The sequence below is a fragment of the Takifugu rubripes genome, chromosome 7 (genome assembly GCF_901000725.2).
Source record: "Takifugu rubripes chromosome 7, fTakRub1.2, whole genome shotgun sequence".
NCBI classification, from domain to species: domain Eukaryota; kingdom Metazoa; phylum Chordata; class Actinopteri; order Tetraodontiformes; family Tetraodontidae; genus Takifugu; species Takifugu rubripes.
The window spans coordinates 12,599,756-12,661,989 of NC_042291.1; the positions used below are offsets into that span (position 1 = coordinate 12,599,756).

At 43.6% G+C, this 62,234-nt stretch overlaps 3 protein-coding genes and 1 long non-coding RNA gene across 5 annotated transcripts in view; all 4 read left to right on the forward strand.

Moving 5' to 3' along the window:
• The first annotated feature begins 2,561 nt into the window (after positions 1–2,561).
• Positions 2,562–7,355, forward strand: fxyd5 (FXYD domain containing ion transport regulator 5). Its single transcript, XM_011605616.2, has 10 exons — positions 2,562–2,718; positions 4,104–4,149; positions 4,467–4,550; positions 5,288–5,401; positions 5,493–5,537; positions 6,026–6,100; positions 6,443–6,472; positions 6,553–6,627; positions 6,751–6,796; positions 7,148–7,355. The coding sequence occupies exons 1-10, from the start codon at positions 2,638–2,640 to the stop codon at positions 7,170–7,172; spliced, it is 621 nt and encodes a 206-aa protein (XP_011603918.2). The 5' UTR covers positions 2,562–2,637; the 3' UTR covers positions 7,173–7,355.
• Positions 7,356–18,103: 10,748 nt separating this feature from the next.
• LOC105416695 (uncharacterized) lies at positions 18,104–20,503 on the forward strand. Of its 2 annotated transcripts, none has more exons than XR_964672.2 (4): positions 18,104–19,347; positions 19,430–19,647; positions 19,767–19,836; positions 19,913–20,503. It is a non-coding gene; the product is annotated as an uncharacterized lncRNA (long non-coding RNA). The 2 variants fall into 2 exon arrangements; XR_964673.2 differs by having other exon boundaries at positions 19,430–19,585.
• Positions 20,504–27,915: 7,412 nt separating this feature from the next.
• Positions 27,916–47,459, forward strand: LOC101075008 (IgGFc-binding protein-like). The gene is made up of 24 exons (XM_029838846.1): positions 27,916–28,016; positions 28,299–28,426; positions 35,047–35,094; positions 35,583–36,806; positions 36,886–37,157; positions 37,247–37,823; positions 37,938–38,536; positions 38,611–39,178; positions 39,298–39,563; positions 39,638–39,976; positions 40,075–40,648; positions 40,775–40,974; positions 41,085–41,226; positions 41,331–41,659; positions 41,738–42,311; positions 42,400–42,998; positions 43,240–43,807; positions 43,900–44,498; positions 44,575–45,142; positions 45,224–45,423; positions 45,553–45,933; positions 46,031–46,317; positions 47,026–47,066; positions 47,168–47,459. Exons 3-23 carry the CDS (start codon positions 35,049–35,051, stop codon positions 47,033–47,035), a joined length of 8,922 nt encoding a protein of 2,973 aa, XP_029694706.1. The 5' UTR covers positions 27,916–28,016; positions 28,299–28,426; positions 35,047–35,048; the 3' UTR covers positions 47,036–47,066; positions 47,168–47,459.
• Positions 47,460–52,793: 5,334 nt separating this feature from the next.
• Positions 52,794–62,234, forward strand: part of fcgbp (Fc gamma binding protein) — a 12,624-nt gene continuing 3,183 nt past the window's right edge. The window contains exons 1-17 of the mRNA XM_029838847.1: positions 52,794–52,871; positions 52,942–52,989; positions 53,480–54,688; positions 54,769–55,040; positions 55,130–55,706; positions 55,821–56,419; positions 56,494–57,061; positions 57,185–57,450; positions 57,534–57,872; positions 57,959–58,532; positions 58,659–58,858; positions 58,969–59,110; positions 59,235–59,563; positions 59,642–60,215; positions 60,305–60,903; positions 61,200–61,767; positions 61,860–62,234. The exon at positions 61,860–62,234 is cut by the window's right edge and continues 224 nt beyond it. Of these exons, the coding sequence (XP_029694707.1) occupies positions 52,944–52,989; positions 53,480–54,688; positions 54,769–55,040; positions 55,130–55,706; positions 55,821–56,419; positions 56,494–57,061; positions 57,185–57,450; positions 57,534–57,872; positions 57,959–58,532; positions 58,659–58,858; positions 58,969–59,110; positions 59,235–59,563; positions 59,642–60,215; positions 60,305–60,903; positions 61,200–61,767; positions 61,860–62,234 (7,237 nt within the window). The 5' untranslated portion in view covers positions 52,794–52,871; positions 52,942–52,943. The remainder of the gene's footprint in view (positions 52,872–52,941; positions 52,990–53,479; positions 54,689–54,768; positions 55,041–55,129; positions 55,707–55,820; positions 56,420–56,493; positions 57,062–57,184; positions 57,451–57,533; positions 57,873–57,958; positions 58,533–58,658; positions 58,859–58,968; positions 59,111–59,234; positions 59,564–59,641; positions 60,216–60,304; positions 60,904–61,199; positions 61,768–61,859) is intronic.

The window sequence follows — 62,234 nt, forward strand, 5'->3', positions numbered from 1 at the left end:
GGCTCAGTGTTTACATCGTTTTTGTCTTTTTCATTATGGTTCATTCAGTTTATTCAGAAAAAGATTCCAGTCGTGTTCTCTGGGTTTCCCCACGCTGAAAACACCAACAGCACTTTGGTTTAGAGCTGAAATGGATGTCAGGACTGTAGTGAGCACAGGAATGGATCTTTTAGACGTTTTTTCAGGCTATGCCTCCGACCATGATGATGTAATTCTCTCTTCACTCACTCCTCTCTCCACCTGCCCGTCTTCTGTGTTCTTTATTTATGCCTTTCCTCCTTCAGATGTAGCCTCACCTCGGGTTGTTCCGTCTCTCCTGTGAATCGGTCGGATCTCTGCGCAACACACTGGATCACATAGACAATATTATTCGGGCGTTTCCGTCCTTGGGAGAAGATGGGATGGATTATATGGTTTTATTGTTGCTACTTCACTTCTGAGTGAAAGTTTTTTGCGATCTGACACACTTAGAGTGGTAGAAACACGATTTCACCTTTTATTTTTATAGTTTTTCAGTAATTTAAGCTCAATTCTCACTAAGACGTAGCAGGTTTTATAGTTGATAATGTGAGGTTTGTAATCCTGTAGTTGTTTTGTTGCAGGGCACACGTGCACACACGCTTGCATGTGCGCGCACACACACACACTCACACTCACACAGCATGCTCTTATTGGAGGCACAGCCATTGTGAGTGTGCCATGCTCCTGCTTCCAGCTTCTGCTTTTCTTTCAAGCCTGATTTGTTACATCATTTAGGGAACATGTAAGACAGTCCTGCCAGACAAATAAAACAAGGTGCAGGATATTTATTTGCCATTTATTTTAAAATAAGATTATGTAGTCTGGTCCATAATGTTATTACTAAAAGCAAAGCTCTTTTTTTCCCTCCATTATTTAAAAGCACCACTGTAACCAACCGCTGACCATGAGGGGACTGTTAAATCCAACAATAACTGTTATTGTCCATAAATGTACAATAAAACTGTATTTCCCCACCAAGGCCCAGACTGCCTGTGGATAAATCATCAAACAGAGAAATGTTTCACTGAGCTGCATTCTCCCAATTAGGCTCCCTGTTCTCCATCATGAGCTGTCAAGGTGTATTTGTCTCATTATTGAGCAATTGTTTAAGTTCCCGTCAAGCCGGCTGCCGCGTTGAGACCGGAGCCTGCGAGGGATGCATCATTTCTGCTCAGGCAGGGAGAGTAATCCACTAAACTGATGCTTGACAGCTCAGTTCTGTTCGTCGACTTGTATTTCCCCCCATTTGCCTCGTAAACACTTAGATATGTGAAGAGTGTCGAGGAGACGCTGACGTGACGCGTGCTTCACAAGTGCCCAATTAAACCAGAAAATAAAGGACTTAAATTATCTCAGCTGCTGGTGTTTTTTTTACTTTTGTTTTTGAAATGAACAAACGTGACTTTGAAAAATGCTGTTTATTTGCAGGTTATTTCTCTTTTTTTCCCATGTCATTCCTGTCACTGCTTTAATTAATTTTGGCCACTTTAACTTAACATTTTACAGAGATTTTAGAATAGTTGACATCACAGCTGTGCTCCTCTCCCTCTGTAATGATGATATAATGGGCTGTCCAGTCTGTTTGAATTAATACTTTAATCTCAATCCAATAATTCTCCAAGCAAATAGTTTAGGCTTTCTGTTTTACTGCGTATATAATGACAGCATAGACCTGTACTTTAAATACTGTGCATTTAAATATATGTTTACTGACACATTTTCACTTCCTCACAAACCAAAGCACTACTTTGTTCCAGTTCTCTGACGCACAAGCTCTTCTCTTTCTCAATACACCAATAGATCCGATTAGTCAATATAGTATCAATGCTCAGTTTAGGGTGAAGATTTTAGAAATGTTCCACTATTCTGTCACTGCTGAACTGGAATGGCACCAAGAAGACGCAAATATGTGCATGCTGATTAATTCCATCATCTGATACGACCATGGGTGCAAAAACATGGGCTGTGATATCTGAAGTACAATCACTTTCTTTATAGATTTGTATACGACCCTCTGCCACTGCAAAGTCTAACATTATAAATGACTGTATTCACAGAGAACATGGAGAGCAACAAAGAGCCAGTCTGAACAAAGGCTGTCCTCTCACATGGATGAATTACAGGCTTTGTCTTCTTTTGGTTTGTGCTTCTCGGCGAGGCTGTTGACTCACGATAAAACATACAATTCTGCAGCCTTGACACGGAACAACAAATCCTGCTGGAGATGGGCATATTCCTCTAAACAGGGGATTTAGTGTGGAGAAAACACTGTAATCACCTGCGCTTTCAGGTTATAAATGTGCCAAAAAACTTCATTTCCTGTTTCTGAGCGGAACAGATGGCCCTGCAAATATAAATATGTGGGCCAAGCTGCAGGGCAAAAGCAATATATTCTATTACAAGATGCAATATAATGTACTGTCACATACTGTAGTGGTACGAGCTGCCTCGCCGACAGATCGCTGCAGTGGCGAGTGGAGGGGGAGGCCATGCCACGAGGAAGAGTGGGTGAGCGAGAGAGTGACACACAGTTGAGACGGTTGGTTGAGGAAGTCCTGCTGTTGAGCACATGGGTGTGGCTGGCGAGCAGTTGCACTGTCAGCCTCTGTCAGTGACATGCGGAGTTGGAAGGCACAGTGGATGATGGGTCTGTGGATTAATCTCTGCTCTGGGCTTCCCCGCAGGATGGACACTAAGGTAGGCAAAATAATAGCCTGAATGGATGCTTGGATATTAGAAGGCCGAGGGCAAGTTTTAGTGAAGTGGACTGGGAAGAGATTGATGGAGGCTGACAGACAAATGGATGAACAGACAGACGGTGGGAGAGTGGGAGCGCTAGATGTGACAAATAGGCAGGCAGGTCATGCTAAAGGAAAGGGAGGAGGCCCTGCACAGCCCAGGGGATACGGGCCTCGTCTTGACATATGCTCTGGAGTGAAATGAAGATTGGCACGAGCTGCTAATCTGAGCTGTCACAGCTCATGATGGCTGCCGAACGCTCACCTGTCACGCTCCTCCAAGTCTGGAGGATGAGCTGCCAACACGATGGGTCAAAGATCGAGATTCATCCTCTGCTAGGGGTGGATTCCAAGGAGGCCACTTGCCAAGGCCTCCATCTGTCACTCTATCCCGCCTCCGCTATACCTGCTCGGCACCTGATGTTTTTTGTGTTGTAAAACCACGTTCTTGCCTGCCTCTGATTGTCTCACGGAGGGCGGTCTATTGTGTGGGAGAGGAACTGGCATGCTATCCTCCGACTCAGAAGGCCGCTGCTTGCCAGTACAGGATTTACATTCTGTTAAAAAGAGTTGTTTTGACACATCCTCCACTGTGATTGAATTTAATTGGCGTTAGCAACCCCCCTCGCCCCTCCCAAAAAAAAAAAGTTTGATCAGCAGCGCCGTGAAGTTGAACACAGATGTGTAGGAGGAATGAAGGGAAAAACAACCCAACGTGGCCTCAATCACTCATTTTTTGACAAAGGAAAACAACAACTAAGGTTATGATGTATGTATACGATAAAGTTTGATATATAATATGAGTCAGTCTGCTGTCACCGGGCTTGGAACACAAGGGGGATGTTCTCTGTGTCAGAAAGGAAAAGGAGAAGTAACCACATGTTACCAAAACCTCACTGAGCAATTTCCTGTCAGGTGATGCACAAAATGTTCCAGAGCAAATATTTTCTCAAGATAACCCAGGTATGCGCTTTGATACCCTGCAATATGTGTTCACTTTGTGACCATGAAGAAGATACACTACAGCTGGAATGCCTGTTGTTACCCGCTGGTTTGGATTGAACTGGATTGGGCTGGAGTCATTTTATAGTTAAATTGACAAATTAAAGTTGTTGCTATTTCATGACTGAATTTATTCAATGTTTTCACATGATGTAATGATTTAGAAAACAGATAATTTCCCATTCATGTGATATCTATGCATGGAATAGTTTTTCTGTTGTTTTCCCCATCACTGGCCCACGAGTGGTCAAAGAGAAAACTGCACATTTGTTGTTCTACCGGTAACATGCTAAGATGCTTATTGTGGCTCCTCTTCTCTTATGTGATTTCCTTTTCTTTCAGGGACATTTGATTCAAATCACAATCTTCCTATTTGTTTTTCTTCAAGGTGAGTGCAAAATAATCTTGATCAACCAGCTAAATGTTAGCTAATCTGCATCATTATAATGTGAAGCGCATTAGCTGACATCTGATTTTTTTCTCAGTAGACCTTAGTAGACTGGGAAAAAAACAGCTTAATAAACTGTAGACACGTCCTGCAGCTTTAAGAATTATAATTCTATTATGGTTTTCTATCCACCCCAAGGCCAGACTCATTGTCAATGTCTCGCCTCTGCCAGGAAGACGTCACAATGATGTTTGAAAGAGCTTTTTGTTCGTGCTTCTCCATTTGATGATTAAACTGTGTCTTGTTCCCCACTGCAGGGTCACAGGCTCAATCTCTCACACCAGCAGATCACACGTGGGCTGCAGGAAGCAGTGTGGCAAACACAGTAACAATATTCCCAGGTACAGTACTGGAACACATCGGCAGCACCTTCTCCTACCTTTTCTTTTAAAAGGAATAATTTTTTATTATAATTTCAACGTTCTGAATGCCAGCTAATTACAACTCACAGCAAATGGTTCATTAATATTAAACCACTTATAGACAAAAGTCAAGGTGCAAATAGTCTCAGAGTGTGGGTGTAGCAAATGTGTTTAAAGTGACTGTAGAATAAGCACATGTGTGCTGATGACAATGGATGCTACAATTACAACATAAACACAAAGGAAAAGGTCAAGCAAACATAAAGGTCAATGAATAACTAAGTAGGCTGCTACGCAGTGGTGTCTTGTAAAATCCATTAACAAATGGAAAGGCCATCCAATATCTGTAAATATGACAATAAAACCAAAAACAAACTGTGCTTAAAGGATGATATTAGTGAGGGACGCCACCACAACATCTAAGAGAGTTAAACAATGCATCATTTGAATACAACTAATGTCGCCCAGGTTCTTTACCAGTCAAATCTTTGCGGGGGGAGTAACCAAGAGTAAAATAAGCTCCACTCCAGTTCACCAAAAGAGGCAAGGGACACCCCAAGGTCAGCTGAGAAAAGGCTACTTGGTTTAATGACATTAAAATGAAGCTACGTGGCCATCAGACTAGTGGAGCCTGAACGCAGCATGTTACTGAAATCACCAGTGTGAATCCTCTTTTCTCAGTGACATAAAGTTCAAGTCTGAGTATTTTTTAACAGGAAGTAGAGTCAGCAGAGATGCTGATTTGTTACCTGCCGAACAACCGACAGGGCAGAACATCAGCAACACGGAACTCACGGACGCCACCACACCAGCATCTAATGCTTCAGAAGGTAGCCCGGCCTGTCGGTTACACTGTCAGCAACGGCCTGGATGTTAATCACATCGGCTGTAAGTCTTTTTTTTTCTGAATTTCAACTCCAGATATGAAAACGGCAACGCCAGAAACAACCCTCACACCCTCTCCAGGTAATCTGCTTTTCTTTTCCTTCCTTCACATCCAAACTTCCAGGTGGTGGCGCCATTGAGGTTGCCAGCTAGATAAGTGCCCCCCCCTCCCCTCCACTAAACATTCTCATTAAGAATGCAGAAGGCTTTAAAAACTAATTATGGGGTAATTATGAAATGTTAACTTCCTGTCCTTGTCGAGATTTTCCTGCCACATTTTACAGAAGCGGCAGAAACGGAGGAGTGAAGCGGCTTTAAAAAGTGTCAGCCCAAATTTCCTTTGAGAGCCATTCCACTGAAATATTAAGAAATTCAATTAAAAACTGAGTCAAACATTGGAATGTGCCTGGAATTTTATGAGGAGTAATTAGATCTGGGCTTTTACGGCAAAGATGGGAAACCAAAATGTAGCACATGTACTTTTGCATTATAGATCAGACTTGTACACACGCAGCTATTAAACTAAGGTGAGATAAATTTAGGAAATGTCTGTATTTTGTCTTTTCTAGCATCCAGCATGACACCAACCACACCCGTGGCCAAGAAAGACACCAAAAACGCTACCCATCAAGCCGTTGCCTGGAGTAAGTAGCATTTTTCTGTTCTCCTTGCTTACCTTAAATGCCACAGGCACTAAGGTTTCATTGTTATCTGGTGGCAGACTGACACTATCATAATTCTCTGTCTTCCAAAACAAACCCCATGGCAGGGAGGCAGAGTGGGAGCCCCCTCACTCCCTCTCTTCTCCCAGATTTATGTTCGATTGTGCCGTATGCACGGAGAGATAAGCTGCTGGTGTGCTGACGCCGCGCAGGCCTGCCACAGATGCAGATGTGATCAGCAGGCCGGAGAACTGTCATTCTGCCTCTGACTGCCCCGTTTCTCCGGCAAACTTAATTCCACTCTTCCTCTTCTCCTTCCCGTAGACCCTAAATGGGATGAAGACTTCAGCTACGGTGAGGTGTCTGACCTTTGCCCTCTGCGTGCTACCTGTTGTGTCCCTGGCTAAATGTGTTGTTGTTGTTGTTCTCTACAGACTACGACTCCCTGCGCATTATCGGCCTGTCAGTCGCAGGCATTCTTTTCATCACAGGCATCATGATCATTAGCTGTAAGTAGAGTGAAGGGCTGACAGGCCACACGGCGTGCCGTCTATTGTGCCGAGTGTTTGTGTAATCTCCTGGAAACATAATTACAGACATCTGATCCTGTTGCTGCTTTACTTGTGCCGTAGGTGACAAAGTGTGTCGACTGCCCACGTGTCGCACCAGGTCATCAAAGTAAGCACCCTTTCATCGCAGCAAAGGCTGTGCATCGTATTTTTATGCGCATTGATGAATTAGCACTATAGATTTGTCCTTAAATAAAATATGACGGACTAAATTGCAGTTCATGTGCATGATTGATTCCTCCCAGAGGCTGCGGGATGATGTATGGCAGCAGCTCACATTATTCTCATTGGAGCTCAGCAGAATGCTGACTAAAACCTGTGCAACAGCTCATCAATCATGATTATGATTAAGATATTTGTTGAAACCAACTCCGTGAGCCCCGTTTAGTGTCTGTGTGTGTTTCTGTCTGATAAGTGTTTGACCGAAAGTATTTCTTTTAACGTGCCTGTGATTTTGCAGATCGTATAATGTCGTCCGGCACTAACGAGAGCGCTTGTGTACATACGGAAGACAAAGAGCTGGAGGAAAACAGCCAGTCTAGCCAACATGTGCACTGACACAGGTCCAGCACATTTAATCACCGTCACCTTTAAATGCTCATTCTAGAGATGCAGAAATGGCACCAAAAAGGAACTGATCTCAACTATTAATAAAGAGATGAAACCGATTTTAATGAGTTCTTTATCCGTGAAGCGGGCCTCTCTGTAATCTGTGCAGCCGATCAGTGTCTGACGTGATGAACACTAAACATTATAACAGCCCCCATTTTATAATCTTGTGCGACGCGAAGCCGGGGCACTTCTTGAAAGACTGATTTTCACTCTTTCCAATCTGAAAAAGGTGGTGTTCAGTAAGGGGTGTCTAAGCTTCTTAGAGGCTCTGCGCTTGTAAATGAATAAAAGTTCGAGATTAAACAAGATCCATTGGCGCATTATCTTCGCATCCATATGGCATCAAAAGGCTGCAGAAAGCAAACATAGCAGACCAGCGAAGTTTCAGAACATTTAATGTGAAATAGCAGTGGAGATCCAGATGTCAGCATAACAAGATCACTGCACAATCATTGTTAGAGGAAGTGTGAGGAAACATATATATACAGTATATACTCAATAATAGACTTAACATCATTGGCACGGCTGGATTAGGAATATACAGGCATAAACCTAAAACCATCTCAGATATTTTACATGAAGTTCACGCCCAAACACCATAATTTAACACAAGAGGGGATTCAAATCCCCCTAGCAAGCCCATTTAGTCAAATGTAACATTCTTGTATGAACAGAAACAAAGCAGAAGTGTGTGGGCATTAGCATATATTATTCCGTATCATCATTATATTAAACACTTAAGCTGTTCAAGGTCAGACGGTGTTGTTAGCGCAGTAGCCCTGAGAGCGCCATACGCGTTCCCTTACCACGTTTTTACAGTTGAGCTGCATTGGGTACAAAAATTGTGCCGCAGAGGCAGAAAATGCACTTAGAGACAAAAAAAAAAATCTCATTTCATAAACGGAGGAATCAACCTGGCCTCTTTTCTGCCCGGCACTGCTCAATTGTCAGCCAATTTAAAACAACCCAAATGTATTTTAAATCTACTACACAGGGAGAACAAGGAATGTAAAAATAAAAAAGCCACAATGGACACAACGCTCAAAAGAATGCTGTCAATCATTCTGTGGGACAGGTTGGACGCCGACCTCTCCTTTAAAAAACAGGCATATGTTATGTTTCAGCCTGCTTATCCAAGATGTGTAAATGTAAAAATTGTAAAGGCAAATACATAAAAAATTGAAATGTTTTGTGCTGCAGGGGTGTGTGTGTGCGTGTGTGTGTGTGTGTGTGTGTGCGTGTGTGCTGTCCTCCCTTTGAAATGCTGATACATACAAAAGCCTGACGGGGCAATACACACTTTTCATAATACATATTTACATTCCTCAAACACGGAGCAGAAACAGAGACCCGGCGCTGGTGCGCGGTCTCCTGGAGGTCCGCTTGTTTTCCCGCTCTCGTGTCTGACAGATTAGCAGCGGCGGGAGGGAAACGCGGCGCCGGTTCGACAAATCCGGTGTCGAACCCGTTTGCAGCCGCTCAGCGTTGCTGCCGCGATTACAAAGGCATTTCTTAAAGCCACGTGCTAAACACTCTCATGTCAAAGAGCAGCGTGACCCCGCCCCTCCAACCACTTCCTGCATCCAAGCAACTAAGGCCATAGGTGCACTGCGTTTTCAAACCAAACTCTATTAAAAATAAAGACATTTTCATTTCCATTTTAATTTAAAAACATATATATATATATATATATATATCATAGGCTGTGTGTATAAAACAAAAGCAATATTTATATTTTCCCCAATTATCCCCAACATTTAAATAGTACGATTTTTTTTTCCTTTTTTCCGATCGTGCGACACATTAATCTCACTCTACACCTTTCACAAAGCTATTTACATTCACACCATCGCTGAAGTGAAAGCCTTTCCGAAGGAACGCGAGGGGGAAAGAAAACATCACTCATGGCGGTCAATTAATTTTGCTGCCTTGCTGGCTGTTTTGAGTTGTTTCTTTTAAGTGCAGTTCAGACAGGGGGAACAGGTTTTTATCTCCCCGTTGCACTGCCTCCTGTCATCCCTTATGGGCCACAACAGAAGATGTCACATGTGTGAATGGCAGGAATGAAACCAGCACTGCTGGCTTAGTGTGGATTTACATGCTTTGTCTCAATCATCAGCCATTTCACATGGACACATCTATTACACACATAATCAAATACAAACACAGATAGAACAGCTGAAGGATGGGGGGGGTGGTCTGTCGGTGCTAAATGACTAAATTATCCCTTTTGCAAAAGAAGCTTTAAGCTATTTTCACAGAAATTCATTTGGATTCCTCAAATAGAATCCAATTAGAAGGTTTGACTGCGGTCCAAGTGTCCTGCACCAAACACTGTGTATGTGGAGCGTGTGCGTGCACGTGCGCGTGGCATGTTTGAAAGAACGACGCACTAAAAAGGTGTTGAATAATGTGAATCCCGCTGCTGTGTAAAGCACTAACTGTCATGAGTGGAGAAGGTCGAAGGACTGTAGTGGTGCGTTTGATTGCTGTCGGCCGTGGGACCGAGTAGTCGCCAGTCTCTAGACCCCTTTCTGATGCTGTTCCACAGGCACGGAGTACACCCTACAGAGACAGAGAGGACGAGACCCAGTTACGGAGGTGCATGGCGGAAGCAAGTATCATCTTTTTAGATGTTTTCAGGTTCTGTGCAGAAGACAAAAGAAAAATCCTGGGTGTTGAAATTTAGGAAACGGCGCGTCTCCCTGGTGCTGCGGGGCTCTGACAGGTGCGTGGAAACAGCATCACCTCAAAACACAGCTCATCCCCAGGTGGGACTTAGGAAACCAAGCGAGAGACTGTTGATCCAACAGGCTAGAGGTTGTGTGATTAAGCTGCTTTTCAGCACAGCGATCAGTCAGCACCAAACACTGGCAGGCTGACTGCGGCCTCGGGAGGCAGAGGTAATCCTGCGGAGGAATTTAACCCTTCGCAGTAGAGGCTCTCCTGATGCCTGGAGATTTCTAAAGATTAATTTGATTCACCCCCTGCGCCCTATAACCCCGCTCACCCAGCTGAAAAGGTCACATATTACAGTCCCGAAACAACAGAAATCTTATTACCGTGGACAAAGCTGTCCTGGAAGCAAGTGACATTAAAAAGAAGTCAAAGGTGGAGGAGCGAGGGAAAAGCGGAGAAAAGTGCACCTTTGTGTTCGACTGGTTTAAGCTGTTCTGTTGGGTGATGTGTTGGCAGATTGTTGTCATGACGCCAGGATTATGTTCTGAGAGCTTTACTGTCTCCGTGTTGTGAAGTCAGACCCGAGATAGCGAGTCAAACTCCTGGAACAGGTTAGATCCTGTCCGATTCAGTCGTACACGTACAGTGGCAGTATCTTTAGGCTATTGTCTGATGGATAAGATGAAAAGCTTCAGAGGGGGTGTGTACAGTAGGAGCCTCGAGCCAGCATACTGAAGCTCTGCAAGCCCGAACTGGCCCAGATGGGTGGATGCTGGTTGGGTTTTGCCACCCAAGTGTTTTTCATTCTCCTGTTGATCTTAACAAGGTGGCTACATTTGGGGGAATTGGCTGTTACCCACCAAACTGGTTCTGTCACTCGGCTTCACAATGTGCCAAACAAGCATTACTGAGTCAGAGTCTCACACAGATAAAGAGTGACTAAACTTTACAGCAGCATGTCAGTGACCTTACCCTTGTTGCTGACGGCGCATGTGGCGTCTTACCAGCATTACGGCTGCAGGAGAAAAACAAACAATACAACAGGGTTATGGCCAAGCAAGAGGGGGAAGACAAGGTTTTGCCTTGGTATTGGGGGCTTTTTGAAGCACGCAGAGACGTCGGTGACTGCAGTTCAGCAGTGGAAGGCCAAGTTTATCTATCAGCTGTGGGAACGGGCGCAGACACTGTTGCGCATTTGACTAGATAAGTACTTACTGACTATTGCTGCAACTGAAAGGGTGAGCGCCGCCACGGCTACAACGATGACGACCATGATGAAGTGATCTAAGAGATGAAGCACACACACACAGTAAGAAGAGTATCCTAGATGTCATAGTTCCACTGATAAAATCTCTAACTCACCTGGTCGTTCCTCATCTCCCATCGATCCGGCTACACCCAGGCCAGAACCATATTTTGCAAGGAAATCTGTGGGGGGCAAAGATAACAGTTCTTTAGAAGCGGTTCTGTAGGTTTCAGGGCATCAATGATTAATGATTAACAGTTTAATGATTATCAATTAATAAACTGATAAATATTACTGAATAGAACACATCTGTTCCTCCGATGTCTTGAGGGGATTTTTTAAATGTGCTGCATAGTCCGTGAAAGCCATGCTTTCTTATTTTGAAATCATTTTTTAAAAGGATTATACTGACTTAAAATTAAATCTTTAAGCCGAACAGCTTCTGTATATAGACACAGGCTGATCAAACAGCAAAAAAAAAATCATTTAACAAATTTTTAGACAAAAAACCCCCTCACTTCAGCTTTTGTGGGTCATTCTAAAAGTAACTTCCTCAACAAGGAAACGCCATTATGTTGTGAGATTGTGGGGGTCATTGTTGCGGAGAGCTGTGGGTCTGCTCGGCTGCCATTTTCTAAACAGATCTGTAATTCTATCAAATGTCAATCACGAGAGGACGAGGAGCGACAGTGGGAGGTGTAGGGAGAGGGAAGGAGAATGCCAATGCTGATTAGACAACTGGCAGACTGGTGGAGATGTTGACATGTTCATTGGCCTTTCAACAGAACCCACAGAGCGCCTCCAGGGAGCTAATTGCTTTCATTCAGGCCTTAATGGCTGGGAGGGAGAGAGCCAATAGCGGCCATAGCTTTCACTGGCCTACAGAACAATGCTGACTTATGGAAATAATTACAGAGGCCATAACCTTTACATACGCTTCCTCCAGTCAGCTAACATTATCGTGTCCATAGTGTGTGAAAAATCAACGGCCAAAAAAATACCAATACTGCCCTTCAATCCACTGGGGAACAGTGAAAAGAACTCACCTGGGTCCTCATTGAGATCCTCATCATCCACATCTATAAAAAGAGCCAAATTAATTCCGGTATGAGAAAACAAAAAGGCATAACAATTAAGCAATTAAGCAACGTATCGTGACGATTTTGACGAGGTGTGTGAGTGAAGCATACGCCTGCACGAGTCTGCAGACTTTAAAAACATGTAGACATATCAGGTTCACAAGTGTTGTTTTTGAGAGCTGTTACTTCTCATTTGAACAAAATCCAAGACGAGACACCAGGAAACAATGAAAGTAAAAACAGTTTCCATCGCTCGTGTTTTCTTTAAGCTAACCACTAAATGTTGTTAGTGATTACGATCTCATTATCAGGTTACAGTTGAATAAAGTGTAGTGGTTTAATGACACTTAAACGACACCTACTCTGATCGGTTGCTAACTTGATAAATCACCATGTCAACAATGCCCAACCCAGTAACATAACAGAACGCCCTTGTTTACCTCCATCAGCTGATCCTTCAACGTCATCTGAAGCAGCTGCAAAAGCAGAAAACACACTTAAAATACAACCATGATTTTACAGCTGTTATTCTACCATATGTTTACATTAGATCAAGTCCATCTGGTGAGTGCATTGCTTTCATTTTCCTCAGAAAGGCTTAGAAAATATAGGATTTTAAAATCCTTTTACTGCAGGACCTTCTGGGTAGTCATTTTTGACACACCTGTATAACCCAACGTAGCGAGCAGTGGGATTATACTGGCTCTGGGGTGCATCGACATTGATCACCTGAACATCTCCCAGACGTGAGAACGTACCAGTGGTGGTCGGCAGCAGCAGCAGCAGACACAGGAACAGCAATCGCATCATCTTCAAATGCTACAGGGGGGGGAAGAAAAGGTTAAAAAATATCTTCTATTAATATTCCCTCCTGGACGCAAGTGAAATCCCAGTGTTTTTGGTTTCGAGACGGAAGGTGAAGGTGCACAGCTGCCTTTTTCTTGGCGCAGCAAGTTTCAGTGTGACGCTGACACACACTCAAGGTTTCCATGTAGGCTCGACTGTCGAAACGATGCAAGCGAGATTGTAATCTAAGGTGAGCGTGACAAACGGGTCAGTAAGTAGCCGCCGTCGTTCTCATAGTGCTCAGCAGATAAAGTCTTCAGAGATTGGAGTCAGCTGTTGACGGGTGTCTATTCAACATTTTCCAGGTCCCAAGCAGGAGACTGCTTGCTTGGCCAGACGCTGAAGCTGAACTGTCCACTGACAACCTTTTTTGGCTATTGCGTCGGCTGTGTTCGGACCCTTTCGTAGCTCAACTACAGTGGCAGTGATTTTTTATTTTATTTTAAATAAAGAAGCTGTTAACTTAAGGGGAGGTGCTGGAGCCCAGGGAGGGTAGAGCCCTGAACCAGTCACCAAGCAGTGCTCTAGAGGTGTCCTGGCCCCCTCTTGAATGACTTTCTCTGCACTAGGCTTGAACCGAGAACCCCCACTTCCCAGCTCAGTCCCCTACAGGCAGAGCTGCCGCGTTAATGCCATTTGCGACTTGCTACAAACTGTTTCACACAGCACACTGTCTAAATGTGAAACACAGATGGTCTTAGTGCATCACAAACAAAGCCCCAGCTGTACCCAACACTCACAACATGAATGGTGGGATTTTTAAATGGGAATCATGGAAATGACCTCCATTCCGCTGGAAGTCCCGGATGATGCCTCACTGGTCAATTTTAAGCACTGGATTTGGACTTGGTTCAGGAACTGATTTTAATTTATGTTTTGTTGGATCCGGGATACAGCGTTTCGGCAGCGACCTCGATGCCAAGCGGTCTGTACTGTACCTGCTTCCTGAGTGCTGGCTATGCCCATTGTGTTCGTGTTTCCTCTACAGTGAGTGACGATTGGAAAGGACCGAGATGACCTGCATTGTTAAAGGGTAATTACGTCGTTTTATAATGCATCCCACATCTTCTGATTAACGTGCAACAGCATTTGCGAACCATTTACCCTGAACAGGGGCAATGTGAACCAACAGGAGGCACTTTTTCTGCATCTTACAAAGGTCGAGCATGTTAACACGAAAGGGATACAACGCTTTTTCACACAAAAGATTCAATCATTTATTCCCAACCATACAGCATTTAAAACAGTTCCAAACTTTTAGTGTTATAGGTTTAAGATTTAAGATTTAAGGAAAATAGAAAAGGTAGCAAGCTGAAGATGCCAAAGTACCTTAAAAGGCCAGAACATCAAAGACCAATCAGTAAACAGCCTGTATTTAACACACGCACGCATGCACGCACGCACGCTGCTGCTTTTAATTCCTTTCTGATCACTACAATTTGAGGAAACGGTTGTGTTTACTGTGCTCAAATGTGGATTTCCCATATCTTGTTTGGAGGAGGGGAAAAAAGCCTGTGAACAATAACAGCTCCATGACAGACTCTAACAATCTGGTTAAAAAATAAATTAATAAAAGGCTGAATTCTAAATTTTGATGCCTATAAATGTTCATTAAATACAAATGTGAGTCTTCCACAACATAATCCCCCGTGCTAAATTAGCAAGCAGACAGCAGTACGAATTCTTTTGGCTGACTATATTGGGGACAAAGATGCTAATCACATGGCTGAGGATAAGTGGAGAGGGACTGTGGTGTGGGTTCTTCTGGACCCTTGAATAGTTGCAGTAAATCTCAAAATGCAAACAACCTAAGATGCTGCAAATAAAATCCCCTTCTGCAACCAATTTGCCTTTTAGAGTCACTTTGGGTGAAATAATAAGCTGATTTAATTTAGAAATATTTATCAGCCCAGTCCACTGCCTCTGTATTAAAATGGCTCCCGATGCCTGGATTATTTTTCAAATTGGGTAATGTGTTCTTGTACATTTGAATGCTGATTGAATTTGCTTTTTAATACGAGGCCCAATTTACAGGCCAAAAAGTGGCTTTTCTTATCAAGCAGATATGCCTGTTTGCCAACACAGATAATAGAAGATAAATGTAAAATATTACAAATCTGATCATTGGAGTGCAAAACCATAAAACATGCAGCTACTGGGGGGGCGAATGTGCCTTGCTTCTGCGCCATGATTTAAGAGGGTTTTACCCCGACAGGATTAACTGTGAATCTCAGACCTGTCTAACCAGACCAACACACCAAGCATCTTAAATCTTGTTTTACTAGGTTTTTCACTAAAAATTAGGAATACTTTTCCCCACCTTTTACAACACATCCATGGAAGCACAGCTGACAAAACCCTGTAAAGCTGAAATCTACTAAATCTGCAATTGCAGGACCTGCTAAGAATGTGTCTTATATGTTTGTGCTGATAACAGACTTCTGTTAAACCGGTGCCTCACCAGCAGAACACTGCAGCGATAGCGATCGCAAACACCCAAAGTACAGAGCTACTGTGACTTGATAAGGAAACAAGTATAAGTAATAAACCTCACCAGTAAAGCAGAGACAACAGTAAAGGACCACAAGATTGTTAAGAAAGCGTGTCAGATAAAACTGGATCGTTCTATAAAAGAATGAGCATGAGCTAAAGGAGGAGAGAAAGAGATCTAGATCATTTTTCATTCAGTCATATAAAAAGTGGCTGCTGCTCTTGTTCGCTGAAGAGAGAATAATATTCTTATTGAAATGTCAACTCTGCAGGATCACTAGTTGAAATCTGTTGTCACCAATAACATAATCTACTCTGCCATGCCAGCAACGTGCAAAGTGATACACAAGAAAGCCAACGAGTGAATACAAAATCAAAGCAAAGCAACATGCACAATACCTTAGTATTTGGCAGGTAAGCAAATTTCCAGTAGGAGACTCTGGTACTGATTTTGGCAATTCAGTCCAACAGCGAAACAAATAAGAGGATATGAGAGTGTGTCTGAATGAGGCAGGACATGTGCACAATAAGTTATCTGCACAAGAATCGCCAGATGGGAAACAATGGTTGCAACAAAATGTTTTTCAGCTTCCACCACCAGCAAATGAATGAAGTCAAACTATTCATTTCATTTCATTTATTTAGTTAGTTCCGTATGTAGGCTATGTGTGTAAGTGAACACAACCATAACACCTCTCAAAATCAACGTGAGGATGTGTTTTATAAATCAAGCTTAAATGAAATGCAGCCTATTAGGAAACAAACTGAAAAGAGACTTTTCCAAGCATATAACGATCTCAACAGCTCCAGAAAATAAGTTTGCATCCTTATTTCAAGGCATTCTGGGGCAGACAGTGAAAAGTTATCTCACACTCTCGCAAGCAAATGCAGGAAGTGAGAGATAAGACTGACGGCTACCGTCATAAAACAAGTCAGTTAGATTATGGGATGGAATTGAAAGCAAGCTCATAATGCAGTGCCATTGTGCAGAGAACCTACCAAGGCAGCTCCAAACCAGCCAGAATCCTCGCTTCTCCTCGTGCCTGCAGATGTTCCCACGAGCGGCTGAAAAGTCATCGCCCTCGAGACAGCTGCGATGACTCACAGCCGCGTCAACAGGAAAAGCCGCGCGCGGCGGTTTGGGGCCTCGAGCGAACGCTTCAGCGCTCTCAGCAAACGAGGGGATTCTCGATAAACTTCGCCGTGGAAATTACCTTACGTTTCCAAGAAGCTCCCCTTAGATTTGCTGACCAGCTTGACAATAAAGACGCGTTTTATTAGTGTTAATATCGCACCAGAGCGGTCGACGGCTGATGACGTCCGCGTTGACCACGTATAAAAGCACCCCGATAATCACAGGTGCGCTAATGACGTAACGCTTTACCCCCAAAAAACGGACACCTTGAGACAAATCGGAGCTAAAACCACTTTTCCCCCTTTCGATTAACCTGTATTGTTTCGGGGCAGCGATGCAGTTTGTTGCTCTTTTGGAACTCGGTACGTTTTTCTTCGTAGATTGGATATTTTTACGGCTTAACTTCGGCCCTCACCCTCGGACGCACAAATCGGCTGCTGCACTGCTTAACCCACATAAGTCAAGTCTCAACAGCGCTGCCTTATACCCACATAACTCCAGTCTCAACAGTGCTGCTTTATACCCACATAACTCTAGTCTCAACAGTGCTGCTTTACACCTTTTAGAGTCGAGCTGTTTAATTAGTTTTGAGTGATGGGTGGGTGGAGTGTCTCGAAGACATGCCAACAGATAAAGATAATCTGTGCACTGTCTGCACGAATTAAAGCTGGTTATTGATCAGATGGGAAGCACTTGGCCGTCTCTCATCTGGCTTCAAGTGTTGAGGGTTAAATGTTCTAACCTAAAACCCTGGCGAGCCAACAGTGACTTCTGCAGAGTAACTGTTTGCTTAGTCCTTGAGTAACTTTTCACCATTTGCAAAGACAGCTTGCACAATAACCTGTAGTGCTAAGAGTAAACAGGCGTTTGGATACTATATTCCTTTCTTGCATACGATGAAAGAAGCCTTTAGTTATTAAAAAAAAAAAAAAGCCAGAAAGGTGTACTTACATTTAAGTGAGCGGTCGATTTGAGTGTTGCTATGTAGCTCCTTGCTAGACCCTTGTTATCATGGAAACTGCCAGAGTGTGTGTAGGGAACACAGGTGTTCTCAGTCTGGAACCAGGAACTGTGCTCCCATTGGCTGTTTACTCTGAAACCTGACACCATCAGTTATATTTGTTGCGCAAGTCGCCTTGCTGTACTGCAACTTTTCAGCGTTCATAGCCGAGTCACACGCCGCGGTGGGTCAGGATAGTGTACGTGCTCCATTTGCAATTGTGTTATTCAGATTTATGTATTGTTGGTTATGTTTTCTTCAGGCATGTCTGGGGTCATTGTCTGATAGGAAGTTTATGACGTTAACCTCAGTATGACCCAGCAGAAAATGTTAACCATCAAGTGACGATTGCAGGCACTATAACTTGGGCTACAGTCACCGTAGACGTCCTGAAAAGTGTTTTCATACAACACTTCTTTCTTCTGCTAATCAAAGACAATTGACCTGTCGGGTAGAATGTCCAGTGATCATTCCTCCCTTGTCATTGGTCTTAAATCTAGTGCCTACCCTACACCCTTCTCCATGATGTTTTTTCCTGGGGGATCCACAACTATCCCATTACTGCTCGCTTCTCTAAGCAAGCTGCCATCAGCCAGATGGTGATCACCAATTCAGAGGATGAAACATCAGTGAAGATATTTCTCTCTGGGGGAGTGCTCTTCAGAGGCGATGTGTACCCCGAAGGGAGATTCCTTCATTTGCATACGGGAGCGCTTCAGAGTGTTTGCCTCCAGAGTGACTCCAGTCTTTCTGGTTCAGAGTTGAACTCCCATAAAGGCTGTTAGAGTTGTAGATTGGTTTGCTTGCTCCAAACACACACCTGGGGACTGTTTGTTGGGATTTTCTCAACTGAAACCAGTGGGAAAGTTGGAGATTTGATTATTTCATCCCTCCCTTAGCAAACGCAGGAACACGCTCCAGTTTCCTGTTGGCAATAAGTGCACTGAATTCAAGTACCCATCACACTACAGCTAGAGAGAGGGCCTCTTGGTGGTGGCATTATGTGGGTTAATTATCTTTGACCTCTGACAGTCATATCAACAGTGAGGCTCCTCTTCAACCGCTTTACTTAAGACATAAAGATGGCCAGAGTCCCTCCACATAGTTTGATGTTTCATCAATTCTATGAAGGAGCCAAGATTCTTCAGAAGAGGATGTGAAAGAATTAAATTTACATGGACTTAACTGTGTATTTTTATTTTCTGTTTAAGTGGCCACTTCCTGTGAAGATCACATTGTGGTTACCAAAAAATTGCGCAAGCAAAGATGGAAGTGCACTTTTTTTTTGTTTGTTTGGTTTTCGTTTTTTTTTTTCCAAAAACTAAAATATGGTCTGCGTGGGGTGGGCGGTTAGAACCACACCTTTGATGGTGGAGATCTTGCCCTGCAGGGAAGCTGCGACTACCCATTAGTTCTAACCACCTGTGCAGGATTAAACGCTTGTATTCCACTGAAGAGTAATGTTGTGGGAGCATACTTGAACAGCGCAACATTGTCCAACATCCACCTGGTCCAGATAAGAATCCGTGGTTTTAACATCTCCTTGGTAAAAGTTGGCCTAAACCATGTTAAGGTGGGTTAAAGGAGCTACTTTGAATTTAAAAATTGTCAATTTCTTAGTCTATTGCTCATTGTCTATTCTATTTTAATTTCAGAATAATGGAGAGAACCACCTGTGGCTCACACTGGTAAATGGGTCGGTGGATTTTTATCCAACTGGGACTAATGTCATCTTGGACTCTGCCTTTGGTCTCATGTTAATGATTGGAAGCACCATCTCCAGGCACTGTGGTTGCTGAATAATGGTGCAGGTACTTGTGTTAGTGGTGTGTCTTAACCATTGGGCACTCCACCCACAACTTTTTAGAGTTTGGTAAGAAGCTTCCTTCTGACTGGTTGCATTGCTGCAGAAGAGCGAGGAACCGTTTACAGACTCACTCATTGATCCTGAGCTGTTTGTTAATAGTTGTGTGATCTACCTCTGTCTTGCAGTAGCTGCATCTTCGATCTGCTTATGTTACTATTTGCCAAAAGATTGGGGTCAGAATCCAAAACTGGAGAAGTGAGTTCTAAAATGTTCATTGTTGCTGTGTTGTGGTTTCTGGATGAACGCTAATAATGCGGTGTTCTTTTCACAGCTAGCCATGTCCTGCAAATAGCCACTCTGAAAGGTGAATCTGTGCTTGCCCAGCTACCTGTAGTAACCCTGAAGCTCATCATAATTGTAAAAAACCCTGTGTGGAATCCTGCCAGTGCAACAGAGGGTATCTGCTCAGTGGTGGGAAGTGTGAACCACCTGGCAAGTGTGCTCGTCTCCACTACGATTCCCACTATCTCCCAAAGGAGAACTTCTGGAAGGATAACGTGCCAGGAGAAATGTGTCTGCCAGCCTAATTCCAGGAAGGTTGTGTGTGCTCATTCTCACTGCCAGCACAGTGAAGTATGCAGACTTCTGAATGGAGTCCAGGACTGCCACAGGGATAGTCCCGAGATGTGCGCCGTCAAAGGAGTTGATCATTTTACTACCTTTGATGGTCGCACCTGTGACATCACTGGCAACTGCACTTTCCTACTCACCTCTTAATGGACCTCCTGGTGGAGTTTGAAAGACTTTAGTGTGGAAGTCCAAAAAAGGGGGAGGTGGCAGCATAAATGTTAACTTTCAACATATTCAAATGTTTTTCATCATCCTGTAAGCTGATTGGAATAATAAAGTTGTGGTAGGTCTATTTCTCATACATTTAATTTAATGGTTGCTTAATTTTTCTTTTTAACCCTAATGGATAGTCTTTTACATCTTCCCTTGATGTTAAATCAAGGAAAAGTAAAGCTCAAGATGACTGTGATGTTGACGTCTATAGAGACCAACTTTGGTCACTGTGACACAGTTCTAATGTCCTGACTGATCAAATACCAAAAATCGTTTTCTGTCACACTCTGTGGCTTTTGTGGGACTTTTAATGATGATCCAGAAGATGTGGCGGCTCCAGAGTCTGATCTCACAAACATGACACACTGGCAGACAAACGCTGTCCATGTATGTGTGGATGTTTCTCTGATAACGTCATTTTGGGATCCACGAGATGAGACTTATTATCGGGGACGCTAACTTTGTGGGTGGCTAACTGACACAGAAGGGCTGTTCCAGACCTGTCACAATACAGTCAACCCTCAAGTTTTATGAAACTGCTTTTATGACCTCTTTTTTTGACAACCATGCTGTTCTTTTTTTGGATGCTTATGCGGCTGTTTCAAGAAATAGGGGCTGTAGTGGCTCATTGGAGGGTTGTCTGTTTTTGTTACTTTAATGAGAGTTCATGGTGAGAATAGGACTGTTCAGTTATTTCCTTTTCATGCCCGCCTAACAGCAAATACCGCCTGTGTGCCAGTCACGCATCAGTCTGTGTGGGAAAACCCAAGTCTTCAAATAGAGAAATGCAGAGACGAGTGTTTCTGCAAACCTGGGTATTTTCCCAGCTGTGGTAACGGTCTACCACACTGCGCGGCTGCATTTACAGTGGCGTTTACCATGAAATTCCTGAAAACGTCTACCCTGATGGGCACACTCGGCAGCATTGTGTCGCCGTGGCTCGCAACAAAGCGCCGTGCACTGACCGCAGATGCCCAGTAGGAACAAAGTACATCATTAAAAATGGCTGCAGGCCATGCCGTGGACTGCAACATGGCACGTGCACAGTCATTGGCAGTAGAGTTTATGACCAATGATGGATGTAATTTTGACTTTAATGTAAGAAAATGTTGTGTTCTATCCCAGATGTGCGAAGAGCTGAATTCTGTTCCTGTTTTGTTTATCCACCTGGCACAGCTGCACCTCATGTTCTACTGACTCGAGGTGAAAAAAGGGACGGAGCCTGTGGGGAAAAGTAAAGGTAAACTGCTCCGAATTTACCAAAAAATCTGATTATATCTACTGGTTGTGATTACAATTTTAATTTTTTGATTGACGGGGTGACAGTCTTCCTGTCCATCTGGACCACATTTACGGTTCTTTATTTTAGGCTTCCGTGCAGTCACTAGAGTTGTTGCCACCTATGGAGGGCCCAGACTGATACAAATGGCTATTCTTGCCTCCCATAGAAAATTGTGCAGCCTGTGTGGAGAGACCCACGTTGATGCAGGCAGTCCTGTTGTCAATGCTGCGGCCTGGTCACCCTCACCACCTGGGATAAACTGCTCTCAGGAATGTGCCTTTTCAGAGTGTAATTCCCCTACAGCAGGTGCTTTCTCATCTGATAAATCATGCGGAATGCTGCTTGCTTCTGCAGGACTGTTTGGTGGATGTCACTCCATTGTGGTTCTTTCTTTCTGAACTGTGTGAATGAATTAAATACCTCTAATGGAAAAAAGAACGCGTATTGCAATTCCACAGCTTTTTTTTTTTAAACAGTGAAATTGTGAATTGATTTAAGCTCTATTTCCTCTTAGTATGTGAACCTTTTTTCCAACCCTCAGTGCACTCGTGCCCCAAAAACTCACTATAATGTATGCGTAAGTGCACGCCTCCAGCACTGTGGTTTCTCGGCTGATATCCACTGCCCGTTGTTATGAGGGATGAGAGTGCGAGACTGTGCTCTCTTATCCAACTAGGAGGTAAGTACATCTTGTGAAACCAGAATCTACGTTCATTAATCACAGTAAATAACTGTAAATGAGAACATCATCTGACTTGAAGAGCTTGATTTGAATTTTGATAGACCTTTTGTTCATGCTCGGGCGTATGCTCTTATGACATGTTTACGCGTGACAAACCACCTGTTGTGAACACTGTGCAACAGTTGAGTCCAACAAGTGACGTTCCCTTTTCCGCACAAGCATCGTTAATTATGTGACTCATTAGGGTTGGCGAAAGTACTTGTGTGGCAGCAGTGATCAAATGTTATAGAAAATAGGTCCCAGCTCTTTGTAGTTTGGTGATGTTTGTTTATGGGTCTAAAGGTGGAATTGGTGATTCTCTATACTCAGGGACATAATGTTGACTGAAGTATGCACTGCTTCTGTCACACGTACTGTGAAAAGCCTCCTGCCCTGAGGGAGAGGTGCACCAGCTGTACTAGGACAGGTAGGCCCTGCTGGTTATTCTGGCCATTTAAACAGCTGCACAGCATGTTTTTAAAATGAGGTTAAACCTTTCTTCTTGGTAAATAGTCCATTATGCACTTGAGAATCTTGGAGAATGGGTTTTGTCTCGACAACAGGCTCAACAGCCTTAAGTAATGAAATTTGTGCTAATTTGAGTCACATTTCAAAGCTTCTAATGTGAAATAGAATTGCTAAAACAAATGGGAAAGCATTAAATTTGATTATATTTCAGATATTAAAGGCTGTGAGAATGGAAACACTTGTTCCCACAACAAAACTCAGCAAACCTCAGTGTTGGGTCCTGGGAATTGCCATTCTCTACGGTTTTGATGGTAAAATGGTTGAATTCCAAGAACATTGCATATACTGTTCTAAATGACAAAAGCTAAAGCTATTAGCTAAAAAACACTATGACAATCAATGAAGGACAAATGTGCTGTGCTTGGGTAGATCATGGTACATTCTAGCTTCTTTTGGACATGGTTTCATTTGCACATTATGCAGTAAGATGCTCATATTTTCTAAATCTATCATTTTAAATTGTAGTCATGCTAATTCACAGTGAATAAATGGTTATAACTCCTTGAGAAGTACTTACATTTCAATTCTTCTTCAACGAGATTGATGGTGGAAAAAAAGTTCATGCCAGTAATGTTACAGTTTGGACTTATGGAGATATATCAGAGTGGCGCATTTGTAGTTGCAGATACTAGTCTGGGCATCCAAATTAAGTATGACAGCTCTCATATTGCTTTCATCCTCCTACTGAATGCAACAAAGGTCCAAAGCCTGTGGGGGAATATTAATGGCAATGAAGATGATGACTTGAAGAAGCCAGTGGATGAGGCTGTTAATGCTACAAACTATGGTTGGAGGTGGGGAGTTCTTCTTGTTGGATTTCACTTCATGAAATATCCATTTAACTTGTGTCACAAAGTCATTCGTTCCAATAAAATCTCTGCAGTGGTGATTGTAATTAACTTGTGCTCCTGTGATAACGTGCAAAAAATCCTGTCGCAAGTTAAAAATCTGTGTTCATATCTTCATTTAAAAGCATCACGAGGAAGCAGAAAGTGTTTTTCTGAAATGACTGACTATGCTCGTAAATGTCTTAGACTTGAAAAAAAAGTTTTCCAATATGCTGTTATAAGCTCTACTAAATTGAATTGTCCAACAATTATCTGTTAAATGTAAAAAATGTTCCATTATAGATCTTCTCTGTCTATCAGCCACTTCCTGCCTACTGATTAGCCATGATTCTTGGTGCGGTACAGCCTGCCCTGCCACCTGTCGGGACCCGTTCAGTTCAAGGCCCTGCACAGCGGTGTGTGTAGAGACCTGCTAGTGTGACCCAGGGGTAGTCCTGGATGGTGACATCTGTGTCCCTCGATCCCAGTGTGGTTGCACCCAGCTGTGTGTGACCCACCACAGGCACCAGGTGATGCTAGATGGAATGAGAGGCTGTGTTCTGTACTTTGCAGACACGCGCTTGCTCTCCTCAACACAGAGCAACCTTCGACCACACCTGCTTTGATTTCCATTATGTACAGATAGATGGACACACGGAGTGAGCACTTCATGCCCTGGTCAATGTGAGTGGATTGCCTGTGAGGCTTAGCAGAAAAACACTAAAAACAGAAATAAGCCCCAAAACCATTCATGTTGTTCTGCTTAACTTCGTAAGTTGTTACCACAGGTTCTCAAAGTGGGCAAACGTTTAAATGCAGTTTTGGCTCCACCTACAGGTTGATGGTGTCAAGAGGAGGGTGTCCTATTACTTCAGTAATACGACAGTTTTTTTTTCTTTGAGACAGCATACATACTAAACATACATATATACATTAGTCAACAACAGGAGTTGCATTTAGCCTCAGCACAGATAGGATTATTAGCTTTACTCTTTCCTGTAAATATGTTAATGTTCTGTGTGGCAACTTTAACTCTGATGCTGCTGATGATCTTGTAGTAAGTGATAAACAGGACAATCTTAGTCCTGAGCGGTGTGGACATATTTGGAGGCGTGGGCAGAGTCTTTGCTGTGTGAAGGGTTGTCCAAGAGGAACTTGTCCAAAATGTTCACCTGAGCATCTGTCCAGATTTTCCAGCCCATTGTCTTGTGGGGAAATTCTGCAAGTTAATGGACCATTCAGACTCTGTCACGGTGTGGTGGACCCCTCCAGTTTTTACAAGCCATGTGTCAGTGACCTGTGTCTTCATGAGGGCCTCCAGGCTGCACTGTGGTGTTCACTGGCAGAGTATTCCTGGGTTTGCCTTTCCCATACTGCTGCAGTTTCTGCTTAGAGGAATTCTGTAGTAAGTGTTCATGTGCTTGCAGCTCCTCTGAGGTCAATTAATAACCTCTACAATTGTTATGCTGTTTAGCATTCAGCATCATTGCGCACCAAATGAAATATGTAGTCTGCAGATGCCATTGCTTCTGGTTTAGATTGTTATTGAGCACATGAAGAAAAGAGCATGAACAGTATTTAATATAAATACCGAGAACATGCTTTACATTGAGGAAGCTGCAGTCTTCTGCAGTCGTCTTTATGTGTAAAGTCTAATTGAAATACAGGTATGTTATTGCTTTTGTTACAACCTTTTTGTGTAATTTGACCACTAGATGGTACTCATGGGTCACTGGTCGAACTTAAATTTGACATTTTACAATCTTCAGTATTCTGCTGCTCCTTCAGTACCAGTTACACCAGCTATACCTTTTGGGGCTTGGTGCACTGTGGCAATTTATGTGTTTCTCCAGAAAATTCGGGCTGTATGTACCACGGACTTAAAGGCAACACAGGAGAGGTGTAGGTGCGAACAAAGCTGTGCATGTCGTGCTGGAGGACACATGCCTTATCACAATGTCTCCTGTGGAGAGGATGAGAAGTGTCAACTTATTTTCCACCCCAAACTTCAAGCAGCACACTGCTCTTTGGATGAAACACTATATACTACATTTGAAGTCTGAATTCTATATATTACTTTATACCTGTGAGGGCAGACAAATCTATCTGCAAGTCCATCAGATGGATTTGAAAATGTCAGCGGCTTCTCCTGGAAGAATTCTGGTAAACTATGTAATACTTTTTGCAACATGGCATCTCATGTGTATGTAAAAGCTTTTAAATGGCCCATGCAAGCTATTTTGTGTTTAACAGTGACACATTCCACACAGGTAAATAGTGTTTATGAAAGCCGGCCCAGAACATCAGCACGCATCAGAAAATGGATGGAAAATAGCTACCTTAAAATCAGTTCTGCTCAATGAGATGTGGGAAAAAAAGACGTTAAGATCAAGGTATGCGACACAACCAGAACACAACCTGTGGCCTTTGTGGGAACTCTAATGTAATCCCTGATGACCTGCAACTGCCCAATGGCACTGTGAGTTCTGATCCTTGTGTCCCGTGATGATTTAAGTCATCCTGCAGTGACGCATGTAAAAGTACTAGTCAAAACTGTCGATAGAGTACGCCAGAGTACACCTCTAACCAGTACTGTGGCATTCTGACATACCTCAAGAGACCTTTTTCCCTTTGTTATGACTTTGCATGTAAGTAGATGGTAGGAATACTTGGCCTCTGGGTAAATACCACAGACTGGTTAGGCTAACTTCACACATTGTTTGGCTTTATTTGTCAATTAATTAATGAAGGAAATTACTGTTTTACCTCCCATGTTTATTTTACAGCTCATCTGTGTCCTCAGTTTTTCATATACAATAGCTGAATAGTCTTCCTTTTGCTCTGACATAAATCAGACTCTGGGACCCTGTGAGGAAGGATGCCAATGTAACACTGGGTACCGTCTTGATAGTCAGGCTTGTGTACCAGTCGACCAGTGTGGCTGTTTTAAAATAATTTCCAAAATAACTTCCTTTAAATTGAAACCAAATTCTAGTTTAATTCAGGTTTCATAGAGCAAACTGCTGCAGAACTGCAACCTGTGGGCCTCCGACTGTCTGTGCTCAATAGTCACGTCCTCCAGTGCAGCCTTGTAGAATTTTAGCTGGAGTCAGTGTTTGCCACAAGAATGGTGCTTATTCATCTTACACACCTCCAGCCTTTTTGATTGTGTCTATATTTTCATATGCCAAATCCCTGTGAGGGGAAATGTCATGCAACACAAAGTCGAAGGTCTCCAGGGTTTTGTGCCACCAGTACCTTGACTATAATGGACTGAACTTTAGCTGGGATGATACCTGCATCTATTTACTGACAGCCAGCAGACAGGAAGTGCATGGTCTTCCACCCTTTAGTTTAGCACTGAAACATGACTGGAAGCAGTAGATGGCCTCTTTCACAGGGTAGCACGCTATGAAAGCATATGGATTCACCATCAACAGGCGAATCATAAATGTGCAACCAAATGAGTACTTTTATTGCAAATGATTGTATTTTCAGGTTAATGGTCAGGTGGCTGATATTCCCTTTACTCTTTTGCAGGGAAAGATTGAGGTCTCTTTCGATGTCTTTTTCATCTATTGTTCTTTAACTGCACTCAAAACGGAACCAATGTGAAACGTTACCACTGACTCTCAAAACGAATATCCTTTACTGGCACCTTCTTCTCCTATTAGCAAAACAAATGTGATGTTGTTGGCGCACACCTCTTTGAAGATGATGATTGTACTCTATGAGGACACGGCTAAATGAAACAATTTCTGCAGGTGTTTACTCTGAGGGCGTCTCGGTGTACAGTGCTCATAGACGTGAACGGTGCATTTGCTCAGCGTCATAGCATAATCAATCCTAATTCCTTGTGTAAAAAGTGCATAATTGATAAGTGAATGATGCTGAGACCGATATTTACAGAGCCTTAAAGTCCTGTTTGTTTTTCTGTGACGAACGTAAAACCTGTTATGTCTGTCTTGCCAGTTGGCAAGAAAGGAAATGCAGAAAATCATGCAATGATATAATTTCAGAGGTGACTTGACAACAAACTCACTACAAGCCCTGTGCTTCAGATTGTCGGCTGTATGGACCCCAGGGGAAATTCCACGGGAGAAACTCCACTTTCAGGTCACCAGACAACTGTGGCCAGCTCGGTTTCTGAGAGGTCATCTGTCATTCTGCTCACTGTTCATGTGGAATGGTCTGCAAAACCTTGCAACACAAGCAGATACGTCATCCTGAAAAGGTCTTCAGCTGTGTCATTGTTAATGGGTTGTATTCCACAACCTTTCAATAGGAATCACTTTAGCTTTAAAGACAGTTGTGTTTATTCAGTGGTTCTCACCAAGTTCAACTTAATGAAATGAATGCTATTACAATCACAATTTCTGATGCTAGCTGCGGTAAATTTCTAAAAACAATTTTATTTATTTATTTATTTATAAATAGCTTTTTCTTGAAACTCTTTTACCCTTTTTTTTTTTTTTAAAAAGGTGCATTGATTTTCAATCCAAAATTCTACCCACAGATGCGTTCTAGATTCTTCATATTATAATGGATGTTATTCAGCCCTCTACGCTTCCATTACGTCTTATGCAGCTGCTTGTCAAGCTGCTCAACTGCCTGTCAGCTTTGGAGAAGGGGTTTCCTTTTGTGGTGAGTATATGAAGTAGTATGAGAAATTTGTTCTTGCAGTTGTCTATAAAGAATTCAATGTCCTGTTAGACTCTCTACTCCTAGGTATCTCAAGGAGGGTGTAAGGCAGAGGCGTCAAACTCAAATACCCAGTGGGCTAAAATTTAAAACTGGGATAAAGTCGCGGGCCAACATTGATATTTATTGAAAAAAATCTTCCTCCAGCTATAACACTGAACCTTTTGATTTGGACCCAGACTACTTTTGCTAAACAACAACATTGAACAAGCAAAGCTATACGATATATAATTTAGTATTGCACACATGCAAAATTCAAATTAAAAAAACACATCACTGGCATTCATTTTTAAAATAAATATTAAATATTGTATGCCTCTCCTCCGTGAACCATCACCTTATCGTGGTTGAGGAGTTTGCGTACCCTAATGAGCCTGGGAGCTATGCTGTCCGAGGCAGACCCTGGTAGGGTCTCACAAGGCAAATTGGTCCTAGGTGAAGGGTCAGACAAAGAATGGTTCATAAGACCCAACATGGTACAGCACACAGGGAAGCCGCGTACCCGGCCCGGAGGATTACCGGGGCCCCACCCTAGAGCCAGGCCTGGGGCTGGGGCTTGATTGCGAGCGCCTGGTGGCCGGGCCTACGTCCATGGGGCCCGACCGGGCCCAGCTCGAACCAGCTGGGCCCGGTCTCACCAGCAGCCAGTGAGGCTATGGAGGAAGACTTTCGGTCGGCACCGAGAAGATTCTGGCAAACTGTCCGGCGCCTTAGGGGTGGCAGATGGCAACTTGCCCACACCGTGCTAGGTGTGCGTGAGGTGCTGCTGACATCTCCTGGGGCAATTATCTGGCAGTGGAAGGAATACTTCCAGGAGCTCCTCAATCCTACCAACACGTATCCTCAAGGAGGAACAGAGTTGGAAGACCAGGAGGTGGACCATCCAATTTCCGGAGCCGAAGTTGCTGAGGTTGTGTAACAGCTGCCTGGTGGCGGAGCTCCGGGAGCGTATGAGATCCACCCGGGGTATCTTAAGGCTCTGGATGTTGTAGGGCTGTTCTGGTTGACACACCTCTGCAACATTGCGTGCACATCGGGGGCAGTGCCTTTGGACTGACAAACCTTGGTGGTGGTCCCAATTTTCAAGAGTGGGGACCAGAGGGTGTGTTTCAACTACAGGGGGATCACACTCCTCAGCCTCCCCGGTCGTGGAACCACGGATCAGCTCTTTACCCTTGCTGGGGTGCTTGAGGGGAGTTGGGAGTTTGCCCAACCAGTCCACATGTGCTTTGTGGACTTGGAAAAGGCCTATGACCAGGTCCCCAGGAGCATCCTGTGGGGGGTGATCTGGGAGTATGGGGTGGATAAGGCCTGTCCAGTGTAGTATCTGACCCGTTCTATGCAGGCTTTACATCTGTAAGGCCGTAATGTGTTTAACACCCAGCCTAAGCACCATATTAGGACATGCTCCACATGTGTGTCCTGTGTCTTCCTCCTTATGTAAAAGGAGCTCCTAAAAGATGACACTGGAGCCTGTGGGCCCCTGGTTGTTCTCCATATGAGGATGTGTCGCATGAAGCATCTTCAAGTATTCCCTTTTTTGGTAATAACTGAACGCTATACCATTGGGTTGGCCATATTGTACAGCGTGAGGTCATCAGTAAAGAATGTGTTTACTCGACTGTATAAGAAGGAGGTGACGATGAAGACACCTCGGAGTTCTTCACCATCGGGACCTCGAGACCTCCCTCGGACAAACTGCAGTGTTCGATTGATGCCTGACTGTTCTCTCCAATAAACATCTTTGATAACCAAGTCGGTGTCTGCGAAGTTTCCTTCCTCATCAACACATCTCGGCAACCACCAGGAGAAGATTCACAACACCAGTCCCTGTACCGAGCAGGAGCTTGGTCCAGATAGCCAGTTGTAAGTTGGACTCATTCCCAGTGAGGGTTGGACCCCGCCAGGGCTGCCATTTGTCACCAGTTCTGTTCATAACTTTTATGGACAGAATTTCTAAGCGCATTTCTAGAATTTCAGGAAGTGGAGGGTGTCGGGTTCTGGCAGCAGGGACCTCCAACAAATGCTGGGACGGGTCGCGACCAAGTGTGAAGCGGCAGGGATGCGGATGAGCACCTCCAAGTCAGAGTCCATGGTCCTCGCTCAGAAAAAGGTAGAGTGCCTTCTCCGAGTCGAAGAGGAGGTTCTGCCCCAGGTGGAGGACTTCAAGTATCTCGGGATCTTGTTCATGAGTGAGGGTATGATGGAACGTGAGATCGACAGGCGGATCGGAGCGGCGTCAACAGTGATGCAGGCGCTTGACTGATCTGTCATGGTGAAGAAGGAGCTGAGCTGGAAGGCGAAGCTCTCGATTTACCGGTTGATCGACGTCCCAATCCTCACCTATGGCCAAAGAACAAGATTGTGGATACAAGCGGCTGAAAATGAGTTTCCTCCGCAGGGTGGCCGGGCTCAACCTTAGAGATAGGGTGAGAAGCTCAGACATCCGGGAGGAGCTCGGAGTAGAACCGCTGCTTCTCCACATCGAAAGGAGTCTGCTGGGGTGGCTCGGGCATCTGGCCAGGATGCCTTCCGGACGCCTCCCGTTAGAGGTGTTCCGGACATATCCCACCGGGAGGAGGCCTGGTAGCGACCCAGGACTAGGTGGAGCCTGGCTTGGGAGCAGCTGGGGGTCCCCCCGGAGGAGCTGATGGATATGGCCGGGGAAAGGGATGTCTGGGCATCCCTCCTGAAGCTGCTGCCCCCGCAACCCAGATTCGGATAAGCAGGAGAAAATGAAGCAAAACAAATATTGTATGTCTCTTTTTATTTGAAGCCTTCTGAATTAAATTTCAACAGTAATCTTTTTCCAATGTAAGCTAATGTAATGCAAATGTAATGTCTTTTTATCTCTTCTACTTTCTAGCACCTTTGAATCATGTCCAGCTGCTTGTGCTTGTCTTGGTGTTGCATTTTATAGTGCCATCTGATGTTGTCCTCCTTGTAACGCACATTGGCTCCACATACAAGACAGACAGGTCCGTCTTTTACATATCTAAATAGATATTCTGCCTACCGCTTGTCCAGAAAGGTCCTGTTTTCTGCCTTTCTTTTTACCAGTTTTCAGCTGATGTGGAGTGGGGATTTTCACACCAAAACACCTGCAGAGGATTGTGGTATTTGTAGTATTAGCACATGCATGATAATACCGGTGGGCCAGCTCTAATAGTCAATTGGTATGGCTTCACAGGCCAAATATAATATACAATATACATTGCAGGCTAAATTTGGCCCACGGGCCACAGTTTGCCACCTGTGGCGTAAGGGGTTGCACCGCTGGGGTGTCGCTGGTGGAAATGTGCTTCCAAAAGTGTACCTGCGAAAGTAAAAATGTAACCTGCAACCTCATAAAAAAGCTGTTTAGAAAAGTGGGGGGTTACAGTACAAGGAATGTGCCCAGTGTTTGTCAGTTTTGGTTGTATCACGTTTGAATGCATTGGTTTCAGCTTTTCTGCCAAGAGTATTAATAGTTTTATACTCTTGTTCAGCTTGAAAAAGGATGAAAATAGTGTTTTTTGTTATCAATAGACTAATATTTCAACTACCCCCAATTGCAGTCATCGTTGACCCAGAAACTCAATGGAAAATGATTGTAAATTGCACCATTTGTATTCATTTGAGGGATTGAAATAACTTGCAATGTAACTTAGTTCTGTACTTTAAGGTGAACTTAAAGTTCAGAAGAAACGTATCTTTTGACAATGGACAAATTGAAGCATCTCAGTTTGGCAGAAGGCTTATTATGACCACACACTATGGGCCTGAACGCATCAGCCTGGGCAAATGTCTTGACAGGTTACATTCGAGTCATGCTCTGCTCCATTGCATCTCAAAAGATGGCTGTTGTGATGGTTAACTGTGCCATCATGGGAATGTGTTTAATCCTGGCATGTGTGTGTGGCATCCATGATCTAAATTTCAAGGTAAATATGCAAGGAAAACAAGACACCGACAATCGCGTGACACATTATTTATAGAGGTAAATTCAGGTTAGCTTTTACAACTCTAAAAATAACAAATGGAACATTATACAATCATGTTTATGAAAAAAACATTTACTTGGTTTAAGCTCCAGTGTGGACCAAACAGGGAAGGTGTCAGGACATCTTCAGAGCACAACCGAGCTACCCTGGCACAAGACACACTCAAATGCTCACACAGGGCCCTACATGTTGCATGTTGACTTCAACATCATTGCTGTGCAGACCATTTTAACTCTTCTCTTTTCTCATTGACAAAAATTGATAATATTATCATTCTCAATCATATAATATATTAAATATAAAAGTAATTTCATCAACCAAGTGTCATTTGAATTCCAGATTGCAATTCCTCTCAAGGTTGTGACAACAATGTCATCAAAGGCATGCAGCCTTGTTAGAATAAAAATTACATTAGATTCAACTGTATTGCCATTGCACACATCGGAGGTTCAAGACAACAGAATGAACAGTTATTTTTGTGCATGCTACATTGATTACCAGAATGTTATTTCATTTTATTTGCTGCAGTAGATAAACTGCTGTCTTTCATAAAGTATGTCAACTGTAAATTGTTATTTTGAGAACTTATATGAGTCTGGTAGTAGGTAAATCAAAAACCAGGTTAGTTTTCTTAGCATTAATTGGTCCAATTCAACTATCCACCCATTTGGTAAGCATACCAGGCTTGGTCGGAATTTTCCCAAGAATCTCGAAAATAAATACACGTATAACTATAAACATAAGTGGCACCTGAATTGAATTTTGAAGTGCTTGAAATATTAAGGACATGAACAAAACACATCTTAACTTTACAGTTTACCTTCTCCACTAAAAACCCTAAAAATAATACAACAAAGAACTTACTTTGAAACAAATAAAAAACTTCACACGCATATACATATGCCCCTATGAACCCACAAACAAGTATTCATACCTTGTACGCTGATACTTGTGAACATCATTCAACAATACAAATGGTGATTATAAATAAATTCAGACTGCAGCAACACTGAAAACATGCAACCACATTCAAAAAAATCTGCCTTCTAACCACCCATTGAACCTTCCACAAGTGTGATCTTGCAGGCAAAGTTTGTCTTTATGATTGCTTATTTTTTGTGTACAACTATGGCTACATATATGGTGTGTGTGTTAGGAATAGTATATGTCTGTGTAATATGTGTATGCCTAGGTTTGCCACTTGGTGTACTGATGAGTAAGACCGGGACAGCATAACCCCACTATGCTAAACCAGGCACAGGGCCACAAACCGCAAAAAGAAAGAAAACCCAATGACCCTGGCCAGCCAAAGCAGACATAAGAGCCAGTCTGTGGACAACCACAATCCCATCCTGCAGGGCAAAAAAGCAAAGGGGGCCCGAAGAGGGCCCATGCAGCAAAAGGCTCCAACACCATGTGATTAGGGGCACACACACCCCTCCCTGCCAGAATCAGGACGCCCCAGGCATAGCCATCGCACACAATTTGGAGTGGGCCACACTCATAATCACGGCCATTCACAAGACACTCTCACGTGTGCTCTCACACAATTATCATGCATGCCTATGTATACAAGCCCACACAAAACTGGGCTACAGCTAATTTGGTCTTAAATGGACAGTTTCTGTGGGCACTCTAGAGCATGGAACCCCAAACCTCACCAAGAGTAATGGGCACACCAATCAAGATGGTATTTCCACCTCGGCACAAGTGGAACCACCCCCGTCCAGCAAGGACAGTCCAGGCATCTCCACTGGCCTGTGGAAATAAATTGTTCTTGTGTGTTTTTGGGCTGGCATACAGAACCTGTAGCACCTTCCAGAGGGGAGGAGAGAGCAAAATGAATCTGGGATGTGATGTTTGCTGATATTTTAGACTGTGGTCCTCATTGTCAGAACAGGTGCTGGAGAAGTGGGTTCCTGGTGTAGAACACTACCTGGCTGGACTGTATCAGAGGTTCCTGGATGTTGAAGGCATAAATGTTTTCGACTTGAATCCAGTTAGGTACCTGTAGAACATCATGTATCCCTATATCCACCCCTCACCCCCTGGCTGTCCAGTAGGCTACTGATTCCAGTCTAGGAAAACTTTCATCACGACTGTGACTCACATGCTTAAGAGGCTACATGCACACTACTGTGCTTCATAGAGTCTTGAGGAAATTGAGAAGCTGGATTAACATGTGATTTCAGTTTTTCACTTCATTTTTGAGTTATTCTGAATCCAAAATTTAATTCTACCTACATGCCTTTATTTGCAGTCCACATCAAACATTTACAATAAGCAGTTCCTATAAATGTTTCATGAATACAAGCATCGGTGGGTGTGGTGCGTCAAAAACAGACTGATGTTGTTATTGGCCATCAGACCAATGTCAACATCCAGCAGGACCTGTACATTCTACCTTAATTTGTTTAAGAGGATGGGAATTTGTCATGGGGGGTTGGTTGTGTTTTTGTACACTATAAAAGGGCTTCTGCAAAAGCATCATCTTTGACACATCCCTGCAGGTAAGCACTGTTCATCCTGGGACTCATTTAGTTTAGAAAGTACTCTAAAATCAATCTTTCTGTCTTTCAGCCATGAGGACTCTGTTGCTCCTGTGTGCTGTAGGTGCTTTACTTTGCGGTACGTATTTTTGATCAAATTGATTTGAATCGGTGTTTGATCTGTCCAGAATTTAACAGTTGCAGTTAAAATGACCTTTGCTAGACACTTGTATGGATTAACCAGGTAGGTTTATAATTGAGGATTTCTAGAGAAGAAAAAAGGCTTATCATCTTAACTGAAACTTATTCTTGTTTCACATCACATTTAAATTGAGCTTCCACTGAGATGTAACTGCTTTACTGAATGTAACTGAGGTATACATGCTGCTTTTTAGCAACAAAAGGCGCACGTAGTGATATTTACACTCATCAATTTCAGTTGAGTAAAAAAGCCAGTGACTTCTAATTATTACTTTAAAATAGTTGTAGGGAGTTGTGTTTGTTTCTTTTCTTTCTAATGTGTGCAATGTTTCCCAAGGATTGAAACAGTCTAATCTGTTGTTTCAAACTTTTCATCATCAAGATTTTACTAAGCCTCTGTTTTCTTTTTATCACTCTATACAACAGGTCCATCTAATGCTGGATCAGCGGGACGGGAGTTTGTCCTGTCCTTCTTGATGAACTATAAGTTACAAAATAAAGCTCAACTTCAGCTTTTCATCACTGCTGTTCAGGATCATGCTAAGGTCACGGTCAAAACTTCACTCTCAAACTTCCAGCAAGAGAAAACTTTAGGTTTAGGAGAAACCTTCACTGCCTCTATCCCTTCTGTCTGTGAATTAGACATCTTAGGGAAGTCTCAGTGTTCCGTTATAGTTGAATCCTCAGCTGATGTGGCCGTCACAGCCTTGAACTATAAGCACAGAACAGCAGATACCTCTGTGGTGTATCCCACCACAGAATGGGGTAAAGAATACTATGTAATCACCCCTGGTAACCTGGTCAATAAAGTGTTTCCATATACATTTTCTATAACAAATGGAAAAGACGGAAACACAGTGAATATTTTCGCAGCAGGCCAATTTAGATATAATGGACATGTCTATAATAAAGGCTCTACACTGTTGCTTAAACTCAAGCCATATAAAAGCGTACTAATTGCGAGTAGATACGACCTTACTGGAACCAGAATTTCCTCTAACAACAACCTTGCTGTTTTCACAGGTCACACATGTACCAGACTGTTGAATCGCTACTGTAATCATATTTATGAGCAACTACTGCCAGTAGATAAGTGGGGCTCCACATTTTTTGTGCCTCCAGTCACCTTACAGACTAACTATGACACTGTCTATGTCATGGCCTCTCAGCCCACCCAACTTAAAGTCAGTAGTTCCAGACAGTACACTGTGAATCTTGGTGCCGGAACATTACAACAGTTTAAAATTTCCCAAACAAGCCCACTGTACCTTCAAGCTAGTCATGGAATCCAGGTTCTCATGATGTTCGGTGGTACACAAAAAGGATTTACCTTCTATGACAATTTTTTGATGTCCGTGCTCTCGACAGACAAATACTGCTCCCTTTACTCATTAAGGTTTATAAAATATTTTGACAATCAAGCTCTGATCGTGGTGCCAAACATGGCTGTGCCAAAACTGAGATTAGATGGTAAACCCTTGCCTCAAAATACAAAGTGGACACAATTTCCGGGGAGAGAATATCTTTGGACACAGATCGACTCCAATAGGGGAAACATTCTTTCCAGTTCTGGTATCCCCTTTGCCCTGTACAGTATAGGATTCTCTAACGGAAATGGTTATGGCTCTGCAGGACAGTGTGTTCAGCCAGGTAAGGTGCATGCATGCAAAAAACTCCCATACTACTCATAAAGATTAAAACTAACAAATTGTTGATGTTAATCCTCCAGGAAAGCCAGTAATCCCTCAACAGCTCACTACTTGCTGGGCCATGGGAGACCCCCACTACCATACCTTTGATGGGCGACGCTTTGACTTCATGGGAACCTGCACCTATGTCATCGCTAAAAACTGTATGGCGGATGATAAGCTCCAGAGCTTTGAGGTCCTTGCCGAAAACGAGAACAGAGGAAGCCTCAGGGTGTCATATGTCGGTGTGGTCACAGTGAAGGTTTATAGTATCACCATTACAGTTGTTCGGTCCGAAAGAGGTCGTGTAAGGGTAAGGACCCGGTGTTCTCATACAGAGTGTCTTTCTAATAGCTTGATGGTATGTTCATGACTTCAATCTTTTTTTTTTCAATTGTACAGATTGACAACAGCCTGTGGACTTTGCCAATAGCCTTAAACAACAATAAGCTGCTATTGTCTCAAAGTGGCCGTTCAGTGCTTATTCAGACTGATTTTGGTCTGACTGTCCGATACGACTGGAACAATCGTCTTTTAGTCAGTCTGACCGACTCTTATGCTGGAAAGACTTGTGGGCTCTGCGGCAACTTTAATGGGAACCCCAATGATGATTTCACAACACCCTCTGGCACCCAGGCTAATGGGGCAGTGGCCTTTGGAAGTAGCTGGAAGGTTCAAGGGATGGGTGAAAAGGCTCACTGCAGAGATGACTGTGTGGGCGGGTGTGACCACTGTGAAAACAAAAACATGAAGCATTGGGAGAGTGATACTTTTTGTGGCATCATCACACTAAAAAATGGACCATTCAGTAAATGTCACAGCACCATTGACCCTCAAGTGTATCTGGAGAACTGCAAATACGATGTGTGCATGGCAAAGGGCAGTCGACATTTTCTTTGCAACGCTCTGGAGGACTACACTGAAGTATGCCAAACTGCTGGAGTTCAGGTCCAAGACTGGAGGAAAATGTCCAAATGCCGTAAGTAATTTTAGAACAGATGGTGCTTGAGAATTTACATTTTTAATTCCTTATTACATCACAGTTAATATTTGCCCACATATTCTCTAACACTGTTCTCTTTCATCCCTAAAGATGTTACATGTCCCGCCAACAGCCACTATGAACTTTGTGGTAGTGCCTGCCCAGCCACATGTTCTGACCCTAATGCTCCCTCTAAATGCAAACTCCCCTGTGTTCAGACCTGCACCTGCAACGAAGGCTTTGTGCTGAGTGGAAACCGCTGTGTGCGAACTAATAACTGCGGCTGTACCCATGAGGGTCGATACGTTCCTTCAGGGGAATCATTCTGGGCTGATGACTCGTGTCGTCGATGGTGTAAATGCAACCCAAGAAACCGAAAGGTGGAATGTAAGGATAAAAGCTGTAAGGCAGGGGAACAGTGTAAGGTGATCAAAGGCGTGAGGAAGTGCCATGCATTATCTCAAAGCACCTGCCATTCCAGTGGTGACCCCCATTACATGACCTTCGACAGGGAGAAGTTCGACTTTCAGGGTACATGCGTATACCAACTAGCTGCACTCTGCAACAACAACACCGAGCTGGAACAGTTTGAAGTGCGGGTGCAGAATGAACACCGCCATAATAAAAGGGTTTCTTTCACTAAGTTGGTAGAGGTCAAAGTGTATTCACTCAGCATTATCATGACAACAAGCTACAAGGGCAACATTCTGGTAAGAACACAATCTACTGAGTACTGTCTAAAATTTTCGTAATACTTTGATAATAAAAGTGATTTTATTTCCAGGTGAATAACGAGCTGGTTAACTTGCCTGTCACACTGGATGAAGGGAGAATCTCTGTTCAGAAGAATGGCCTTATTGCTGTGGTCACCACGACCTTTGGCCTCAAGGTTACTTTTGACTGGCGTAGTCGGGCATCTGTGACACTGCCAGGCACCTACGAGGGAGCTGTTTGTGGGCTCTGTGGCAACTACAATGGCAAAAAAGCAGATGACCTCATTCCAAAGAACGGTGACAAACCTGTTCCCGCGTCAGAGTTTGGCAACAGCTGGAAAATCGGTGAAATCCCCGGTTGTGTTGGTGGCTGCAAAGGGGTCTGTCCTAAATGTGACATCAACCAGAAGATTCAGTATGAACAAAAGGATTTCTGTGGCATCATCAAAGATCCCAGTGGACCGTTCCGTGAGTGCCACGCTAAAGTGAGCCCAGCGGAGTACTTTGAAGACTGCGTTTTTGATGTTTGCATGTATAAGGGAAGAAAGGAGGAGCTGTGTCAGGCTGTTACATCATACACAGAAGCTTGTCAGAATGAAGGGGCCAAGGTGTTCAACTGGCGAACGAGTCAGTTCTGCGGTGAGAAATGCTTTCATTTCCATATAAGATATTTTATTGCTATAATTTACAACAATACTTGAAAAGAATGAGGTAAAACATACTTATCTGAGGTCTGTATGCTTTCCTTTTCTGTATAGCAATGAAATGTCCACTCCACAGCCACTATGAACTATGTGCAAATGGATGTCCAGCTTCCTGCATGAGTCTAGTCTCTCCTGTAGCCTGTGATTCTGATTGTAAGGAGGCCTGTTCCTGTGACGACGAGTACATTCTCAGTGGAGATGTGTGCGTTCCCTTGTCGCAGTGCGGTTGCCTCTATGACAACAAGTACTACCGTACTGGCCAAGTGTTTTATCCCAATGGAAAGTGTCAAGAACAATGCAAGTGCAAGCAAGGTGGAGAGGTAATGGACACCCAAGTAGAGATTTTTGCTTTGGAAATGTATATATACTCAAGGGATTCTAATCATTTTCTTAGGTTGAATGCAAGGACTTCAAATGTGGACCAAATGAGGAGTGCAAGATCGTGAAAGGCATCCACAAATGTCACCCAGTTGGCAAGGGTGTGTGCCAAGCCTCTGGTGATCCTCACTACACCTCTTTTGATGGGCTAAAGTTCGATTTTCAGGGAACATGCACTTACACCCTCTCCAAGAGCTGTGGGTTAGAAGGAAGCAACCTGGTGGACTTTTCCGTCAATGTTGAAAATGTGCAGTGGGAACAAAATAAGAAAGTTGTGGTGTCTGTCACCAAAATGGTTGCTGTGGAGGTTTACGGCTTCACCCTGATCATGAAGCAAAAGACGTCAGGCATCCTGGTGAGAAATGTTAACCATTTTGAATGCAGTATAGGATATGAAATAATCTTGAATGTTGTTATATATGATTTTCTGTGATCTTTATTGATGTCTTGCAGGTAAATGGAGTGCTCAGACATCTTCCTTTGAATCTGAATGAGGGAGCTGTTAAGATCTACAAACGAGGCCGACGTTACATTGTCGAAACAGATTTTGAGCTTATCGTCACATATGACCTTGTGTATCATGTGACAGTCACCGTACCTGGTAACTACCGGGATAAGGTCTGTGGTCTGTGCGGCAACTTCAATGGCAATAAAGGAGATGACTTCAGAGATTCTCGAGGCATAATTGTCAAAGATGTGAACTCATTTGGAGCTTCATGGAAGGTCAAAATCCCTGGAGCAGTGTGTCTAGATGGCTGTAAGGGAAAGAGCTGTCCTACCTGCAAGGCCCCACTCAAGGCTTTATTTTCGACATCCACCTACTGTGGCATTATGACAGCACCCAACGGCCCTTTCAAAATCTGCCATGATAAATTAGACCCCAAACCATATTTTGACGACTGCATCTTTGATGTCTGTGCTTCCAACGGGGAAGGAAGCGCTCTGTGTGACAGCGTAGCAACCTATGCCTTCAGTTGTCACAAGGCAGGTGTGGACATCAAAAACTGGCGGACAAAATCATTCTGTCGTAAGTTCTTTGGTTAATTTTCCCATTATTTGTGAAAACAATATATTGTTGTTACACTACTTTGTAAACATAACCACAGCATCTGGCTAAAAGATATTTTTCCTCTTTTCTGAATGTTTATTTCAGCCATGAAATGCCCAACAAACAGTCACTATGAGGTTTGTGCAGACAACTGGGCATTAACCTGCCCGGGCCTCACGGACATCGTTTTTCCCACCCCTGAATGTACAGAAGGCTGTGAATGTAACGATGCCTTTTCGTTTAATGGAGAAACATGTATTGAAGAAAACAAATGTGGCTGCTTTGACAATGGGAAAAGTTACAAGGTAAAAATCAACATTTGGGGCATTAACACAAAAACCCACATCCAGACAAAAACAGACCTGTGTGCAGACCTGTTTGCCCTCATTGCAATGCCCCTGCACTATCTCTGCAGCCTGGTGAGGTGATGTACGAAGAAAACTGTGAAGAAAAATGTACCTGTCAGCCAGACAAAGGCCTCGTCTGTGAACAACATTCTTGCCCTCAGAATACCAAATGCATTGTCAGGAAAGGGGTTAGGGCATGCTACCACACAGGTAAGGCAAAACAATTCTCAGCTGACAATTCATATTTTTTTTATTTTTTTTTAAAAGAGCAACTCTATTTAATCATTCTAATGTCTTGCATGTATCTTTTAAAGATCCCTGTGAGGATGTCAAATGTCGGATCAAGGAGAAGTGCCGTGTTGTGAAGGGAGAAGCAGAGTGTGTACCCGTGTACACAGGCACCTGCTGGGCCTGGGGTGATCCCCACTTCCACACATATGACGGTTACAATTTTGACTTTCAGGGCACATGTAATTATGTCATGTCTGAGACTTGCGGGGACTTGGATGGACTTGTTCCCTTCTCTGTCACTGAAAGAAATGACAATCGGGGCAACAAAGCAGTCTCTTATGTCAGGGAGGTACATGTTTCTGTATATGGCTACTCCATCACCATCCGCAAGAACCAAGTTGGCAGGGTCATGGTAAGCTTTTACTCTGAAGTGTAAAGTGATTGAATATTCAAGCATTAGGAGTATTATGTACATTTCTTTTCCCTCCAGGTGGATGGGCAGCTTTTGAATCTTCCTGTGGAACTCGGTGAGGGTAAAGTGTCACTGCTTCATAGGGGGGGCCGTGCAGTGGTGGAGACAAATTTTGGCCTTGTCGTCTCCTATGAGTGGAGGTGGCACCTGGTCATCAAACTGCCGAGCAGCTACTACGGCAGTGTCTGCGGTCTGTGTGGGAATTTCAATGGAAACCGTGCCGATGAGCGCCTAGACCCAGCTGGTAAAGCAGTCCCCTCAGTAATAGAGTGGGGCAAAAGTTGGCAAACACCTGACCAGGACAAAGACTCTCCCTGCTATGTATGTGAGAAAGATTGCCCTACCTGTAACGAAAACATGCTTCAGCGCTATCAGACTGAGGCGTTCTGTGGTGCTCTCACAGCTAAGAAAGGATTGTTTAAGATTTGTCATAAGAAAGTGGATCCACAGGCCTTCTTTCATAGCTGTGTGTATGACATATGCTTGAATGATGGGGACAAAAAGATGCTGTGCCAAGCACTGACCTCCTACACGAGTGAATGCAATGACAAAGGAGTAAAGATCACAGGCTGGAGGAAGAAGTATGGCTGCCGTAAGTATTTACAAGACGCTCAGTTTCATCTTTCACCTCATGCTTTACATTTATTTTATTTCTACCTTTATTTTTTTCTTCTGTTCAGCAATGAACTGTCCACGTCATAGCCATTATGAAGAATGTGCCAGCCCGTGTCAGCCGTCTTGTCCATTTCCTGATGAGCCCGTGACTTGTACCCTTAACTGTGTGGAGAGCTGTGTGTGTGACAAGGGTTATGTTCTCAGTGGAGGCGTCTGCGTGCCTCAAGAAACATGCGGGTGCTCCTATGAGGGCCGCTACTACAAACCAGGCCAGCGCTTCTGGGCCGATGAGGGGTGTAGTCGTCTCTGTGAATGCGATACGACCCTGGGTCTGGTAAAATGCAGCGAGGCCTCCTGCTCAGCCAAGGAGGTTTGCACCCTGGTCGATGGACAGAGAACCTGTGCAGCCACCAGTCATGCCACGTGCTCAGCCTCGGGTGACCCGCACTACCACACCTTTGACGGCCATAGGTTTGATTTCCAGGGCACGTGTGTGTACCAGCTAGTGGGGCTGTGCTCCAGGCAGGAGGGTCTGGAGCCTTTCAACGTGACTGTGCAGAATGACCACCGGGGAAGCACGTCTGTGTCGTTCACAAAGACTGTCAAACTTTACATTTACGGCATCACCCTGACCCTCAGCAGACAGTACCCCAACAGGATTCTGGTAAGAAGGGGGCTGAATGTATAGTGGGGATGAAGTTGTTAAATAAAAAAATATATTTATTTTGGAAGTTAATCATAATGTTGTCTTTGTTGTCAAATTCTGATATTCCTGTGCTTTCCTATGTCCTAAGATGTGTGCAGTCATTTTTAAATGCAATTAGCAGCAATGGATTAGCATGGACAACTAATCGTTGAATCGATAATCTTATGGCATTTTCTTCCTTTCCTTCTCTGCTCTCCAGCTTAACGATGAGCTTGCTTTGTTACCACTGGAAGACAGTGATAAACTGAAGGTGTCCCTCAGCGGCCGGAAGGCTGTGGTGAACACAGCTGCCGGCATAACCGTGACTTTTGACTGGCAGAGCACGGTGCGTGTTACTTTACCCAGCACCTACCAAAGCATGGTCTGTGGTCTGTGTGGCAACTACAATGGGAAGGGTCAGGATGACATGTCCATGCCAAACGGTCAGACCACCACAAACAGCAACAAGCTCGGGGAGAGCTGGCAGGTGGCCCTGACACCAGGCTGCTCGACAGCCTGCCAAGGCGCACACTGCCAGGAATGCTCAGAAGAGCAGAAAAGCAAGTATGAAGCCCAGCGTTACTGTGGCATTATCACTGAAAAGACTGGATCTTTTAAAAATTGTCACAAGCAGTTGGACCCTGGTCCTTTCCTGAAGGACTGCGTCTTTGATGCCTGTCAGTATCATGGCCACTTTGCAGCAATCTGTGATGCCATTCAAATTTATGCCTCTGCCTGTCAGAATGAGGGAATCACCGTTGATACCTGGAGAAGAGAGGACTTCTGTCGTAAGCTTGACTCCTTTCTGGTCTCAAGATTATGATGCCTTGCATAAAATCATCGCTAAATGTTTCTCTTATCCATCTCTACTTATTCACAGCAATGACATGTCCAGCTAACAGCCATTATACTCTGTGCGCTTCGGCATGTCCAACAACTTGTTCCAGTTTAACCTCTGATAAAAAATGCCACAAGGCCTGTATAGAGGGGTGTGAGTGCAACGATGGCTACCTGCTAAGCGGAGATACCTGCGTGCCTGTGAAAGACTGCGGATGCTCTTATGAGGGCCGTTACTACCGGAAAGGAGACATAATCTATCCTGACTCTCAGTGTGAAGAGAAATGTGTCTGTGGCGAGACGGGTGACATGTCTTGCCAAAAGACCAAATGTCTCAAAGGGGAGACCTGTAAGCTTCTGAATGGAGTTAATGGCTGCCACCCCATAAAGCACGACAAATGTGTAGCGTCTGGTGACCCTCATTACATTTCCTTTGATGGAAGACGCTTTGATTTCCAGGGTACCTGTGAGTATGTATTGGCAAAAACATGTGATATCGACCCAAACTCCCTGACAGCATTCACAGTCACCCAAAGAAATCAGAGATTTGGCAACGGAAGAGTGGCTGTTACCAAGACGATCACTGTGCAGGTCTTCGGTTATGAAATAACCATCAAGCAAGGAGTGCCATGGAAAGTCAATGTGAGTTTCAGACCTCTTCAGAAAACAGTTAGTCCTGAATGACTGTTACCTTACCAAAATTCTCTTTTCTTTTCAGCTGAATAATGAACTCGTAAACATTCCGCTCTCCCTCGATAACGGCCGTGTGCAAGTCACCCAACAAGGCCAAAACATAATTGTCCAGACAGACTTTGGGCTCAAAGTCCTTTACAACACAGTCTATTATGTTGAAGTGATCGTGCCCTCTACATACCAGGGGAAGATGTGCGGTCTCTGCGGTAACAACAACAACAATCCCCGTGACGACTTCAAACTTCCCAGCGGCCAAAACACAAGAGATGTCGATCAGTTTGGGAAATCGTGGGCATTGGACCAACATACCGATGAATGTGGAGGGTGTGGCAAACAATGCCCAGTATGTCCAAAGGCCAAGGAAACCTTGTTCAGTAAACCAGACTCATGCGGCATTATTAGCGATCCTAAAGGGCCATTTAAAGCCTGTCACACTGAGATTAACCCTGAGCCATATTTGTCTGATTGTGTTTTTGACGCCTGTGCAACGGGTGGCAACAAAGACACACAGTGTAATAATATCATGGCCTATGCGCTGGCATGTCAGGGGGCAGGAGTACAAATTGAGCCATGGAGGACCACCTCCTCATGCCGTGAGTTCCGTCCAACAACATGTTAGCTAAGCTGTCGTAACACATTCACTCAGCATCTTACGATGTTCTCTTCTCTCGTAGCTGCTTCCTGTCCTTCAAACAGTCACTATGAGCTGAGTGGCAGCACATGCGGAGGGACCTGCGCTAGCTTTATAGGCCAGTTTGCTTGCTCTGAAAGAAGATTTGAAGGGTGCCAGTGTGATCCTGGCTTTGTTTTTGATGCTAACAAATGTGTTCCCCTGGAAAACTGTGGATGTGTGTTTAATGGAAGATATCTGAGGGTAAAGTTGATTTTTAATTATTATTATTATCACCATTGCTGCTGTAACTATTCTTTTATTTCTGTTAGAAAAACAATATAATATATTCACTATATTCTTTAAAAATGCACAACACACAATGTTTTCCAGGTGGGTGAGTCTGTAATATGCAGCAAGTGTAGCTCTGCATGCACTTGCAAGGCCTCTGGGATGACCAGTTGCCAAGAGGTATCATGTGCCAGTGGAGAGGAGTGCAGTATAAGAGACGGGACCAGAGGCTGCTTCATCAGACAGAAGAAATGCAGCATCAGCAGAAAGGGCCACATCACATCCTTCGACGCCATGTCTGGAGCAATAGCCAATAATGGAGCATTTGAGCTGGCATCCCTGTGTGATGAGAGTAACCAGCAGTGGTTCCGTGTGGTGGTGGACATTAGGGTCTGCAGCACAGGGTCATCCCCCACTGTCGCCATCTTATACGTTTTCTTCAAAGACACCACTGTGGCAGTGAACAGTCAACACGTAACCTGGGTGAGAAGTGCCGGGAGCCTTTAAATAGATGCACAAAACGGTTTCCAAGTGTGCTTTTTCGCTCATGTTTCTTTTCCTGGTTATTTGTCTGATTCAGGTAAACGGCAAGAAAGAATATCTTCCCAGCAAAATGGCTAATGAACTTTCCATCCAGCTCTCAGTAGACACTGTGGTCACTGATATAACTCCCGCTGTGAGGGTCACCTACTCCAGGGCTCAGGAGGTTACTGTCATTGTCGACGGTACCCTGACCAATAAATTGTGTGGCGCCTGTGGCAACGGCAATGACGACCCCAAAGACGACATGCAGACCGCAAATGGAAAAGTCACAAACAATGTGGCTGAAATTGTGGCCTCCTGGAGGGCCGGGGACTTCTCTAGATGGTGGGTCATTTAATCAAAGTGGAAGAATTCCAACATTTTGTGCCATGAAACATTCTTTATTTTGTGGTCCCATCACAGTTACCTTTTAAAAACTGCAACTCTGGGACTTTGCTTTAACCCTTCCCTTCCTGCAGATGTGTTAAACCTCAACGTTGCCCTTGATTGTTCAAGCATCGACTTAATTTGAGGCAGAACTAATCGAGTACGGATCAGAAAGAGATGGGATGGCGTTACGTCTATCCAAGCACTTGTTCTCTTTACAGCAAGAACAAGATGAGGAGTCCATAGAGTCCTTTAAAAGGAATAAGAATGTGGCTTTTAATTGTATTTGGTCCGATTTAATTAGGAAATTCCAGAGAATCTCCTAAGGTAATTACTGATTAAAAACGGGTAAAGCTGACAGCCATGGCCATAAAATGCTACCAAGCTTGTAATGCAATCATTGCTTGTCCTCCAAGGACATTTAAGGCTCATGGGGTGCAATATTAATTTCCGGGAAGTTCCATGTTCACATTTAAGGCAGTCCCTCTGAGAGAGGAGTTTAATTATACGCTGTTCTGTTTAGTTAAGACAGCGGGTAACACCGATTTTTCCCCAGAACCTGCTCTCCTTCCCAGAATCTCTCTGCTTCTTCAGTCAGTTGGGCCCGAGTGACTACAAATTTATTTTGTAAAAATGTCTTTTAACTACCGTTTCTTTTCATTCCAGTGGTCTGTAGAGAGACTTCGAAAAGAGCACCTGGGAATAAGGTAAAAATTGAAGTTTTTTTTTCTCCAGGAAGCAACTGATGGTTCTCCTAAAACGGTTGCACAGACTTGGCTTACATTCCTGCTTTTTTTCCCTCGAACAGAAAGAAGAGAATGAACTCACTCAGCTCAAGTTTCTTGTCTTCATCTTCTCGTAATCACCATTTTTGAAATTGTTTTAGCTTATTGATACTGGTCATTTCTATCATGACCTGGGTTAAAGGAGCCCATTTGTGGCCAACATCCATTAGAGGAGGAGGACATTATAACACGCATGAAGTTTTGTCCAGTTTCATTTTCTGGGTTTCCTATGTCTGTTACCACATTTTCATGCTTATTTCTTTAATTCTAATCAAAAACGTTGTGAATCAATAATAAAGAAGCAAATTAAATGTAGTGGCTTCATTAAAATTTTGGCTGCTGATGAGGAGTGGAGATGAAACACTCACGCAAATTCCATGAAAGTTCTTCCTGTCAGCAGTCTGGGAAGATATTTTGATCAGAAGATGATAAAGATTACACTGCTCAGCTCCTTTGGGTGACAATCTTTCCGTTTCTGGATGCAGACAGAGTTCACTAGATCTCAGTGACACCCTGGTGACCATGAAAGAGCCCCGGATTTCTGTCCGCAGCAGCTGGTTTAGCCATTTGCCCAAACCCGTTGATGGCACCTGTGCAGCAGTGTGCAGATGAGTGAGTTGTTCACCTCTGCACGGTCAGTTCTCAGAATACACGCACATTCTTGAATACAGCTCAGAAATATCTTTGTGCTGCAGTGGAAAATGAAAGAAAATTTGACATTTCATAGAAAGTTTTCTCTGAACGTGCTCAGCAGGAAGTATGAATCAGTTACTTCAGCAGGAAGTATTAGTTACTCCTCTGCGCACACACATATCAAAAATCAGTGGCACCTTTTTTTGACCCAATGTTACATTACGGCATTAGTAATAATGCCACAATGTAACATTGTAAAGCCCCTTTTGCACTGTTCAAAAATCCTGTGTTGTTCCAGACTGACGTAGGTCTTTTCAGCAATCTGAAAAGTTGTTGAGGCATTTCTTTCCACGTCGAATGACCCTGCAAGCAACCTGGGAAATTTGCGGCTTACTTGCAATATGAAAGTCGTCCCGTATTGACCTGCTAAAATTACCCGCCTGCTTTACAAAGTTTTGGACCACTCCCATAATATTGGTCTTTCCGTTGATCTCCCTGGGATGCACATAAATGAAGTACATCATGCTCAGGGAAATATCCCAGATCGGGGATTTGGGGATGCACTGGAAACGTGGAAGGAGATTTGGTGGGCATATTTCCAGCATTTTGCGGGAAATGGTTATTTATGGCAACATTGCCAGCCTGTTAAAAAAGCGGGAAGTGTGGAGCATTGAGTGTACCTGTGAACTTTGCAAATGAATCTACGGCCAATCAGCCCAGAGAATCTCGAGCCCTCTATAGTTTTTTTTACGTTCAAAAACTTGCCTCCTCATTACCTTGCAGTGTTCCCGCACACTTAAATGTGTAATGGTGATGTCAGTGTGATGACATATGAGAATAAAGCCACGAAAAGGCGAATCAATTTGTGTTGGAAAATCCGGCATCAACCAACTAAATTCAGTTTGAAAGCAGGATAAGAAATGCCTTCAGGTTAAGGAGCACAAACACCATCTATTGGTACAAAGGGAACTACAGTTAAAAACACTGCCTGGAGACACGCAGACTTAAGGTCAAACAGAATATATGATGATCAAATAATCTGTACAATACAACGGAGAAGCCAACAGGGACGTTTTCGCATGACAAAACTAAAAAAAAGATATGCTTCTAAAAAGGCATCACTAACACACTCACACGTTATGCCCTCCTTTGTAGGAATTGTAATAACATTGTAATAACATTTGTGCTTGCCCTGGTTGCTCATTGCTCCACAGCTGCAGGAGAATGTGCTGCTCACTGTTGAAGAGAATTATTTTATCTTGTTAGCATCTTTTATCTTATTAGCATGTGTTATACTATATGTTTTGTTTTATGTTACAGTTAGTTTAGAAGTTAGGAATACTATATACTCTTTAGTAGGAATACACATAAGCAAGTCAGTTGACCCTTCCTTGACCTGAAGACTGGTCAGACAGTTGGAGCCAGCCAGACAGGAATTGGTAGATCCCCATCGTAAAACATGACAACGTAGTTTACTGGTGTTGATAAGTTCCTTGGCAGGAATATGACTTCGGACCTGGCCATCTGGAGAAGATAATGGACAAGAAGGACCACACCAACACCAAAGGAGGCTGGAAGAAGAAGATGGGGTCATCCAAGAAGAAGGACTGGATTGGACTGAATTAGCATCAATAATTTACATATATCTTTCTATATAAGACTGGGTCAAGGGATAGTTAGGCCGTCAGACTTCATGCCCTGACAATTGACTTTGTTGTTGCTAGGGTTATGAACTGGCCCAGAGCTCTGTAATATTTGTATCTTGAATTGATTCTGTTTGCTAAATACATCTGTTTGCTAAATACATCTGTTTGCTAAATACATTTTGAAATTGACATTTGTTTACTTGAAGTCTTCATTTAAAGAACACGCGGGGTACTGCAATCCAACACTGTGCACTGTTTAGAGACACTGAATGTGGGACTGTGCACAAATTTTGTGATTTAAAATGCCTTTGTGGGCTCTCATGTGGCTGTGCTCATATGTCATGTGTCTTATGACAGAGCTGATGTGTGTATAACAGAATATAAAGTCTCTAAGCCCCCCAACAACCAGGCCAAAACATTACCAAAGAGTACTGAGAGTGAGACAAGACCAAGATATTTGGAGCTGGAAACACCTGCTTGTGGTGGTTCGATGCACGGCAATGATGCTACACAATGAGGAGAGGAAACAAGGAAGTGGCAGGCCCAGAAGGCCTGCTTTTCCAACTCAGACGAATAAATATAAGTTATGATAAAGCTTTCTTAAAAAAGCTTTTTTGGGGTGTAAGACCTGCTCTGCCCCGTGGCCTTCATCCCATCTGACCAGTGTGACCATCATCATGAAGTCATAAATCTACACTTTACGTCTTGTTTTATTCCATTTTCAAGCTGTGATTTTCCAATCTGAGAAGATTCATCTGCCTCATTTTGCTTTTGAAGCTGTGATATTTCAACCAGTTAAGTTTTGACCTAGGACTTTTACACTCAGCCATGTCAAACGTAACGACGACATACTGCCAAATCTGGTGATGCAGAGAAGCCAGCAAGACTTCAATTTGTTAATCTGACTATGGAAATGTAGTCCACTAAACTGGTAAAGAGTGGTAATTCACCATGACACAAACTACGTCGTGAAAGAATGCAGTTTGGAGGAGCGCAATTGTATGTGGGTTAGTAAGAAGAAGGAAAGAAGCACATAAATGGAAACGAGAGATTTTTTTTTTCCTAGTTTGGATAACTGCAGTCGATAAATGTACACAATTCAATTAATCTTTGTTTATTTTGTGCCTGTTGCAATCAAAATGGTCTGTAGGCACTTTACAGTAACCCAGGACCTGACCCCCAATAAGCAACAGTGCCAAGGAAAAATGGACCAGGATCATATGGGGGGAGCCTCTTGATGGTCATCTGGGCAGAGAAGGAGAATTGTGTGTGTGTGTGTGTGTGTGTGTGTGTGTGTGTGTGTGTGTGTGTGTTTGGGAGGGGGGGCAGGTAGAATCATGGAAATACATTAATGACAGCAAGTTGTCAATATAAGAGCTGAGTGGCTCAGTGGTGTCAGAGGTTGGCAAGTCAGTGCACAGCTATGAAGTCAGTGATACCTTTAGATGGATTACAGCACAACTTCACATGGAGGGCACAGAACTCCATCACATTACTCAAAATTCGCTTGTTAAAACACTACAATAATTCATCTCTGCCTAGATATAAACCACTGACTTTGCCACTGACGCATTTGGTGTGGGGTAAAATGTCCATGGTACCGCTGCATCGGTGGGTGAATGTTGAGCAGGTTCTCTTTACACAGTGTTTGCTTGATCTACTTTGATGACATCACAGTCTTGCGAACACGGTCTCTGCAGAATCCCTGGGCACTCAAATTATTAGGGTGTGGATCCAAACTTGGCCCAATGTTTAGGTTACAGGTTTCTCAGGAATGTGTTAATGAATTGATGGTATCTTGGGCTTTTGTTTCCTTTGTAAGCTTTTCTTTGTTCAGGCCACGTGGCGAGATCCCAACACATTGACAGTTTTAAAATTTTCAAGTCTTCTCTTTTCACAGTGGATCTAATGGATAATGTTAATGTTCTCAATCTTGTTCAATATTAATTATAAAATCAAGTTAAACAACAGCCATTTGAATTTCAGATTGCAATTGCATTGAAAATTGTGACAACAGTGCTCTCAAAGATATTTAACATTGCATTCTCAGAATAAAGTTTAGATTAGATTAAACTGTATTGCCATTCCAGTTATCAAAGGTTCAAGGCAACGGAATGAACAGTTACAGCTGTCTATGGGTGTCCTCAATTATTTATGTGTATAATACATTGAGAACCAGAATTCCAGTTATTTCATTTTATCTGCAGCAGTAGATGAACTGTCTTTTATGAAGTCTGTCGACTGTTAACTGTTTTGAGGGATTGTATGATTCTGGCAGTCAGGTAAATCCAAAACCGGGTTAGTTTTCTTAACACTGATTGGTGACATTAAATTCACCACCCATTTGGTAAGGATACCAGGCTTGGTATCCTTAGCAAATGGTAATATAGGTACCTATATATGGTACCTATTACCAAATGGTAATAGGTTTGCACATAAGTGGCACCTGACTTTTGAAGCACTTAAATAATCAAGGACATGAGCAAAACACATCTTAACTTTAGTGTACATTTGATCAATGACATTGCTGCTCTCATTCACCCTTTTACTTATTGCTTTTGAACATTTGACCGTCAACAGGAGTGCCATTATTTGAGCCAATATTTGGGGGATACTCCCCTTTTTTTCCACATCAGATGTGGAAGAGTCTAGAGAATCTTCTTTAGCCAGTATGACTGGTTTGGCAGCGGGTGAAGGATGGTTTTCGTAGAGATATTCTCCAGAGGCATAATAGCAATGAAGCCTGGCTGCTCTTAGAATCTAAAATAGAAAACTTGAGTTGAAAGAAGACTATGTATTTCATTGATCACAAAAGGTGAAATTCTGTTTTGTCAAGTATGTGGTTATTCTGGTTACTTTTGACTAAATTTCACACGCATCTGTATATACCTGCATATATGATTGAAACTGCTCAACAAATATAAGTGTTCATCAGAGTAATGGACTGTGGGAAGGAGCTGTTCTGGCATCCGGTGAGGCTGACATACAGTACCTGTAGCACCTTTCAGAGGAGTGAAAAAAGGTGGTGTCTGGGGTGTGATGGGGAATGTTTACTGATATTTTAGGCTCTGGTCCTCACTGTCATACCAGACGCTGGTCTCATAGACTGAGTTTCTCATAGTACAGGACACTGCCTGGTCTCATGTGGTTGGAGTGTGTCAGAGCTTCCTGGATGCTGATTTGCAGTCCACATCAAACATTGACAATAAGCAATTCCTATAAATATTTCATGAATACAAGTATCAGTGGGTGTGGTACAACATCAGAAAAGTATGTTCGTATCAGCCATCAGACCAGTGTCACCATTCAGGAGGACCTGAAAGGCAGAATGTACAGGTCCAACAAGACTGGTACCTTAGGGATGGGAATGTTTCAGGGGGGTTGGTTGTGTTTTTGTACACTATAAAAGGGCTTCTGCAAAAGCATCATCTTTGACACAACCCTGCAGGTAAGCACTGTTCGTCCTGGGACTCATTTAGTTTAGAAAGTACTCTAAAATCAATCTTTCTGTCTTTCAGCCATGAGGACTCTGTTGCTCCTGTGTGCTGTAGGTGCTTTACTTTGCGGTACGTATTTTTGATCAAATTGATTTGATTCAGTGTTTGAACTGACCAGAATTTAACAGTTGCAGTTAAAATTACCTTTGCTAGACACTTGTATGGATTAACCAGGTAGGTTTATAATTGAGGATTTCTAGAGAAGAAAAAAGGCTTATCATCTTAACTGAAACTTATTCTTGTTTCACATCACATTTAAATTGAGCTTCCACTGAGATGTAACTGCTTTACTGAATGTAGCTGAGGTATGCATGCTGCTTTTTAGCACAAAAAGTAGTGCAAGTAGTGATATTTTCACTCATCACTTTTAGTTGAGTAAAAAAGCCAGTGATTTCTAATTATTACTTTAAAATAGTTGTAGGGAGTTGTGTTTGTTTCTTTTCTTTCTAATGTTTGCAATGTTTCCCAAGGACTGAAACTGTCTAATCTGTTGTTTCAAACTTTTCATCATTAAGATTTTACTAAGCCTCTGTTTTCTTTTTATCACTTTATACAACAGGTCCATCTAATGCTGGATCAGCGGGACGGGAGTTTGTCCTGTCCTTGACAAACAATAGGTTCGACAATAAAGCTCAACTTCAGCTTTTCATCACTGCTGTTCAGGATCATGCTAAGGTCACGGTCAAAGCTTCACCCTCAAACTTCCAGCAAGAGAAAACTTTACGTTTAGGAGAAAATTTCACGGCCTCTATCCCTTCTGTCTGTGAATTAGACATCTTAAGGAAGTCTCAGTGTTCTGTTATAGTTGAATCCTCAGCTGATGTGGCCGTCACAGCCTTGAACTATAAGTACAGAACAGCAGATACCTCTGTTGTGTATCCCACCACAGAATGGGGTAAAGAATACTATGTAATCACCCCTGGTAGCCTGAGCAGTAAAGAGTTTTCTATAACAAATGGAAAAGACAACAACACAGTGAAGGTTTTACTAGGAGGCACCTTTATATATAATGGAATTTTCTATTATAAAGGCTCTACAATCTTGCTTAAACTCAAGCCATATGAAAGTGTACTATTTGCGAGTCCATTTGACCTTACAGGAACCACAGTTTCCTCTGAGCAACCTGTTGCTGTTTTCACAGGTCACACATGTACCAGACTGTTGAATCGCTACTGTAATCATATTTATGAGCAACTACTGCCAGTAGATAAGTGGGGCTCCACATTTTTTGTACCTCCAGTCACCTTACAGACTAACTATGACATTGTCTATGTCATGGCCTCTCAGCCCACCCAACTTAATGTCAGTAGTTCCAGACAGTACACTGTGAATCTTGGTGCCGGAACATTACAACAGTTTAACATTTCCCAAAGAAGCCCACTGTACCTTCAAGCTAGTCATGGAATCCAGGTTCTCATGATGTTCAGTGGTACACAAAAAGGATCTACCTTCTATGACAATTTTTTGATGTCCGTGCTCTCGACAGACAAATACTGCTCCCATTACTCATTAAGGTTTATAAAAGGTTTTGACAATCAAGCTCTGATCGTGGTGCCAAACATGGCTGTGCCAAAACTGAGATTAGATGGTAAACCCTTGCCTCAAAATACAAAGTGGACACAATTTCCGGGGACAGAATATCTTTGGACGCAGATCGACTCCAATAGGGGAAACATTCTTTCCAGTTCTGGTATCCCCTTTGCCCTGTACAGTATAGGATTCTCTAACAGAAATGGTTATGGTTCCGCAGGACAGTGTGTTCAGCCAGGTAAGGTGCATGCATGCAAAAAAACTCCCATACTACTCATAAAGATTAAAGCTAACAAATTGTTGATGTTAATCCTCCAGGAAAGCCAGAAATCCCTCAACAGCTCACTACTTGCTGGGCCATGGGAGACCCCCACTACCATACCTTTGATGGGCGACGCTTTGACTTCATGGGAACCTGCACCTATGTCATCACTAAAAACTGTATGGCGGATGATAAGCTCCAGGGCTTTGAGGTCCTTGCCGAAAATGAGAACAGAGGAAGCCTCAGGGTGTCATATGTCGGTGTGGTCACAGTGAAGGTTTATGGTATCACCATTACAGTTGTTCGGTCTGAAAGAGGTCGTGTAAGGGTAAGGATTTTGTCTTCTTATACAGAGTGTCTTTCTAATAGCTTGATGGTATGTTCATGACTTCAATCTTTTTTTTTTCAATTGTACAGATTGACAACAGCCTGTGGACTTTGCCAATAGCCTTAAACAACAATAAGCTGCTATTGTCTCAAAGTGGCCGTTCAGTGCTTATTCAGACTGATTTTGGTCTGACTGTCCGATATGACTGGAACACTCGTCTTTTAGTCAGTCTGACCGAGTCTTATGCTGGAAAGACTTGTGGGCTCTGCGGCAACTTTAATGGGAACCCCAATGATGATTTCACAACACCCTCTGGCACCCAGGCTAATGGGGCAGTGGCCTTTGGAAGTAGCTGGAAGGTTCAAGGGATGGGTGAAAAGGCTCACTGCAGAGATGACTGTGTGGGCGGGTGTGACCACTGTGAAAACAAAAACATGAAGCATTGGGAGAGTGATACATTTTGTGGCATCATCACACTAAAAAATGGACCATTCAGTAAATGTCACAGCACCATTGACCCTCAAGTGTATCTGGAGAACTGCAAATACGATGTGTGCATGGCAAAGGGCAGTCGACATTTTCTTTGCAACGCTCTGGAGGACTACACTGAAGTATGCCAAACTGCTGGAGTTCAGGTCCAAGACTGGAGAAAAATGTCCAATTGCCGTAAGTAATTTTAGAACAGATGATACTTGAGAATTTACATTTTTAATTCCTTATTACATCACAGTTAATATTTGCCCACATATTCTCTAACACTGTTCTCTTTCATCCCTAAAGATGTTACATGTCCCGCCAACAGCCACTATGAACTTTGTGGTAGTGCCTGCCCAGCCACATGTTCTGACCCTAATGCTCCCTCCAAATGCAAACTCCCCTGTGTTCAGACCTGCACCTGCAACGAAGGCTTTGTGCTGAGTGGAAACCGCTGTGTGCAAACTAATAACTGCGGCTGTACCCATGAGGGTCGATACGTTCCTTCAGGGGAATCATTCTGGGCTGATGACTCGTGTCGTCGATGGTGTAAATGCAACCCAAGAAACCGAGAGGTGGAATGTAAGGATAAAAGCTGTAAGGCAGGGGAACAGTGTAAGGTGATCAAAGGCGTGAGGAAGTGCCATGCTTTATCTCAAAGCACCTGCCATTCCAGTGGTGACCCCCATTACATGACCTTCGACAGGGAGAAGTTCGACTTTCAGGGTACATGCGTATACCAACTAGCTGCACTCTGCAACAACAACACCGAGCTGGAACAGTTTGAAGTGCGGGTGCAGAATGAACACCGCCATAATAAAAGGGTTTCTTTCACTAAGTTGGTAGAGGTCAAAGTGCATTCATTCAGCATTATCATGACAACAAGCTACAAGGGCAACATTCTGGTAAGTACACAATCTACTGAGTACTGTCTAAAATTTTCGTAATACTTTGATAATAAAAGTGATTTTATTTCCAGGTGAATAACGAGCTGGTTAACTTGCCTGTCACACTGGATGAAGGGAGAATCTCTGTTCAGAAGAATGGCTTTTTTGCTGTGGTCACCACGACCTTTGGCCTCAAGGCTGCTTTTGACTGGCGTAGTCGGGCATCTGTGACACTGCCAGGCACCTACGAGGGATCTGTTTGTGGGCTCTGTGGCAACTACAATGGCAAAAAAGCAGATGACCTCATTCCAAAGAACGGTGACAAACCTGTTCCCGCGTCAGAGTTTGGCAACAGCTGGCAAATCGGTGAAATCCCCGGTTGTGTCGGTGGCTGCAAAGGGGTCTGTCCTAAATGTGACATCAATCAGAAGGTTCAGTATGAACAAAAGAATTTCTGCGGGATTATCAACGATCCCAGTGGACCGTTCCGTGAGTGCCACGCTAAAGTGAGCCCAGCTGAGTACTTTGAAGACTGCGTTTTTGATGTTTGCATGTATAAGGGCAGGAAGGATGTGTTGTGTCAGGCTGTTGCATCATATACAGAAGCTTGTCAGAATGAAGGAGCCAAGGTGTTCAACTGGCGAACAAGTCAGTTCTGTGGTGAGAAATGCTTTCATTTCCATATAAGATATTTTATTGCTATTATTTACAGCAATACTTGGGGGGGGGAAATGAGGTAAAACATATTAATATGAGTTATGTATGCTTTCCTTTTCTTTATAGCAATGAAATGTCCACTCCACAGCCACTATGAACTATGTGCAAATGGATGTCCAGCTTCCTGCATGAGTCTAGTCTCTCCTGTAGCCTGTGATTCTGATTGTAAGGAGGCCTGTTCCTGTGACGACGGGTACGTTCTCAGTGGAGATGTGTGCGTTCCCTTGTCGCAGTGCGGTTGCCTCTATGACAACAAGTACTACCGTACTGGCCAAGTGTTTTATCCCAATGGAAAGTGTCAAGAACAATGCAAATGCAAGCAAGGTGGAGAGGTAATGGACACCCAAGTAGAGATTTTTGCTTTGGAAATGTATTTGCTGAATATTTTCTCAAGGGATTCTAATTGTTTTCGTAGATTGCATGCTTAGACTTCAAATGTGGACCAAATGAGGAGTGCAAGATCGTGAAAGGCATCCACAAATGTCACCCAGTTGGCAAGGGTGTGTGCCAAGCCTCTGGTGATCCTCACTACACCTCTTTTGATGGGCTAAAGTTTGATTTTCAGGGGACATGCACTTACACCCTCTCCAAGAGCTGTGGGTTAGAAGGAAGCAACCTGGTGGACTTTTCCGTCAATGTTGAAAATGTGCAGTGGGAACAAAATAAGAAAGTCGTGGTGTCTGTCACCAAAATGGTTGCTGTGGAGGTTTACGGCTTCACTCTGATCATGAAGCAAAAGACGTCAGGCATCCTGGTGAGAAATTTTAACCATTTTGAATGCAGTATAGGATATGAAATAATCTTGAATGTTGTTATATATGATTTTCTGATGTCTTCCAGGTAAATGGAGTGCTCAGACATCTTCCTTTGAATCTGAATGAGGGAGCTGTTAAGATCTACAAACAAGGCCAACGTTACATTGTCGAAACAGATTTTGAGCTTATCGTCACATATGACCTTGTGTATCATGTGACAGTCACCGTACCTGGTAACTACCGGGATAAGGTCTGTGGTCTGTGCGGCAACTTCAATGGCAATAAAGGAGATGACTTCAGAGATTCTCGAGGCATAATTGTCAAAGATGTGAACTCATTTGGAGCTTCATGGAAGGTCAAAATCCCTGGAGCAGTGTGTCTAGATGGCTGTGAGGGAAAGAGCTGTCCTAACTGCAAGGCCCCACTCAAGGCTTTATTTTCAACATCCACCTACTGTGGCATTATGACAGCACCCAACGGCCCTTTCAAAATCTGCCATGATAAATTAGACCCCAAACCATATTTTGACGACTGCATCTTTGATGTCTGTGCTTCCAACGGGGAAGGAAGCGCTCTGTGTGACAGCGTAGCAACCTATGCCTTCAGTTGTCACAAGGCAGGTGTGGACATCAAAAACTGGCGGACAAAATCATTCTGTCGTAAGTTCTTTGGTTAATTTTCCCATTATTTGTGAAAACAATATATTGTTGTTACACTACTTTGTAAACATAACCACAGCATCTGGCTAAAAGATATTTTTCCTCTTTTCTGAATGTTTATTTCAGCCATGAAATGCCCAACAAACAGTCACTATGAGGTTTGTGCAGACAACTGGGCATTAACCTGCCCGGGCCTCACGGACATCGTTTTTCCCACCCCTGAATGTACAGAAGGCTGTGAATGTAACGATGGCTTTTCGTTCAATGGAGAAACATGTATTGAAGAAAACAAATGTGGCTGCTTTGACAACGGGAAAAGTTACAAGGTAAAAATCAACATTTGGGGCATTAACACAAAAACCCACATCCAGACCAAAACAGACCTGTGTGCAGACCTGTTTGCCCTCATTGCAATGCCCCTGCACTATCTCTGCAGCCTGGTGAGGTGATGTACGAAGAAAACTGTGAAGAAAAATGTACCTGTCAGCCAGACAAAGGCCTCGTCTGTGAACAACATTCTTGCCCTCAGAATACCAAATGCATTGTCAGGAAAGGGGTTAGGGCATGCTACCACACAGGTAAGGCAAAACAATTCTCAGCTGACAATTCATATATATATATATATATATATATATATATATATATATATTTTAAGAGCAACTCTATTTAATCATTCTAATGTCTTGCATGTATCTTTTAAAGATCCCTGTGAGGATGTCAAATGTCGGATCAAGGAGAAGTGCCGTGTTGTGAAGGGAGAAGCAGAGTGTGTACCCGTGTACACAGGCACCTGCTGGGCCTGGGGTGATCCCCACTTCCACACATATGACGGTTACAATTTTGACTTTCAGGGCACATGTAATTATGTCATGTCTGAGACTTGCGGGGACTTGGATGGACTTGTTCCCTTCTCTGTCACTGAAAGAAATGACAATCGGGGCAACAAAGCAGTCTCTTATGTCAGGGAGGTACATGTTTCTGTATATGGCTACTCCATCACCATCCGCAAGAACCAAGTTGGCAGGGTCATGGTAAGGTTTTACTCTGAAGTGTAAAGTGATCGAATATTCAAGCATTAGGAGTATTATGTACATTTCTTTTCCCTCCAGGTGGATGGGCAGCTTTTGAATCTTCCTGTGGAACTCGGTGAGGGAAAAGTGTCACTGCTTCATAGGGGGGGCCGTGCAGTGGTGGAGACAAATTTTGGCCTTGTCGTCTCCTATGAGTGGAGGTGGCACCTGGTCATCAAACTGCCGAGCAGCTACTACGGCAGTGTCTGCGGTCTGTGTGGGAACTTCAATGGTAACCATGCCGACGAGCACCTAGACCCAGCTGGTGAAGCAGTCCCCTCAGTAATAGAGTGGGGCAAAAGTTGGCAAACACCTGACCAGGACAAAGACTCTCCCTGCTCCGTATGTGAGAAAGATTGCCCTACCTGTAACGAAAACATGCTTCAGCGCTATCAGACTGAGGCGTTCTGTGGTGCTCTCACAGCTAAGAAAGGATTGTTCGAGACTTGTCAAAAGAAAGTGGATCCACAGGCCTTCTTTCATAGCTGTGTGTATGACATATGCTTGAATGATGGGGACAAAAAGATGCTGTGCCAAGCACTGGCCTCCTACACGAGCGAATGCAATGACAAAGGAGTAAAGATCACAGGCTGGAGGAAGAAGTATGGCTGCCGTAAGTATTTACAAGACGCTCAGTTTCATCTTTCACCTCATGCTTTACATTTATTTTATTTCTACCTTTATTTTTTTTCTTCTGTTCAGCAATGAACTGTCCACGTCATAGCCATTATGAAGAATGTGCCAGCCCGTGTCAGCCGTCTTGTCCATTTCCTGATGAGCCCGTGATTTGTACCCTTAACTGTGTGGAGAGCTGTGTGTGTGACAAGGGTTATGTTCTCAGTGGAGGCGTCTGTGTGCCTCAAGAAACATGCGGGTGCTCCTATGAGGGCCGCTACTACAAACCAGGCCAGCGCTTCTGGGCCGATGAGGGGTGTAGTCGTCTCTGTGAATGCGATACGACCCTGGGTCTGGTAAAATGCAGCGAGGCCTCCTGCTCAGCCAAGGAGGTTTGCACCCTGGTCGATGGACAGAGAACCTGTGCAGCCACCAGTCATGCCACGTGCTCAGCCTCGGGTGACCCGCACTACCACACCTTTGACGGCCATAGGTTTGATTTCCAGGGCACGTGTGTGTACCAGCTAGTGGGGCTGTGCTCCAGGCAGGAGGGTCTGGAGCCTTTCAACGTGACTGTGCAGAATGACCACCGGGGAAGCACGTCTGTGTCGTTCACAAAGACTGTCAAACTTTACATTTACGGCATCACCCTGACCCTCAGCAGACAGTACCCCAACAGGATTCTGGTAAGAAGGGGGCTGAATGTATAGTGGGGATGAAGTTGTTAAATAAAAAAATATATTTATTTTGGAAGAGGAAGAAATGTCCCACAGCAATGTTAAAAACAAGACGACTAATTCCAGCAAGTTAATCATAATGTTGTCTTTGATTGTGCAAATTCTGATATTCCTGTGCTTTCCTATGTCCTATGATGTGTGCAGTCATTTTTAAATGCAATTAGCAGCAATGGATTAGCATGGACAACAAATAGTTGAATCGATAATCTTATGGCATTTTCTTCCTTTCCTTCTCTGCTCTCCAGCTTAACGATGAGCTTGCTTTGTTACCACTGGAAGACAGTGATAAACTGAAGGTGTCCCTCAGCGGCCGGAAGGCTGTGGTGAACACAGCTGCCGGCATAACCGTGACTTTTGACTGGCAGAGCACGTTGCGTGTTACTTTACCCAGCACCTACCAAAGCATGGTCTGTGGTCTGTGTGGCAACTACAATGGGAAGGGTCAGGATGACATGTCCATGCCAAACGGTCAGACCACCACAAACAGCAACAAGCTCGGGGAGAGCTGGCAGGTGGCCCTGACACCAGGCTGCTCGACAGCCTGCCAAGGCGCACACTGCCAGGAATGCTCAGAAGAGCAGAAAAGCAAGTATGAAGCCCAGCGTTACTGTGGCATTATCACTGAAAAGACTGGATCTTTTAAAAATTGTCACAAGCAGTTGGACCCTGGTCCTTTCCTGAAGGACTGCGTCTTTGATGCCTGTCAGTATCATGGCCACTTTGCAGCAATCTGTGATGCCATTCAAACTTATGCCTCTGCCTGTCAGAATGAGGGAATCACCGTTGATACCTGGAGAAGAGAGGACTTCTGTCGTAAGTTTGACTCCTTTCTGGTCTCAAGATTATGATGCCTTGCATAAAAACATCGCTAAATGTTTCTCTTATCCATCTCTACTTATTCACAGCAATGACATGTCCAGCTAACAGCCATTATACTCTGTGCGCTTCGGCATGTCCAACAACTTGTGCCAGGTTAACCTCTGATGACAAATGCCACAAGGCCTGTATAGAGGGGTGTGAGTGCAACGATGGCTACCTGCTAAGCGGAGATACCTGCGTGCCTGTAAAAGACTGCGGATGCTCTTATGAGGGCCGTTACTACCGGAAAGGAGACATAATCTATCCTGACTCTCAGTGTGAAGAGAAATGTGTCTGTGGCGAGACGGGTGACATGTCTTGCCAAAAGACCAAATGTCTCAAAGGGGAGACCTGTAAGCTTCTGAATGGAGTTAATGGCTGCCACCCCATAAAGCACGACAAATGTGTAGCGTCTGGTGACC

What these genes read in the sequence shown, in the direction of transcription:
- fxyd5 (XM_011605616.2), top strand. Translation starts at nt 2,638, where the DNA reads ATGCGGAGTTGGAAGGCACAGTGGATGATGGGTCTGTGGATTAATCTC. An exon ending in CCTATTTGTTTTTCTTCAAG is followed by an intron (nt 4,150 to 4,466) that starts GTGAGTGCAAAA and finishes TCCCCACTGCAG; the next exon opens with GGTCACAGGCTCAATCTCTC. An exon ending in AACCCTCACACCCTCTCCAG is followed by an intron (nt 5,538 to 6,025) that starts GTAATCTGCTTT and finishes TGTCTTTTCTAG; the next exon opens with CATCCAGCATGACACCAACC.
- LOC101075008 (XM_029838846.1), top strand. Translation starts at nt 35,049, where the DNA reads ATGAGGACTCTGTTGCTCCTGTGTGCTGTAGGTGCTTTACTTTGCG. An exon ending in AGTGCAAGCAAGGTGGAGAG is followed by an intron (nt 39,564 to 39,637) that starts GTAATGGACACC and finishes TCATTTTCTTAG; the next exon opens with GTTGAATGCAAGGACTTCAA. An exon ending in GCGGACAAAATCATTCTGTC is followed by an intron (nt 40,649 to 40,774) that starts GTAAGTTCTTTG and finishes TGTTTATTTCAG; the next exon opens with CCATGAAATGCCCAACAAAC.